Genomic DNA, 69,821 nt, shown 5'->3' on the forward strand with positions numbered 1-69,821 from the left:
AGAAGGTTATGACGCCAAATCTATATTTAGTTTGTGATGCGAGCTTCAGTCCATTATCCCTCGGTAGTTTGGAGCTAGAATTTAGTTGGGAGTGTGGATTTAGTCCATCTCGTTCAACGAGGTTCGGACTCATCAAATTTGAGGTTTTAAGGGTTTGAGATGATTTTGAGAGTTACAGTTCCTCCTACTAGCCTGAGCTTGTGTTGAAAGAATTTCGGTAACTTTGCTATTAATCTTATTGTCTTGTCACAATCGCTTCATCACCATCAATGTTTGTTTTTATGCATGCAATTCTAGTATCAGCGTGCTTGTGTCATATATCATAGGCATTCTTGTTTTCTCCTTCCTCTGTTTTTTGCCACTATTATCGTTATCATGAGTGTATTGTTGGTCGAGCTATTATGCTGCTCATTTTTGGCAAGTTGTGGCGCTTTGCTGATGCTGCTTCTGTCATGTCAGAATATGTTTCTATCTTACTTCTATTCATGTTGCAGCTACATTTTCTTTTATCACTGTTCTTATTACCATGCCGCATTGGATAATTACTTAACTGCATGAAAATAAGCAAGTCGATGTTTGACCATCAATGGGCCGATACAGTTTTTAGCATATATCTATGCTGGTGACGCTGACACTAGAGGAGCATCCTGTTGGGAATTTGGACTGCATCAGCGGTGGCATTAGATTAAACATGCAGCACAATATAAACATGCAGCACAATACAGCTTGAATGCAAATATTCATCTATGCTTGAACTGTAAAATATGTTCTTTTTTATTTTTGGAAATTCTCCTTTAAGGTGTTTCCGCTCCATCAAAAGCCATTTTGTTACTTATAGGCCAAATGGTCCTTTAAGTCCAAATGGCAATAATTCTTGCATTTTACGGAACTAAAGTTTAAATATGACAAGCGATTATTCTAGGAAAAAAAAAGCGATGAAAATTTATTTATCATACAAAGGACAATGGTTAATATAGACTATTGCCTCTCTGAGCAATATGCAAAATCCAAATGCAGCAAGTTGTTCTCAACTAAAATCCAATATGTAACAATTATGGCAGAACAAAATTAAAATGCTACATAGATATCTCTGAACAATGAACAACCTAAACCTTCTGGAGCATCACTTCTGTCCTAAAATCCAACCTACAACCATGAGAGGAAGAATTAATGGCATATAAAAAAAGATTTGTAATAAGTAGTTAAAGCCTACAAGAATGGTAGCTCCTTTAACAAAAAAGAGAAGCCAGGCAAAAAAGAAAAAAAAAGAGAGAAAATAACTGACTGGGCAAAACAAAAATGGTAATTTGTGCATTTGCCACTACTCTAAAGAAGAAGTTCACAATAGCACAGATTCAACCAACCAAAGAAATTACTTGACAAGAGATAGGGCATGCAGCCATTTCCATATGAAGACTTTGAGGATAAAAAACAAATTTAAGACAACATAACAAAGCAAAACTTCTATTATTATTCATGGAATATATGTCATGACAAACTACATAATGTACCAGCCTACTTCGGCATAAAGGATTGATGGTTCCAGACATTAAATCTTTTGCATAGAGATGATGTCTTTCAAGAATCTGAACCACAGGGAGTGTCATTTGTACATCAGAACTTGTAGGGCATTTGCCCAGATATGCCACCATTTATTAATGCTGCCCATAAAAGAAAGTGCAGAGCCTAGCATCAAATATTCCTGTTCAGATTCATCCATGTAGTAACAATCGAACTAAAGAAAAATGATAACAGTTCACTGATTACCGTATGAAAACTGAAGAAAGATTTGACGTTTAATTAAAGAGAAGATGTAGCTTCAATATAAGATTGAGACAAGTTAGTTAGGCAAACACCTTGCCTTTTAATGAAGCTCAAAGGAAATATGAAAATATCACATTTCTACACCCTTTTTCTTAAAGCATAGTAGAACATACAAATAGGAACCACTATATCATGGGGAACACACATGGATATAAGGACGGACCCCTTTGAAACAACATCAAAGAGCATAACTTGTTTGAGTGTCGCACATCTATGGCCATAATCAAGGTTTTTTCCCTTCTAAGATGCTGAGTTTTAAAGATTGTATGCATCACACAGATGCTACATTTTGGAATTTGCACTGGCACCTTAAGACCACATGGGATATTTTTCATCAACCATCAATGTGAGTTTCTCGAATGAGAATGTCCTTCAATATGTCCTCAAGTTTATGCTAGCAACACCTGATACCAAGTTATTACCCAAATGTCGTCTCCAATCTATGAACAGGTATATTCAATATTGTTTTTAAAACCCTACTCACTCACTTGTGCATATTCAATGTTATTTTCACAGCCCAACACACTCCCTCTCCCACATATGCAACAGAGACTGGTCTCAAATTCAGATATTTTAACTAAGAAGTGATTATAGCACCAAAGTTGGTGATCCTGGATGTTACTCTTTATGTTGGCTAGCGGCTACTCAATTAAACATGTTTTGAACTGAAACCAAAGTTTCACAATCTGTGATACAAAATATTTTCTAGATTATGCTTCTATCTTGAACATATCGAAGATATATCATTTCCGTACTTATCAACACTATAAATGGCAATGTTGTTACATTGACACTTGAAGACAGTATCCATTATCAATATCATTCACTGGTAGTTACTAATAGGACATTTTAGCAGGTTACCCAGTTACCCATAAAAGGGAGCACAATTGAAATGCCATAATTAGCACCTGCAGGTAAGAGAAACCTGTCTAGCAGGGAGAGTGATTCAGAGATTGATTTTGAGTTCCTTAGTGGTCATTGAAATGAAAGATAAGAAAGCACATTGTTGGCTACTATGTAAAAATAGTTATGTGTCCTGCCCTTCTTCTTTTTTTGTTGGGAATGCAACAATAAGTGACAGTAAAAGACTAAGAGGCTAGGGCGGCTGAACAAGGCTTGGTGGTAAGGAAACAAAGAATGCCATACATGCTACAGCTGCAGACTGCAAATCAACCATCACCAGATGCTTCAAATTAATTGTATTATCTAAGCACTGAACCACTAGATAACTTGTTACCCTTATTGTGTCTTGTTGCGTTAACAAGCATCAGCACCAACAGTGTTACTACCTTGTTTCCTAAAAATCATTATTTCTTTTCCCTAATTCACTAACAACTGCAGGAATTCATTTATTGGCAGCATTGCCAACAAAAAGCACTCAAATTCGAAGATAATAAATCGCTTCTAACGTATTTCAGGAGTAGGATACCAAACAGAAACAGAAACAAATTATCCTAGGCAGTCAATTTCAGGAACGAATCTTACCCACCAAAGAGGCAAGCCAGCGATTGCGTGGATCGGCGGGCGTCACTGCGTCTTCCTCCGCGGCGGCTGCTTCTCGGAGGCCAACTTGTACATCCAGAACACCTGTATCCAGCGGGAAGAGCGCTGAGGAGTCGGGATCTGGCCAGGATTAAGCGACGAAGAGTGCGGGCGCGGGGCGGCGGGGAAACGAAAAAAGGGCAAGAAGCGAGCAGGATGCGCACGAGGGCCAGAACGTGGACGGCGAGGAGGACGACGACGAAGAGCGGGACGGCGTCGAGGATGCCTGAGCTGGTGGCTGGCTGCGGCTGCTGCTGCACCATGTCGGCGGCGCTGGGGAGAGAATGAGGGATCGCTGCGGCTGCTATCAACTGTTCTCCTTCTACGCGAAGCAAAACCCCCTTTCGGTCCTCGCCTCGAGATCGGCGGGGGGTTGGTGCGATGGGACCTTGGGTAAATTGACATATAATGTTTTATTACGACTTTGATACAAGTGTGGCTGTAGTTTAGTGGTGAGAATTCCACGTTGTGGCCGTGGAGACCTGGGCTCGAATCCCAGCAGCCACACATCTCTTTTTTATTTTACCTTTTTTTTTTATATTGTGTTCATCACCTGTTGTGATTCGGTATCACACGTCAACCTACTGCTGAATACTGTATGCACTCCCCTTTTTTTTACTTACCACCCTTTCATACAGTAAAATAGGGTGAAGTTGGTTAAGTACAACAGCATTTCCCCTCTATTTGGATTTGGGTTTCAGTGACATCGCACTTTAAGACTCAATTGTCCTTCACGTCATTTCTCTCTTTGTTTTTATAATGTTTGATATTGTTAGATATATATAGGTTATTGATCTATCCTATATAAATATGAATTTGGCAATTAAAATGTTTCGTCGTATGAAGTGGTATGTTAATTGGAGTATTGCTTTACACTTGTATTCAATTTGGGAACGGATCTAGGAAATCTTACGGTCAGGATTACTCTTCTACGCATGCTACTGCCTTTCCTATTTAAAAGGGCGATTTTCATGATTTAATATCATTGATGTGGAATTAAAGCGAAATTAGCAAAGGTCAATGGGAACGGCTGAACATCTGGCTTGATTCAAGTCCAACAAAAAAGCATTGATACAAGCAATTCTTAATTTTCATCCATACAATTAGGCTAGTCAATGACATGTGGGCGCATACTGATAGTGTATTATGAAATGTACACCTTAAAAATAGCTGTATAGATGAAAACTATTTGGTGTGATATTCAGTTTTTTTAAAAATATGCCTTTTGCGAAGGTATGCCAATAAAATACATTTTCTTATAACATTTGTATATAATTTTTTAAGTCCGCTCAAAGTAATGTAATTATTTTAAAAGTTTAATATTCATATTCATATATTAGTTGAAAAAACTACTGTGACGATATGGATTAGCCGAACTTTGGCTAACCTGCTCCATCGGCGCCGAGTGGTGCGGCAATGCCGGCGCTCTTGGCCACCATCCTCACCGCATCCTCCTCTTCCCGCTCTCCTGCCCGCGGCGCTGCCCCAGCAAGAACATGCCTCTCCATCGCCGTCCGTCGCCCATCGTTCCCAAGTCGCTGCCGCCGTGGCCGCGGCAAAAAACCCAACCCCGGACCCACCGCGCCACCGTTGCTCTTGCTCCCGCGGAGCTTGCTCCCGCTGTGGCTGGACCGGTGCCTCCACCTCCACGCCCTCGCCGCTGCTGGCCTCGCGCTCGCGCTCGCCGCGTCGCTTCTCCCGGCTGCCCACGCCTCCTCCTCTGTGGGTGCGCGTTCACCGCTGGACGCCGCCGCGTACCCCTGCGAAGATGTCAGGCGCTACTACGTTGGCCTTGATGGCCTGGCTGGCGATGAGCTGAGGACGAAGCTCGCCGCCGTCGTCTCGCCTCACGCCGCCCTGCGGTACAAAGATGTCGGTCTGCTTCTAGCCTGCCTATAGCTATCAATTTTTCAGTTACCTTTCGCTCTCCTTCATTTGTTGAATTTCGGCTTGTATTGAGAAATAAGAATGTGATTTGTTACCCTTATGTTGTAGGTGTGGGAGGCGCTCAAGATTCTGGATGCAGCTGATGCAGAACACCCTGAGGCATCCTCTGAAGTGTATGGTGCTCTGTAACAGATTATGGGTACTAAAGTTTGCTTGTGCAACAATGGCAGCTGGTTCCCATATTCTGTTTTGATTTTTTAGGCTCCGATTTTTCTTGTAGGATTGAGATATACTCGCAGAGAGCAGCGCCGAAGATCTTAGCAGGCAAACCAGATGGATGGAATAGTGAGTTACATTTGTGAGTAAAATTAACGTCTAGGGAGTAGAGAGGACAATGCTCACTTATCTTTATGTTTTCCTTTCACAGAAATATTGTGTGTTTTTTACTGTGCAGGGGAACACCTGTGGCCTCGATCATATGGCCTAACTTACGGCCCATCACTAACTGATCTTCACAACATACGTCCTGCGGATGTCAATGGTCAGCTAGGTTTCTGTCTTTGACGAATGCAATACATTTCATCCTCATCTCAACCACTGGACAACAGGCATAATTTATGGGGAAAAAAAAGAAACCTCAGCACTAGGATTGTGTTATTTCAAGTGAGACATTTGCTGCCTATTTAAACTATGGCCTAAACTCTTGCAAGCAAAGGAGTTATAATTTAAAATGAATGAATTTATGCAGCATAGAATTTTGACTGTTTTTCTTAAGGTGCAAATTATGTTTTCAGTAAACTCTTCAAGGGGAAACAAATATTTTGGAGAATGTACTGCGACATCAATAAATTGTGTGAGGCCAGCAAATCATGAAGCCGCATCTGACACTGAGACAGACACTGAAAAGTGGGCACCTCCTTTTCAGGTTTAGAAACTATTTGCTTGCAATTGACGATATGTCTAATTGTGCACTGTTCCTAGACAAATTGATATCTATTGTCGAACAGAATGCTGATGTTTGAACCCGAAATTACGTATTCAGATGCAGGAATCGGGAATTGTATGTGTTTGATCCAATGGAGGGAAATATCTAAGTTAGAAATAATTTAAGCTTAAAAAACATATGAAGTACTATTTGGAATGTTTAAGGCAACCTGTGAATTTGGAAAGTCAGATCAATCAGGTTTAGTTTAATTGTACATGAACACCAGTGGTAGTGCCTTCCAGATTCAAACATCAATTGTTTTTTTTAGGTTTCATTTGCTGTGTAATTGGCAATACAATTTTTCCTTTTTGGTTGGCATCAGGTGCGCGGGGATGTGGCTAGGTCCCTGATGTACATGGCAGTAAGCTATGGGTCTGGCCAGAAGGATGGAGCTCCACATCTGGAGCTTTCTGATTCACCAAGTATTCGTAAGTACTTTCTCAAAAAGGAGATGTATTGATGATATTTAGGTTTTATTTCTAGTACTTGGCGGACACCTCTTGGCAGATATAGTGCTTGCTCATACCAAACTAATAGTTTTGCCCCAAGGACATTAATACTGAACTAGTCAGTTGCATGATAACACCTTAATTATATTGTACTTAAATCACAAGCCATTCTTTGTTCTTTTAGTTACCAAATTTCTGCCTTTTTTTAAGAAAGAAGAAAGATGGGTCTGCTATCAGCCCTTCTACGGTGGAATGAACTTGATCCGCCATCAAGATCTGAGCAGCTTAGAAATGACAGAGTTTGCAACCTTTACCAGCATAATCGAAATCCTTTTGTCGATCATCCAGAATATGCAAATCTTATATGGAGGAACCCTCCTGCCGAAAGTTCACCTTTCACAGGAAAATCACAGAAGGCTTGGGTCAATGAGTTCCACTATGAAAATAAAGGCAAAGACGAGAATGAGGTACAACACCAACCAGTTCATCCTTTTTTTTTCTCGAGTTTTTCTTTTCTCTGTTTTGTTTATATCACCTAGCAAATGGCTTGATGCACTAGTTACACTATAAGCACTTTTCAGGTGCCTCCTGCTTACCCTTTATATGTTGAGTATGTTGTAGTTCAAATAGTTCAGTGCCTAAAAATAAGTTCTTTCAAAGAAAAAGTGTCTAAATAAAAACAGGCAAACTGATGATCCATTCAACCATTGAGATGACAATTAGTGTCATGCTGATCATTTGTTAGGTTAGGTTTTGAATTTCAGATGAGGGGTTGATTTATTGGGTAATATATCTAGGGTAAACTCTTCTCTAGCTCCACAAATACAAATTCTGAAATGGATGATTAGATGATTGTGTATCAATCTTGAGAAGCCTTTGGAAGGTGAGACTAGCTTTGTTACTCCCTACATGACACCTTCTGTTTGTTTAACACCATCATAAGACATTTCACTGCCCTGGTCTCGAGCCATTCTCATGGTCACACTAAAATTTTGGCAATTTATGATCATTTATCTCCATATTGAGTAATTTGCATTGGAAATAATCAAACTCATGTGCAACTAGGTTTCCAGTCTTGGAAACTAGAGTAATGGGCAGTTACTCAAGTTAAGTGGCTCACTGCAGCTTACTGGCTTGCCTGCATGCCTAACACTGCCATGGTGGCACCATGTGCCCACCTAACACTTTTATTTTTCTTTTTTCTAGTGCCATCACTTCTGTTCATTGCAGATCTTTTCAGCCATTGCATTACAAATCCATTGAGACTGATCATGAGGTCGGTGAAAATCGAAGGAGACTGGGGATTGCAAGCGAGATAGGAGCCCTTGAGGGAGGCATGATAGCTGTCGCGCACGATCTCTTGTCTAGCTCGCATCATATCAGAATCATGGTCTCCTATCTTGTTTCATTTCCACCACCCTCATGAATAAATGGTCAAAATGCACCATCGATTCATAATGCAGGAGATAAAAGGACTCCTAATGAACACAGAACAGAGTAAGAGACAGATGTGATGACATAACTGATCTATGAAAGGAAGAAGCTCTGGGTGGTTCGATGGGTAGGTCGAGCACAATACCGAATGTTTTAATTGTTGACCTGTCCAGGCTTTGCTGTATTAGCAAGCGAATGACCTATATCCGGTGTCCCTATTAGTTCATTTCCTCAGATCGGTGCCCCACTTCCATGCGAGGAATAATTCTGCTGACCTCCATTTCAATTACTTTGGAGTTTGGATGCTTTTTGTAATTATTCGCTCCTATATTCTCTTGTCGAATGATAACGAATGCTCCAAAGTTTCAGAAACTCCTAGTATGCAAAAGGGATCCTTGCCATTTTCACTAGCTCCAAAGCTCTTGTATTCTCTTCTGCACAATTGCAAACTTACATTTGTTTACTTTTTCTGCAGTTTATTGAGGTAGTGATACACACATCTTTAGATGCAAAGGATCTCATGCTCACACTGTATAATGGAGCGAATGGGCGAATGTATCGCTCTCTTAATCTAGCAGACAGGGAAGTCTTCACTGTCACAGAAGGCAGTTCTGGTTATCTGTTGTATACAGTCTGTACCCCTCTCCAAAATGGACCAGCTGACGGCATAGCTCTCATCTACTGTAGAGACATGCGCAAAGCTAAAGTCCTGGATTTTTTGTCCTATGAAGGGAGGCTGAGAGCTCAGGATGGACCTGCTAAGGGAGTAATCTCCACAGACATCATGTTCAAGGAGACCGAGGAGTCATCCGATCGAGATTCGCTGGGACTATCTGGGAGCAAAATTGGAGAGTTTGCATGGAGAAAGATGGTAGGGAATGCAACACCTGGGAAGCTGAATGCGGGACAGATGTTCTAGTCATCTAGTGCATTTTGCCGTCTCTGTCCACGGGAAACCCCGAATTTGAAAGAGGTAGCAAACAATCTGTACAAGTACAACTGAAGGTTATTCAGGTTTGCGACCCTGATACAAAGGTCATACTTCTGTGGAAGTTGACAGTGGTATTCCTTCATTTGCGACTTATGAAAGAAAAGCAGGAGTACATATCCAATGAGAAAAACTTGAGCATGTCACCAATTTACCCTCTTTTCTACTACACGTCATAGAGGCGCAGAAGCACAACGACAACACCTACGAACCGAACGCAAGAAACAAATAGCGCATCACGGAGCATTGACGAAGGAAACGATCCTGTCGAGCATGTCCTTGGCCTTGGCGCCATCGGGCTTGAACACATAGAACACGTGCCCCTCGCCCTCCGTCTCCAGCAGCTCCACCGATCCCTCCCCTTCCACGCCCCTCGCCGCCGCCACCGCCTCCGCGTACGCCCGGCTGCGCCACCTCAGGAAGTCGTGCTCCGCGGCGCACACCATGACCCGCTCGCACGCCATCGTGTCCAGCCCCGGTGCGCCGGGCGCCATCGGGTTCATCCGCGGGTCGTCCATGCCGTCCGCGCCGGGGCACGCGAACAGCCAGAGCCGCGCCCCCATGGCGCGCGCCGCGGGGTGGCGCGGCTCCCCGCCCACGGCCTCCGAGCCCCAGAACCAGGGGTGGATCAGCACGGCGCCTTTCAGCCTCCGCCGCGCCCGCGCGCCGCCGCCCTCGCCCTGACCCTGACCCTGACGTGCCTGGTAGGCGCCGATGACGTCGGGGTGGACGGCCAGGTAGTGGCAGATGTTGGCGCCGGCGCTGTCCCCGGCCAAGAAGACGCGGCCGAGGTCGCCGCGCGCGGCGACCCACGGGTCGGCCGCGGAGAGCGTCCACTTGAGCGCGGCGAGGGAGTCGTCGTAGGCCGCCGGGAGCGGGTGCTCTGGCGCGAGGCGGTACTCGACGGAGACGCCGAGAGCCGGGCAGGCGGCCGTGAGCCTGTTAAGGAAACGGTGGCAGCCTGGGGACGCGGCCGACTCGGCCACGAAGCCGCCGCCGTGGACGTACACGATGATCGGTAGCTTGGCGCGGGGGGCGGCGGCCGCCGCGGCCGGGGGCAGGTAGAGGCGGACGGAGTAATTGCCGAGCTGGACGTCCCTGGACTCGACGCCCGTGGCGGCGTCGAGGCCCGACGCGACGGGCTGGGCCACGAGGGGCCGCTCGACGCGGCCGCTCTTGTAGACCCGGACGATGCCGAATTCGTGGAGGACCTCGTCGGCAGAGCCCTCGCCGGCGGTGTTGTTGGACGCCATTCGCGGTGCTGGCGGTGTGATGGCTGAGCTTCCTGGTGCAGGGTGATGTCGTCTTGGTCTTGGGCAGCTCGATCTCGGGATCACCGGAGGACACCGGCTTATATTCTAGACGGCCGGTCTCACCTCACGGCTCCTTGGGGTTGACGTGGAGCAGGTGCGCTGGAGCTGAGGTCGCCGACGGGCCGGCTACGGAGACAGCGGTGGATGGACCTGAGGACGACACGCAGACACCAGGTACATGTAATGCCACGCCGGAAGCCGGCCATGCTGACTTCGGGGTGAAGTCGTTACCTGCTTGAGCGTCACCACTGCTTGCTGATTTGCGTGTACGATGTAGCCTCTGTGGTCTTTGGAGTCAGTGCTAAGAAATGAACTTCTTCCTCAAGTTGCTGGGAGAAGCAAGGAAAAGAGACAGAATCTTTGCATGGCATATTTTGCATTTTTTGAAGAAATATTTACAATATTTTGTTAATATTACAAAATTAGGCTCTTGTTTGCAAAAATGCACACAATTTATCCAATGATGGCACGACAAGGGAGAATTCACTTTCTACAAAAAAGTTTATTAAATTTTGGGTACCTGGAGTATATTTTTTTCAAGTGTTCCATGAAGGCGTCAACTCAAAAAATGAACTTTAAAAACACAAAAAGACGATTCGGGAGGGAAAACTTGTCTAATTTATTATTGTCCAAAACATTGTCTAAAGTCTAAAATTTTGTGGAGAACTTCAAGGTAGAATCCTATATACTAGAAAAAAGTTTCGGATTATATTTATCCATTTGGATATTTCTTTGGAGGAGATGAAAGTAACAAAACATGTTTGTGGTTTTTCCACTTTCACAAATGTTGCCTGGCTGAGTTTTTTAGATGTTCTCTTAATTTTGTTTTTTTTTACTATATGACTATGTAGTCTTGTATTTTTTTTCTACTCTATAAATAGAACTTGCACTGTTTTGCGCTGTTTCGTACGGTTCGTTAAAAAAATGTTGCCTGGCTCCGACGAAAGGGAATTCTCTCAGAATCCATGGAATGCTTATAGGCTGTAAAGGCCTTCTCGTTTCTTGGCCCAAATCTAAAAACCCGAAGAGGCTTTGGTTTCATCATGCAGGCCTAGTTGTAAACCCATTAGAAATCCAGCCCAGTATACCCACTGCTGCTGCCGGTGTCTCGTCTACTCGACCGATCTCGCGCAGCGCCGCGACCGCCGCCGCCGCTGCATCCGCCGATCCCCTGTCCCAGCCTCGAGCACGTCGCTTCCCCCTCCCTCCTTCCATTCGATTCGAGCTTGTCCCTAGGGTTCTTGACCCCGCTCCACCACCTCCCATGGCGGACGAAGCCAACCGAGCGGTACGTGCCACGCGGGTCTCGCCACCGCCCGCGTCTTCTTGGTAGTTTTCTTCTGCCGATGTCTCGCTGACAGTATTCTCGTGCGCAGGCGTTCATGGAGCTGCAGGCGCGGATGATCGATACCACCGGGAAGATCAAGCAGGTTCCCCTTCTTATCTCTCCTCTAGCTAGCTCACTTTGTAACTGAAACAGAAAATCACATGGGGAGAAAGACTAGCCCATCTCTTTTAGACTAGCTCTGGGGGCATGTTATGCCATCGATTCAGATCATACTTCATTCGTTGGGCATTGTTCGGTTGCCTTGGTCTGATTTTGTTGTGGCTTGTGGGAGGAACTCCTGCAGCGTTTGTGCATTTTGCTTGTAGTACCTGAGTAGAATTGTAGTGGTTTCTGGATCTCGTTTTGGTGGCTACCAAACTTCACTAAGCTGAATATGCTTATGTTTTAGAAGGAGGGTTGGCTATAAGGATGGTTCAGTGCTTCTAGAAATAGTTCTAGTTTAAAACTTTGAATAAAAAGGGCTAGAGTCAAGGTCATCAGAGCTTTGGCTTTATGGATGTAGTAAGTGATAGCACATCAACACTGTCTGTTTCTATTTTTTTTTCTTTTTTTTTTCCTTTCGAGAGCATATGGGATAGTTGAGTGTAGGCGTGTAGCAGCTTTTTTTTTTTTTGATAAAGGCGTGTAGCAGTTTTTAACTGTCCGGCAATGTTTGCTACAAAATGTCTATATTGTTTTTTTCTAAGTGCAAAAGTTGAGTGGGATTATAAGTCGATGGATTTATTACTGAAGTTGAACTGAATGGATTGAGGGGCACAACATTATCTCATCATTTCGATACTCGTAGAATGCAATAACATTTTATGCACACTTTGTAAATACAGATATATTAAATTAGATTGAATTATGTATCTTCCTGTGTTCCTATGCTTCCATGATTCTGTATTTGATGGAATTTCCTTTGAGTTATTCCTTGTTGTAAATTCTAGCCTATATGTGGAAACGATTTTGCATAGCCTCTCTTGTAACATACCTTGCTTTTGTCAGTTACAAACCCAGATGCGTTCTAAAGAGGGGGAAAAGAAGCGTGCTTACCTCACTCTGGAGGAACTTCGCCAGTTGCCAGAGGATACCAACACCTACAAGACTGTTGGTAAGGAAGAATTTTGTGTGTAGATAATCCTGTTTTGATATCTGAAGCCAAGATTACCAATTACCTATTTCCCTTGTCCACGAAATGTGTTAAAAACCGTTCGACTTCTGTGCTAACATGTTTCCAATTATTAATTCCCTAATGATCTATCAGGTGTCAATAGTTAATATTATTATATACTCATCTAAAGTTGATCTAACCTCGGACCATCTTCACTCTAAACATATGTAGGTTTTGTCATTTTTAGTTGATAACCATCTTGAATAATGCATTCGTAAAGGTTGTACTTCCGTTAACTACTTAAATTATCATATTACTTTATTTAAGAAAATTATGTAATGTTCACCTTTTTTATTTCACATATAGGGTTTAGAAATTCATCCTGCAAATGGGAATAACCAAGCTAACCAAACAAATAAAACAGAACACTAATGAACCGCAGAGAAATCTCAAATAATGATAGCAGAGAAGTTCAAATTTTGAGCTAGGCTTCCGGATGTAGCAGTATTTTAGAGACCCTCTCCTTTAAATTTGTAATCAATTCCTGAGCGGTTCTGTAGTCGGATTGTCGAGATTAAATGTTAAGGACATGCTTGAGTCATTTCTACCTTTTGTAGGGAACACTTAAGAAAACAGCCTGCTTGTTTTGAAACCTAAACTTATCCTGTTGCCTTCAATTTTCTTTTTTCTGTGTATTCCTGTGATAATCAACCTTTATTATTGGTTGAATGTTGCCTATCATGTTGGTGCAACGGTTGGTGAATAATGAAATCATGCAGTGTGGTTAGATCAAAGAACTTACAATTATCCCAGTTGGTAAACTATGTTCTAGTGTATTTGTTTGCCCTCTTTCAATTTTATTGGTGAATTTCATCATTGTAGAAATCATACCGCATTTGTCCAAATGTTAGTCAATGTTGAATGTGCCTTAACTTTCTAATAGGTTGTGATGATGGCAAATTTTGTTTGCAGGAAAAGTGTAAGTGATCCAACAAGATCTTTCACCATGGAGAGTCAGATTCAAGGTCTTTTACGGTATAAATATAATACCATTGCATTTCATTTTTGGACATCCATTTACTTGCAGGTTTATTTTGGAGCCAAAATCAGTTCTTTTGAACGAGCAAGAGCAAAAGTTTAATGACAGTGAGAGTGCAATAGCATCAATGCAGGTAAGTTTGATATTTCTGTTTCTTACAAGGTTGTATTGAAAGCAGATTCATCATTTGTATTGGTTTTATCTTGTGGTTAGACTTCCAAGGAATATCTTGAGAAACAGTTGGGAGAAGTGGAGAACAACATCAGAGAACTGCTTCAACAGGACCCGGGGCTTGCACGCCAGATTCTCTCAATGACTGTCCAATGAGAGTTGTTTACATTATGATATGATCAGATGTAATTTTACAATTTGATACGTCTGCAAACTTGACTTTCCCCGTCCCCTTTGTTGTGAGTTGTGGGGTGCTGTTTTGCTGCAATGGGTCCTGTTCCATGTATGAACAAAAGAATTTGCAGTTGCTTCCGGCAATAGTTTGGTGACTGATGCTGTAGCGAACTACTCTTGCCGCGATCTCACCTGTTGATCATGTGTTTTTGTGTGGAATTCAGAAACTTGTCCATTTTCTGACTGATGGGGGCCTCTACTTTTTTTTAGGAGAGCTGAGGAACTCTACTGCCAGCAATAATGTAATTTTTTAATAAGAAATGATGTGCTAAACAGAGTTTGAATATCCTGTATAAGCTCATGCCGTGCCTGACCGAGGACGCAGCCGAAACACACGAGCTTTCTTCTCTTGCTGCATCCTACTCCAGCGCTGCTTGTTCCCACAGCGACAGTGTCAGCTGTCAGCGATAAGAACCATCGTTGGCGTGAGCGACAACGACAGTGTTTGGCAGTAATGGAAATTGATTTTTCTATTACAACACACTGGAATAAACATTTCTAAAAAACCATCAGTTACATCATAAATCCGAAGAGTGATAACATCTTGTTTTTGTACCGAATGAAGAATGATAACATCGATTTTGATTTGATAGTTATTTACGAAACTACAACCTTTAGCCATCAGAACTGAATCCTCGTGGCTCTTGTGCTTAAATTATGTATGTCACCTTTAGTAATCTAGCTCAAACTAAAATATTGTTATTGTCTGTTACATCTTGTGGCACACAAGAAAGGCTATCTCAGGCTTCAGAGAAAGCATTGGCCTATCCATTTAGCCGCCCAAAGGGTGCAACATGAAACCTATAATGTCAAATAAAATTATCAACACACTTCCTTTGGTAATCCTAATTCAAATGGAAGATGCTTCCTCTTCTATTTACGCATCCTACATTCGGACAGGAAGCTGGTCTAGGCAGATACATCTCTAATGCAAGATATCAGCCACCTTGATCCATGCTAATTCAAGCTAAAGCTCTTCATGCTGAATCTCTCGGTCAACGTTCCTACAAATGCAAACACCATAACAATTACTTTCTAGAAATGCTCACCTTCTTAATCCTACCAGCATAAAATTTAACTGCTTTGTATATGGTCAAGCTGGACCAAATACTATAAAATTTCTTGCATACGAATGAAAAAAAAATCATCTGGGTGTTTAACCTTAAAACATACTATGAAACGAATACCAATTTTGAGATTGATTGAAAAACCAAGTCCTCTTTCGCTATGATGTACTTACCAGTATTCATCAATCATTATGTAATCGAGGATAGCATGGGGAAGTGAAGCTTCTAAGAGTACATACTGCTGAATATCAATTGATAGAGGGTGTTTTTTTCTCATTGTTTGCACCATGTAACTGTCATCGTCAAAAGAAAATAATGCACAGTTGCCTGAAATTGTTAAAATATTTAGGTTTCTCTGACCATACTAATTAGCGATTCACATGTATGGCAAATATTGAAAGGAAAACATAATCAGAGAGCAAAAGGAGGTACCTGACTGGTCCTGAAATAAAGCAACCATTAGCTAGTTGGGATCAAAAAGTTTGCAAAAAAATGTACAGCATAAGAATCTCAGGGGAATGCCAAACAACAAATTAGTTACCAATTAGTAGGGTGAATCAAAACTGTACTGGAGCACAAACTCAACATACACATTTCTCCACACTACAAGGGTAAGCCAAAGTGACCTATTGTGAGGGTTGGGGGGGGGGGGGGGGGGCGCAGCATGAGTGCACATTTCACATTTTAAGCAAAATACACACAGATTGATGAATCACTATTTATTCTGTTAGGTTCATGGGAAAAACTAACATAGATGAAACACTGGTATTCTTTGAAAAGAGTAGTTCTGAGGCAACTCTGTTTGTCATCCAAGTATACACACGGATTGATGAATCAGCTATTCGACCATTTATGTTTTGAACACAAGAAATCCCTCCAACCCCCCCCCCCCCCCCCCCCCCCCCCACCATCTTAGTCCTACGTGTGGTTTTGCAACATAGCCAGTCAGCCATGATGTCACAGTGAACGAAACGGAAGAAGTCATTTTCATTTAGGGGCAATCATCCTGTCCTGTATGTGGATTATTGGGGAGGGAGGAGAGGGTGGCCGGCTGCCATGGAGGGGTCGGTGGCACGGGCGGGGAGCTGGAGGGCTGTTTTAGATGACCTTAGCAAAAGGTAGGATGGGACTAAGCCCTTTTCCTACTTGATTGAATCCATTGGCCCTCCCCTCATATTTATGGGGAGGAGCTGCCTTGACTTACAAGCAACTCAATACATCAACTCATTGCTGCTACATGCATCTCACCATTGTACTGTTAGTCTTCAATTGTTCTGTTGGATGCCACCATAATACTGTTTTGTTGTTTGCCGAGAAAATTCTGCAAATGTCATCCCTTCTCTTAGCCTTGATGATAGAGGGGGAATTTTTTCCAGAATTTCTTGCATACATACATCTTCATCACAAGAGCCTGTTGATCCATTACTGGTGATCGAAGTCTCATTATTACGACTGGATTGCTCTTCAGTATCTAAATAGCAACAAGAATAACTTAAAGTTTTGTCCCATGAGGGCTGTAGGAAGACTACAAAAGTCTCACGGCTGATGTCTGCAAAACCCAAAGGTCTACTCACCGAATGAAGTGTAGATTTCAGTTTCCCTCTGGACAAGATGTCTGCTGCCTCTCCAACCTGAACAATGAAGCTCTCAGGAGAGCATCTAACAGAGAATATCTTCCTCCCATTGCATAACTGCAAGTGTGTGTGCCCATCAGGATGGTGGTATTCCTGGTTGACCAAACATTTTTCTCCCTCAGAACCACTTAGGAATAATGGTGCTGTTAAAACAGTAAGGATTCCAAAGTCATAGTGCCACTCCTGCCATAGGTTCAACAGGGAAATTTCAGTAGCCTGACCCTGAACCGAGGTATCCCTAGGATCATTATCTTTTATTGCCATTTTGGGAGTCCCCTCTTCTGACTTGATGCAGCACGGGCACGGTGATCCGGATCTCTGAGAACCCAGTTGATAAGGTTTTACTGCCACTTTCTTTAACGAGCATTTCTTCTTTATACTGTTCTCCTTCTCCCTGATAATAATGTTATCCAACTCAGAGTGGTAGTGGATGAGCCTTGCCTTTGCAGTACCAAAGTCAGTGATGCTCTGCTCTAACTGGCCTCCACCAATAACAATGTCGCAAGCTCGTGCGATCAAAATCCCAAGCTCTATCATGTACAAGCCCAGTTCCTTAACGAGCTCACCAAGATTCTCCATATCATCATCACCATTAGCTTCTTCGGATCCATCAAAGTTATGTATCTTCTCCAAACAAACAAAACCATTGTTCATGCTTTCAGTGTTGTTCACCAGCTCTACCAAGGCGAGTTCACCTGAATGCCTTAGAAGCTTCGTGAACGAGGACACAGACCGATCGAGCTTCTTCAAAGGCACGTCGCTGCCCAAACCATGCTTCTGAAACAATCCACGGAAACATATTAAGGCACATTTTTCAGTTTCTAGATCGAGAAAGAGAAGAAAGAAGGGTATGAAGAGGGGTACCTTGAGGAGCTGGGAGCGGGTAGGATGGTCCATGAGGGCGAGGCGGCGGGACAACGGGAGGAGCCGCCGTCGGATGGCACCCACGCGCGGCACCTCGGCGATGGCCAGCAAACCAGATCCACCTCGGCCGAGCTCAGTCGCGACAGTGTCCAGGATGCGGCGACGGCGGCGGTCATCATCTAGCGTTTCGGGAGATTGGAGGAGGACTAGGTCGGAGAAGGGGAGCTCCGCGATGTCCAGCACGGTCGCCGCCGCCGTCTTCGCCATGGGCAGGAGGCCGTGTCAGCGTGAAAAGTCACAAATAGGCGAACTTCCGCGTGTTTGGATAGGTGACTCTACGGTCACTTCGGATGTTCTATGATGTTCTGATGTTAATTAGAAGAATTAAATATGAATTAATTACAAAATTAATTGTATTGATGGAGTTTAATTCGCGAGACGAATCTTTTAAACTAATTAATCCATCATTAACAAATAGTTATTGTAGTACCATATTATCAAATTATGGACTAATTAGGTTTAATAGATTCGTCTCGTGAATTAGACTCTATCTGTGCAATTAGTTTTGTAATTAGACTATATTTAATACTCCTAATTAGTATCAAATATCCAATGTGATAAGTGCTAAAGTTTAGCATGGGGTATCCAAACACCCCCTAAGAGCAACTTCAAAAGACTGCTAATCTTACCCTCAATATCTTTTTTTAAGGAAAAAGGAGAAAAAACGAAATCCAACAGTCCACCAAAACTCTCCCAAAAGACCTCAGAGCAACTCTAAGAGTACCTAAAAAATTCTTCCCCAAAACTATGTATTGGGATTCTCCTAAAAAAATTCCCCTAAAAAAACACATCAATCCACAACAGATCGCTAATAAATTGCCTCCAATATTTCAAAAGAGGCCATGTCATCGTATTGGATCCATAGAAGGGACACGGAGGCGTGCAGGAATCAGGATTGAGGGAGAAACGTTAACGCTAAAATATACGCGGTGGCAGGCTATTTTTTAGTGTCGCTAAAAAATTGGAGAAAGTTTGGGTGGACTATTGAAGTTTGTTTTTTCTCTTTTTCTCCTTTAGGATATTGGGGTAAGATTACCAGCTTCTCTCACCCGCATATCTTCCACTGCGTCCGCGTCCCCTCCGCGCGCTCCGCACCCTCCAGGCGCCGCCGCCGCCGACCGCCGTGTCATGTTCTACTTCATCTCGCTCCATGTCGTCCGCGGCACCTACAAGGACTGCCGCGCCGTGCGCGCCATCCTGCGCGGGCTCCGCGTCGCCGTCGACGAGCGCGACCTCGCCATGGACCCGCGCTACCACTAGAAGCTTGCCACGCTGCTCCCGCGCCACGCCCCCCACCCCCTGCGGCGCGTGGCGCTCCCGCAGGTCTTCGTCGGCGGCCGCCACCTCGGCGGCGTCGACGAGGTTCGCCGCCTCCACGAGGCCGGCGAGCTCCGCCGCGTCGTGGCCGGCGCCGTCACGGCCTCCCTCGCCGCCTGCGGCCGTTGCGGCGGCGAGCGGTACGGGCTCTGCGGCAGTTGCAACGGCAGCCACAAGCGGTACAGCGTCAAGGGCGGCGGCGGCTTCCGCACCTGCGCCGGCTGCAACGGCAGCCACAAGCGGTACAGCGTCAAGGGCGGCGGCGGCTTGCGCACCTGCGCCGGCTGCAACAAGAACGGCCTCGTCCAGTGCCCCGACTGCTCACTGCCAGACTTCTGACGGCCCAGATCCGAGAGGTCACGATCTGATAACTTACTGAATGCTTTCTTCTTCTTAGTTTCAAACTTGAGACACGAAATGGGTCCTGTGTCTGTGTAGTAGATGTTAATCTTACTCGTTAGCCTAGTGTTGATTGGTTGCTATATCTGATGAGTTTAGAGAGTGTATGTACACCTACATTCCTTGAATCAGCTCTTATGTTTCTCCTGCAATGGATTCAATTGATATTTCTTATATTCAGGTTGTTGCTGTTGTGGAAAGAGAAATTATGAAGACACTGGAGAAGCAATACATGGAGACTGTGATGCCTCTGAGAGACGGCATACCAAAATATCTTGAGAATCAGGTTCAAAGACTAACAAGAAGATAATCTATAGCTCCCTATGTTGTGCCAAGTCAGGTAGATATGCATGCAGATGTTGCAGCTTGATGTAATGATTAGTTCATTACTACCCAATTTGATATTTTGATTGTTCTTAATCACAGTTAGGAGCATTCATGAACACAGTTAAACGGATGCTAGATGTGTTACACTGCCGAGTTGAAGACATTCTCAAGTCATGGGCAGCATATCTTACCATAACAAGTGGGAACACTGTTTTTGGAGAGCAAATGAACTCCATCACAGTAATGTTGAGGAAGAAGTACAAGAACTACCTGAAGGTGATAGTGGACAAGCTTGTCAGCAATGTAAGAATGACTTTTGCATGCTTTATACTAGATCCAGTCCTACCTAACTATGGTCTGAGGTCATTATTTTCTATTACTTTTTCAGGCACAAGCTAACCGAAGGCTCAAGCGAATCCTTGAGGAAACAAGAGAGGCTGATGGTGAAAGTGATAACGAGAGAGAATGCAGGGACTGAAAATGTGTGTACTTGCTTGTACTACCAGGGACTGAAAGTTTTGAACTGCGTACGAAAATATATGAGGGCGTATTGCTCTGGACACGGTACTGGAGAAAAAAATCACGGATACTAATGGACCTAATCCGATGATGTGGCCTCTTTTAAATTATCGGGGAGTAGTTTTTAGCGATCTGCTGTGGGTTGATATGTTTTTGGGGGAAATTTTGTTTAGCATAACACCAATACCTCGTTTTAGGAAGAATTTTTTGAGGAACTCTGAAAGTTGCTCTAAGTTTTGAGCTCAAAAAGCTATAAACATATATTCTAAAAGGTAGTGAAGCAAAAAGTTAACAGCAGCTTTCAAACAAACGAACATTGGGCCTGTTCGCTTCAGCTTATTCAGCCAGCTTATCAGCCACCAAACAGTATTTTCCTCTCACAACAAATCACCCGTTTCAGCTTTTCAGCCGGCTTATAAGCTGAAGTGAACAGCCCGGTGTCGGGCATGCATCCCAGGCCCACAAGTAGACCCTAGACGGCCCACTAAGGGATGTACTCGGATATGATCAGGATAAGGGATAGGCGTATCCCACTCGGACTAGTCAAGTATGTGTATGGAAAATTACTCGGGCCATACCGAGTAGAACTCTGTAATAGTACTCGACTAGGACTCTGACTTGTAACCCTGCCCTCCCGTGCATATAAGGGCGGACAGGGACCCCCTTCAAACAAGAACAACTCTGGTTCATCTAAGATCAATACAAACCAACACACAGAACGTAAGGTATTACGCGATGTAGCAGCTCGAACCTGTCTAAATCGTGTTCCTTGCGTCACCATTGATTCCTTGATTCTCGACGATCCTTACCGCACAAAAGACCACCTAAGGTACCCCCCTAGGCGGGTTGCCGATCTAAAACACCGACAGCTGGCGCGCTAGGTAGCGGAACTCGTCGAGTTTCTCAGCGCGAACTCAATGGCAACGGTCATCATCAAGCCCGTCTTCATCATCGAAGCGGGCGCAACCTTCATTTTCGGATCCTAGCTCTGCATCGCCAATGGCGTTGGCTCGTTCCGGCGGTAGATCATCAACGCCCAAGCGAAGAAATTAGAGTGTCTGGTCGGAAAAAACCAAGATTTCAAAGTCGACAACTTCGAGTTCGACTATGCGTTGGACTCGACTTCGCTTCGGACTAGTTGTTCCCAGTCACTTCCCAAGCCGGCTTCGACTTCAAAACGGTTTCCGCACAGACTCCGCAATGCAGCCGAAGTCCACCAGGATTTTCTCACTTGAATTCAACTCGATCTCGGGTACGACGAAGACGATGACTCCGACTCAGTTTATCCACCAGAGATACCGTTATCTGGTCCAGCACAAGGACCGGTAATAACTTCAACGTCACAAGGCAGATTCGTACATTGGCCAGGTTTAAGACCATGTCTTCTTGCCCGAGACTACGACTCGCGCCTTGTCGCTCATATAGACAACCTCCCATATCAAGAGGGTGTCCCACTCACTTCCAACCGTGAGGAAAGTTCCACAGAGATTGCAACGTCAAGTTCCGAAAGTTACTACCCAGACAGGGAAGTCCTTGTTATTACTCAAAATAACAACCCGGGTTCTAGCCAGAACAGAACCCCCAGGCGATTAGCACAACTCGACAACATCTCCGAAGATGAGTCTGCAGCTGACGCCCCACAAAATGAAACCTCTGATCAAAGAAACCAAAGGAGGATCCTATCACAAACCTTGAAAGAGCTTTCGACGCAGTTCAGGCTCAAGCGCACAATACTCCACTTGCAGCAATCGCCTCTATCAATCTTTTAACAACGTTGATGCCTCAAGATAGGGACAGTGAAGCCACAGCTCAGCTCGTGCAGTGCGGCAACGGACTAATCGCACAACTCACGGAGCAAGCCTACAAGCTACTCGACAAAGAATCACCAATTCCGTCTATTCCTCGCATTACAGCTCACCAAGAGGGCAGCAGAGGTGCTGCAGCCAACAACAATGATGCTCCAAGAAATGACAATGAAGTCGTCAACCAGCCTCGGAACAACAGCCAAGGCCCAAGCAAACACAAGGCCCCAGCACGACATAAGGATGTTGGAGAGGCCAGCTGCACCAACTCGGTAAAAAGTATTCCCCCTACTCGGAAGAACCACGAAGTGTCAAACTTCAGTGATCTACGAGAAATCCTCAACAGTCGGCGCGAGTGAGAAGTCAACAACTACAACCACTTTCCTGCTTTCACTAATCGGGTAATGAAGACAAGACTACCTGACAAGTTCAAGCCAATAGGAATTACCAAGTACGATGGCAAGCAAGATCCTATTCAATGGCTACGATGCTACTCCTTGGCAGTTCAGGCAGCCGGAGGCAATAATGACACCAAAGTTATCCACTTTCCCATATGCATGGAACCCGCACCGCTGACATGGCTCGAGTCTCTCAAACCTAAGTCAATTGATTCTTGGGCAGATTTGACAAAGGCTTTCACCAACAACTTTGCCGGCTCCATGGCTAGACCAGGCAACAAGATCGACTTAAGTCAAATTAAGCAAAAATAAGGCGAAACCTTACGCGACTATTTGCGACGGTTCTTCGAAAAGAAGGCAACCATAGTTGACATTTCAGAAACAGACGTCATCGAGTGTTTCCAGAACGGACTCTACGATCGACGAACATACCAAGACTTCGGTTGACGACGGCCAGCTAATGTCAAAGACCTTAAAGTTATGGTGCAATAGTGGGCAGATGAAGAATACAAAGAGCGAGAACAATTCGGCTCCCACCACAACCGTGGTCGTGACAACAACAACAATGACCAGGATAGAACTTGACACAATGATACTCGAAACAACTTCTCAAGTAATCACAATCGCAAAAGGAAACCCGACAACACTGTTGCTGCCATGACCAACTCCGGGAAAAAGGGATCCCGCAAAAACGATGAAGGGCCGACCTTCACCGAACTACTCAAAAAGCAGTGCCCATGGCACCCGACTAGCAAACACTCGGCAATAGACTGCTACAGTATGCGCTGAGTAATGCAAGATTTACCCGCCCCCCCTGAGGAGTACACCAAGAAAAAGGATAAGGGTAAGAACAAAGTCCACAACAACAAAGAAGAAGAAGGTGACTTCCATACCGCCTCCAAGACAGTTAACGTCATCTTTGGCGGAATCCCAGGCACCGCATCCAAGCGAGCCAACAAACTCGTACTCAGGGAGATCATGGCCATTGAACCAACAGATCCAACACCGCTAAAGTGGTCGGAAGTACCCATATCCTTTAGCAGAATGGACCAATGGACCAAGTTCTCGGAACCAGGCCGGTTCCCCTTAGTACTCGATCCCGTTGTGGCAAGCTCAAAGCTAACCAAAGTACTCATTGACGGAGGAAGTGGACTCAATGTCATTTTTGCCAAAACATTGAGGAAGATGTGCCTCGACATCACTGAAATGCTTACTCCAACAGATTCACCCTTCTATGACATCGTACTTGGAAACGCAGCTATACTACTACGACAAGTCATCCTCCCAGTCACCTTTGGAACTAAGGAACACTACCGTACCAAGTACATCAGATTTGAAGTCGCCAACTTCGAGACATCTTACCACGCCATACTCAGAAGGCCAACACTCGCCAAGTTCATGACCACACCACACTATGTTTACCTGGTACTCAAAATGCCAGGACCCAAGGGAGAACTAACGCTACGAGGAGATCTCCGACGATCCTACAAATACGACGCCGAAGCTGTGGAAATCGCTGCGACTTCTCAAGCACCTAGCCCCATGCAACAAGTCTTTGCAGCTTCAAAGAAGCTCCATCCAAATGAACTCGAGATCCCAGAAAAGAAGTCAGGGTCTACAAAGGTGAAACCCGCAAGCGAGCAAGACTTCAAACCAAACAACCTCCTGACGGGCGGCTCCTCCAAGACAGCCCTGATCGGAATAGGGCTAGATCCTAAATAGGAATCCGCGCTCGTCAGTTTCCTTTGGGCTAACCACGATATCTTCGCTTACAAACTAGCTGACATGCCAGGTGTGCCCAAGGAACTGATCGAGCACTCTCTTAATGTTGATCCCAAAGCCACTCCAAAACGGTAGTGACTTCGCCAATTCGCTCAAGACAGACAAGAAGCAATCAAAAAATAGCTAGCTAAGCTACTCGCCGTAGGGTTCATCAAAGAAGTCTTTCACCCTGACTGGCTCGCCAACCCCGTGCTCGTTCGTAAGAAAAACAACGAGTGGAGAATGTGTGTCGACTACACCGACCTCAACAAGCACTATCCAAAAGATCCTTTCGGACTACCCAGGATCGATCAAGTGGTCGACTCCACCACTGGGTGCGCTTTACTATGCTTTCTCGACTGCTACTCCGGCTATCATCAGATAAGCCTCAAGGAAGAAGATCAAGCCAAAACAACTTTCATCAGACCTTTTGGAGCTTTCTGCTATAAAACAATATCCTTCGGACTAAAGAATGCAGGGGCAACCTATCAACGAGCTATACAGATGTGCTTCGAAAAGCAGCTTCACCGCAATGTCGAAGCTTATGTTGACGATGTAGTTGTCAAAACAAGAAACCAAGAGGAACTCATCGCTGATCTGGAAGAAACTTTCTCTAGTCTACGAGGTTTCCGATAGAAACTCAATCCTACTAAGTGCGTCTTCGGAGTACCTTCTGGCAAGTTACTTGGGTTCATCATTAGCCATTGCAGAATTGAGGCCAACCCGGAAAAGATATCTGCCATCACAAACATGCAAGCACCAGCTAGCATCAAGGATGTGTAGAAACTCACAGGCTGCATGGCCGCTCTCAATCGGTTCATCTCGAGACTTGGAGAACGGGGACTACCCTTCTCAAACGCCAGGACAAGTTCAAATGGACAGAAGAGGCAGACAAGGCACTAACGCAACTCAAAGACTTTCTGTCAAAGCCTCCTGTACTCACTGCTCCATCTCCGAACGAGGACTTGCTCCTATACATATCAGCTACTACTCATGTCGTCAGCACGGCAATAGTAGTCGAACGGTCTGAACCGGGCCATGCTTACAAGGTCCACCGACCTGTCTACTTCGTCAGCGAAGTACTCTCAGACTCCAAAACTCGATATTCACCGATACAAAGCTCTTATACGTAATCCTGCTCACCTCCCGGAAACTGCGCCATTATTTCCAAGAGCACAACATCACAGTCATCTCTGACTTCCCGCTCGGCGAAATTCTTCACAACAGAGACGCTATGGGTAGAATCTCCAAATGGGTAGTTGAAATCGGAGCTTTCACCTTGGACTTCAAGCCAAGAACAGCTATCAAATCCCAAGCTTTGGTCGACTTCGTTACTGAATGGACTGAAAATCAAGTACCAACACCAGTCGAGCGGCCGAAGCACTGGGTGATGTACTTCAATGGGTCCCTCAAACTTGAAGGGGCTGGCGCAGACGTACTCTCATCTCCCCAAAGGGAGACCAGCTCAAATACGTACTGCATATCTTCTGGGAGGTATCAAACAACGAAGCCGAGTATGAAGCACTGCTACATGGCCTCCGCCTTGCAATCTCCCTCGGCATCAAAAGACTACTGGTGTACGACGACTCACTAGTCGTTATAAACCAGGTCAATGATGAGTCGGACCGAAACAAGGTAATATGGACGCTTACTGCAAAGAAGTCCGCAAACTGGAAAACAAGTTCTCAGGCCTGGAATTTCACCACATTGTCCGCGACAACAACGTAGCCGCCGACGTCTTATCAAAAATGGGCTCAACTCATGCAGAGGTTCCAGCAGGAATTTTCGTACACGAACTGCACAAGTCGTCCATACCTGAACAAGTTACACCGCCAGTGGTCCAGACTACTGACGCCACTCAAGAAATCATGATGATAGAAGTCGACTGGAGGACACCCTTCATCGACTACATCAAAGATCACAAGCTACCATCCGACAAAAATCAGGCTGAACAAATTTCCCGATGAGTAAAAAATTACGTTCTAGTCGGAGACAAGCTCTACAGGAAAAGTGCATCCTCAGGGGTACTCATGAACTGTGTTACCCGGGAAGAAGACCAAGAAATCTTAGAAGAAATTCACAAAGGAATCTGTGGCAACCACACCTCTTCGTGGACAATAGTTGGCAAGGCTTTCAGAGCAGGCTTCTACTGGCCAATGGCTCTGGCCGACGCTAAACAACTAGTTCGGAAGTACAAAGGTTGTCAATTCTTTACCAAACAACAGCATGTACCGGCCTACAGGCTAGTCACAATACCTCCAACATGGCCGTTCGCTTGTTGGGGGCTCGACATGATAGGGCCATTACCAACTACGCCAGGAGGATTCAACCGAGTACTCGTGGCGATTGACAAATTCACCAAGTGAATCGAGGTCAAACCAGTCACTTGCCCCAAGGCAGACCGAGTCCTCGACTTCTTGGATGAAATCGTACACCATTATGGTTTTCCTAACAGGATCATCACAGACCTAGGGTCAAACTTCAACAATCACGACTTCTGGGAATACTGCGAAAATAGCGGAATCGACGTTCGCTATGTCTCGGTCGCTCACCCGCGAGCCAATGGACAAGTCGAGCGTGCCAATGGCATGATACTCGACGCCTCAATAAAAGACTACACGACGTCGGCAACATCAAAGGCGGAAAATGGCTCAAGGAGTTACCCAATGCTCTGTGGGGACTACAAACCCAACCATGCAAGACTACTGGGCTCTCGCCCTATTTCCTCGTGTATGGCTCGAAAGCCATATTACCCGCCGACATCATGTGACAATCACCCTCAGTTGAACAATACGACGAAGAACTGGCAGAAGAAACAAGGCGAACAGATCTAGACAGTCTAGAAGAAGCAAGATGCGCGGCGCTAGTGCAATCTGCCAAGTATCTTGACGGTTTAAGGTGTTACCACGACCGCAACGTCAAGGAACGATGTTTCAACTTGGGCGATATGGTCCTCAAGCGAATCCAAGAGACAACAAGGTTGCATAAACTCAATTCACCATGGGAGGGTCCTTACATCGTATCAAAGGTTAGGGGACTCGGATCTTACAGACTGCAAGAGCTTTCAGGAGAACAAGTACCAAACTCTTGGAATATAGAACACCTTTGTCTCTACTACCCATAGCAGCACCCGAGTAATTGCATCACAGCAAAAACTCATGTCAACTACTCGAGCCAACAGCTCGACTACCAACTACAAGATATACTACTCTTGACTCAAGACTATCAACTCAATAAGCATTATTGCCTTGGTACAAAGTTTCAGTGGTGGAGTAATTCTTTACTCAGGACCGAAGATACATCAGCAAGTTACATACGAGTAAGCGTACTCGAAATACAAAAGGACTACAAGCAACTGCCTACTAGCAGGCTGTATTTAAGCCTCAGGCTTTTACAATATCACAAGGCCACTCAGGTCTGCCGACTACAATGAGGAGGGCCTACACGCAAGGAAGCTGCACAAAACGCAGCCATATCCAGGTCCTCTACCCAAGGCAACGCCAGGAACTCCTACACTGCCGCCGCCTTGACAGCGGCAACGATGAATCCTGCGCGCCGTGCCAAGAGGGAACCAAGGTTGCTCTTTTGCTAGCCTCGCCAAGCCAACCCACTCTACGGCCACACCTCTACCTCTAAGAGAGCGGGATAAAGACCGCGGCACTCGTCACCTATCACTCACGAGTTCAGCGTGTACTCCACTGGATCACGAGCTGCAAGATGAGGCGCGCGATGAAACCTCCTACGAGGATTCTTCTAGCATCGTGGCTATCCCTACGAGCGCTGGAGTCTGTGGAGGGAAGGTGGTCTCAATCTACGAGGAATCTTCTAGCACCGGTGTACTCTCTGAAGGATCTCTACACTCAAACAACAGCAACTGAAGGCAATCCATTGCTACTCCAAAACTTGATTCGGGTCGACCTCCAGGGGGATCTATTTATAGCCAAGCGCTACAACTACCACCCACCCAGGAGTTACTATGCGCCCGTGATCAATGAGTCTGACGACCTTTGACTCTGCCCACGTGAAAGCATTCATGCTACAAAAGGACAAAACAGTACAGTACACCCGTGCATCCCCAAAAAGCAGAGTACTCGACAGCAACATGACTACTTGACACTCAGAACTATTCCAGCCAAGCATGACCTGCGCTCAAAACGCACCTTTGTCTCGGGAGCTTGGAGAAGGCTGACCCTCTACTCAAGGGTCAGGCGATACGAAGCCTTGCGACAAGGGGTCGGGCGCATCCGACCCTGGGCCAAGGGTCGGGCGAGACGGAGTTCCATCCTCGAAGGGTCGGGCGCATCCGACCCCGGGACCAAGGGTCGGGCGAGGCGGAGTTCCTCCCTAAAAGGGTCGGGTTTAGCCGACCCCGGGACCTTGGGTCGGGTGAGATGGAGTGAACTACTCCTCCCCCACATCAAGACAACTACTTCAAGCAACAAAAGAAAGAACCAGCATTCATTTCTCAAAGTATCGTTCAAGGTACTTGAAAAAAATACAAGAGTACATAAAAAGTTCAAGGCTCCTCTGGCGAGACAAATTCAGACATCTTGGACGCGATTGGCTCCGCCTCCTTGAGGTACTGCGCATACGCTTCTTCTGTGCAGTTGCGAGCCACGCCGTCACCAGCCGCCGACAAATCTACCCTCGGGTAGTATGACTTCACCACAGCAAGGACTTGTTTGCAAACAGCCTTGCAGAGACCTGCCACTTTACCTGGGGCAGCCTTCAATCGCTCGACTAGCGATTGGGGTCCTGCGTCCTCTTCCACGGGGGAAATGGTGTTCACCAGGTCTTGCGCTGCCACAGACAACTCTTGGAGTTCGCCCCGAAGTCTTCCTATGGTCTGGACATGATCTCTGCATGCCACCATAGCCATAGCAAGCATCACCCTGTTCTGAATCTTCTTGTCGCGCTGATGCTCACAAGCAGCCTATGCTTCTGTCAGCATAGCCCGAAGATGTTTAGCTTCATCCGCCACTCAGTCGTGCGCATTTCTCCAGTCAAGGAGTTGGCTACTTGCAACAGTCTCTTGCCTCTTGAGCTCTGCAAACACGGTCAAGTTTAAACACCAACCGACTACAGTCGGGCACACTTGAAAGATACAAAGTACTCACCTTGATACTTTTTGTTCAAAGACTTGTAGCGGCTCTCCAGCTTCTACTGCAAGACTTCGTGATCTGACCGCTCCACAACAAAAGATTTCGCTCCAGCCTCATGAACCCTCAAGGAATAGTAAGTCGCGCACATTCCTGCTCCAATTGATGGCTTCGTTCCTAAAGGGTCCGAGTGTGCAAAGCAATGTGATCAATCAAAGGCCTTAAAAATTACTCAATATGTGTGACAAAGCAAAGAAAATACACCTGGAAGCTCCGAAACACATCAACAGCTCTCTGGAACTCTGACTCAGACGGAAGGCTGAGTACTGGACTTTGAGTACTCTTCGCAAGATGAGGAGTTGCACCCAAAGCAGTACCTAAAGAGATTATCATCAGTCACCTGACTACTACGACTACAATACCAGGACTATTGATACATACCTGCAGCAGTTGATTCTTTGGATTTTTCTACACCTACTACAGCCAGAGCTCCGCCAGTAGATGTCGACAAAGAAGCATTACCAGAACCCGAAGCAGTGGAGGGGACCTCCACCGAGCGAATGACCTCCTGAAGCATAGACATAGTAGCTCCAAGGCGACCAGCGTCAACTTCGGGTACTTCCTCGACAATAAAATCCCCAAGGGAGCAGATAAAGTGGTCGGGGGATATGACTCTATTCCTGTCTCCACAGGGATAGTTTCCTCCGCATCCCTGCATCAAAGCACAGTCATTATACGACTTCAAGACAACTTAAAGATATACACCAAGGACAAACAAACTCACCGAGTTGAGCGTGGTGGAAACCGCACACGTTTCTTCTCGGCAACATGTGGCCGAGTACTCAGTGCCACAGGAGCAGCCGCTGGCGCCGTCTTCTCGGCAAGACCTGGGAAACATACAGTCAAGACCACAATACAATTCAGACTAACACAGCTAGTCGCAAGAGAAAGCTTACCACTGGCAATTACATTGGACAAAAAAGAGCCAGTAACAACTACTGGCGACACCTTCTTCGCTACTCCAGCAAGCAATCCCAGGACTGCCTGGTCAGCAGCCGATAGAGCGTTAGCCAACGGAGCCTGTGCGGTCAGCTCGGGGGCTACTTCAGCATCCGCTGGTGGCACCTCCTCTGGCACCTCCTCAATAGACGCAATACCGACGCCCGGGTCGGTCACGACTACTTCTCAAGAAGCAGCCTCATCATCACCAAGTGCCGCATCGACAGCCTTTTGAACACGACAAAGTGATCACAAGATTGCAAGATCAAGTCTATCAGCTACAATTGAGTACACGGCTACATACCTTGGCACCATGAGATTTCTCAAGAGTTGAAGCAGACTTAGCCGCAGATATCTTGCGGACTACTCTGCGTTTCTTCACAGGAGGAGAGGGCTTGTCCTCTGACTCCTCAATGACAGTTTCTTCTTCTTCCGACTGCGCCAAGTAGCCGGCAAGAACTCGGGACTGCAAAAAAGAAGTCGATATTTAAAACAAATATCGCAAAAATCAAAAAGTGCAAGTCCAGTGCAAGGACATACCACTTCTGGCTCATACCAGGCATCATACTGCCGAATAGCTGCAGGGATTACTGGTACTCCCTGGTAGTTCCTAAATAACTTGGCCAGCAGCACCTCCACATCATCGTCAGATATATCCTCATCGGACATACGCGATGGATCCTTAAAACCTGTGTACTCACTCCCCGAGTGAGTCCATTTGTGAAGCAGCTAAACTCTTCTCTTCAGAAAACTGGCCGCCACGTTAATCCCGGTGAGACCAAGTGCTTTCAACTCAGTAATCTGCTGCAGCAAATGGTCAAGCTCCGGGGTATCTTCGGCTTCGCTCACCCAGTTCTCTGCATGCTTCGGCGCGTGACCAGTAACCACCGGCAAGCGAGGATCATGGTTCCCACCTTTTCTTCCACTCCCCATGGGAGTCAGTTAAATTGTACTTAATATACGCGCCCGAGTTCCTCAGTTGGAACCCGGCGCCTCCAAAGACCTCTGTCCTAGGTGCACTAGGCTGAGGTTTACAGTGAAACAACTTCCTAAACAGCTCAAGGCTCGGAGGAACTCCCAAGTAAACTTCGTAGAGGTGTACAAAAATTGACATATGCAGTACACCATTAGGATTCAGGTGAACAAGTTGAAGCTTATAGTACTCAAGGATACCTCTGAAGAAGTCGGAGGTGGGCACGGCCAACCCTCTCTCTAGAAGTGTGCAAGCATCACTGTCTGGTTGGGGTGTTGCTCGAACTACCACGCATTCGCAAAAGCAGGGCGCCACTCAAGTACCTCCTTCATTTGTAGAAGCTTGGCATCGACTAGCACCTGCACGGCCTCCTCCTTCATCACCGAATGCTGCCACGTCGCTCCAGGCGGTGGCAGCGCAGTCTGGTTCGTCGACCCCACCTTGGGCACCGGCAGCACCAGTTTCTTCCCCTTCTTAGACTTCACCTTACCCACCGCTGGAGCCTTGCCTTGGATCTTCTCGGGTTTCCTGCCCATCTTCTTAGTGCGCATCCGCCGATTTCAACCTCAGCAAAATGCACTCACCCTCGGATCTCTCTCAAAGAACAGCAATGGCGGCAGCGGCACTTGGCAATCGCGACGGCGGAGGAAAATAGGAACGGAAAAGTAGGGGAAGAAGAGAAACAGATCTGACTACAGTGGGGCATAAACCTAACCAAAAGGGGGCCCTCCAGTTATATCTCCGTCACCTCCGGATTCTAAGCGTCAGTTACGCAACGGGTGGATTTTAAGCAGATTAATTGCCTTAAACACCCAACGGCTACTCTTTTCAACGGATTGTTGACCACTTCAACGACAAAAAATCGCCTAAGTGCTCGGGGGCTGCGGGTAATGTACCCGATGGTTAGAATTTTCTTTTTCAGATTTCCGAGGGTAAAACAGTCAAAAAGCAGGATTGACCCTAAGCCTAACTCTTTCACTCAACCTAAGGCTCGGGGGCTACTCCATATGGAGTGCGATTGACATCGCACTACCATATAAAAACTCTCGGAACAGAAGCAACTCAAAGGAACAAGAAGAGTACCTTCCAGCCACGCGACAGTACTCGAGAACTTTGAACACTCCAACCTCTACGACAAAACTGCTTGGATAGTGCCCACAGTACTCGAGGCTGTGGCGCACGACTACAAAGTACTCGGGGGCTTGTCGGGCATGCATCCCAGGCCCACGAGTAGACCCTGGACGGCCCACTAAGGGAAGTACTCGGGGGCTTGTCGGGCATGCATCCCAGGCCCACGAGTAGACCCTGGACGGCCCACTAAGGCGTATCCCACTCGGACTAGTCAAGTATGTGTATGGAAAACTACTCAGGCCATACCGAGTAGAACTCTGTAATAGTACTCGACTAGGACTCTGACTTGTAACCCTGCCCTCCCGTGCATATAAGGGCGGGCAGGGACCCCCTTAAACAAGAACAACTCTGGTGCATCCAAGATCAATACAAACCAACACACAGGACGTAGAGTATTACGCGATCTAGCAGCCCGAACCTGTCTAAATCATGTTCCTTGCGTCACCATTGATTCCTTGATTCTCGACGATCCTTACCGCATAAAAGACCACTTAGGGTACCCCTAGGCGGGTTGCCGGTCTAAACCGACACCCGGGGAAGAAATGCGGCGGTCTAGGAAATGGCCTAGCGCTTCGGGTGGTGCATCTCAGCTCAGCCCAAAACTATGAAATCAGCCCATTAAGATCTGTAGGCCCTAATTGATTCTGCCTCCATCAAAACCATCCACTCTTTGTGACTTCTTTTAAACCTCTAATCTAAAATGGTCGTAAGTTTCCTGAAAAAAAAAGAAAATCTCTGGTGGTTTCAGCTAAGAACCGTAAAGAACATTTATTCGAGACGGCATTTTATCATGAAAGATAATCAGTGTATATCGTCGGAAAAAAAATTCTTGAGCGCTGCATTACCAAGCCAAACAATGCAGAATACGATAGCCCCTTATACGAAGTGATAGGACGAACGCAAGTCCCTTGTTAGGCCTAGGGCCTTGCCGTCCTCCCATTGCCCTGCTTTGTTATTACAGCTACACCATTGGCAGATGCTGTTATCTTAGCCTTGGTATTGCAGCTCCACCACGAGAGATGCCGTCATCGCTTTATCTATCACATCTGCGGATATACCTTATATATACGCACCCCGGCCGTGTTAGCTTGCCCACGCACCTCTCTCGTCGGTGCACCATGGCCATGGCACACTCTGACCTACCATACTTCTACTACCACTTTCACTAGGCCTTCTATATCCTGGTTGTGAACCTCTCTTAGTACCGATTGTACAACAGGTACTACTAGTTTAGTACTAAAGGGGTATTAAAAAATTAAAAAAAGAAATCTCACCCCGCCTGAGTCGCACCCCGCCAGTCCGAACTTGAGCCCGACCCTCCCCGCCGCCCGAGCCCGAGCCCCACCCTTGCCCCGCCGCAGCCCGCCACCGCGATCGCCCGCTACCCCCGGCCCTGCATCCTGCCGACCGCCGACGTGCCCATATCCGCCACCCCCGGCCCGCATCCCGCCGGCCATCGGTGTGCTCGGATCCCGCCGCCCCCGACCCCGCATCCCGCCGCCGCCGCCACCCCTGCATCCCACCGGCCGTTGGCACGCCCGGATCCCGCCGCTGCCGGCCCGCATCTCGCCGCCCCCGTTCCATCCACCGGATCCCGCCGCCGCCGCTCCATCCACCGGGTCTCGTTGCCGCATCCGCCGCCCCTGGCCTCACATCCCGCCGCACCCGGGTCTCGTTGCCGCATCCGCCGCCCCTGGCCTCACATCCCGCCGCACCCGGTCATCCTTTAGTACTGGGTGGAACCTCCACCCGGTACTAAAGGGGGTCACGGGAGGCTTCTCGGGGACTGTGTTTTAGGCTCGGTACTTAGCGGGCCAAAATGCAACCGATACTGAACCTCGGGACGAAAGACCCTTTCCTAGTAGTGTATTCTGGCTTCTGCCTCCTCCTAGCTCTCCTCACCCACGTCCTCCTCCGTGCCGGTCGCAAGAAGCTCGCCCGGCGGCCGCCTCCGGGCCCGTGGCAGCTGCCGGTGATCGGCAGCCTCCACCACCTGCTGCGGCGCGGGCCCCCGCACCGCACCCTGCGCGACCTCTCGGCGCGCCACGGTCCCGTCATGCTGCTCAGGATCTGCGAGCGCGCCGCCGTCGCGGTGTCCTCCGAGGAGGCCGCGCGGGAGGTCCTCGGCCGGGGCGGCCACGACATCGCCTTTGAGCAGCTCCCGGGCATCGACGAGCTGTCCAGGCACGGCCAGGGGGTGGTCTTAGCGCCCTACGGCGGCCACTGGCGCCTGCTCCGACGGATCCTCGTGACGGAGCTCCTCGGCGCGCGCCGCGTCGAGGCGTTCCGGCGCGTCCGCGAGGACGAGGCAGCGCGCCTGGTCTCGTCGGCGGCGTCCGCGCCGCCGGGCGCGCCCGTCGACGTGGACGCGCTGCTCGAGGCGTTCGTCGCGGGGTCGGCGGTGCGCGCCATCTTCGGCGACAGGCTGCCCGAAGCCGACACCGCCGCGTTCCTGAGGATGCTCAAGAAAGGGCAGGACCCGTCGTCGCTGTTCGACCTCCGCGACCTCTTCCCGTCGTCGCGGCTCGTGCGGATGCTGCCGCGGAACCGCAAGGCGGAGCGCCACATGCAGGGGTGTTCCGGCTCGTGGACGACATCCTCCGGCAGCACGAGGAGAGGAGAGCGGCCGGAGAAGAAGACGACAGCGAGCAGAACATGATCGACGTGCTGCTCAGGGTCCAGAAGGAAGGCGATATGCGAGTTGCCCTCACCCACGGAGTCATCAGGGCCATGCTCATAGTAATTAAGAACTCCAGTCTCACTATCTCAGCAACCTTAAACTTTTGTTCTTAATCGGTTACAAATCCACAAAGCACATTGTTTAAGTTTAAATTCTTACTCTTACTTGCATGTATAATTATAATTGTATACATGTGTTGCGCAGGATGTTTTTGGTGCAGCACTCGACGCATCAACAACTGTTGTGCAATGGGCCATGGCAGAACTAGTTGCAAATCCAAAGGTGATGGAGAAGGCACAGCTAGAGATCCGGCACGCCATGGCAGGGCGGGCAAGAGTAGACGAGAGCGCACTGAGCCACCTGCACTACCTCAAGGCTGTCATCAAGGTGACCTTAAGACAGCACCCTCCTGGACCATTCTTTCCAAGGGTATGCTCCGACGACCGTGAGATTCAGGGGTACCATATGCCCAAAGGGACAATAGCTATCATAAACGCATGGGCCATTAGCAGGGATCCAAAATATTGGGAGGATCCTGACAAGTTCTCACCAGAAAGGTTTGAAGGTGATTGTTCTTTCGACTACAAGGGGTTTGATTTCGAGTTCATTCCATTTGGGGCTGGACGAAGGATGTGCCCTGGGTTAACCTTTGCGCATGCGAATATTGAGCTTGCACTGGCTAGCCTCCTGTACCATTTTGATTGGAAGCTGCCATGTGGAGAAGCTAGAGGAATTGGACATGACTGAAGTGGCAGGATTTACGGTTAGGAGAAAAGGCTGCGCTACTTTTACATCCCATTCGATGCATTTCCACTTGTGAATGAGAAGTTATGGTATTATGAAGGGAAAGTCTGCAAAAATGATATGCGTGTACTTGAAAAGTAAATGTTATGAGTTGTGATATTCCCATAAATATGGCAAAAGAAGATACGCATGTATGTAGATTGCTGCATGAACATGAAGTACTATGTTCGTCCCAAAAATAAAGCATTCTAGTTTTATCCTAAATCAAACCAGGTTAAACAAGTTTATAGAGAATACAATATACATTTATAACGATAAATAAGTATATTATAAGGATACATTTTATGATGAATTTAATGATACTTATTTGGTGTCATAAGTTTAACAATTTTTTGACTTTGGAACGTAGGTTCTCAAAACATAGGAACAGAAAAAAAAACATAGGATTAGAATGCACATGCAATTTAAATCCTATTGGAATCTAAAATACAAGAAAGATACAAAACACATTTTTGGATAATGCACAGAAAAAATAAAGGAATCTCAAGACATAAATGAAAGAAACTATGAGGTTGGAGGTCATGCTTATTTTTCTCCAAAATTCCCATTGAAGAGCGCATTTCATAGGAATTCTCAAGGAATTAGTAGGATTGAATCCTTAGTTGTAAAGGCTCTTATATGAAAGTTTTCTATAGGAATTGAATCCTCTACAATTTCTCTACTTTTCCTCCATTCTAAAGGAGAGAGGAGACCTTAGAATAGTTTGATTTATTTAGAACAAAATCAGTATTGTGTTTTTGTCGGGAAGTAAGGGAGTAGCAGTTCAATTTGTGAGTAAATGTTATGTACTGCGAAAGTGCCGTCCCTTACTTTAACGAATGATCCTAGAAAAATTCACTGGTGTAGTTCGCATGTATGATGTGTGTTCTGTACTCAATTCTTTTAGGAATTTGTTGTTATATATCTTTTATAAACTCATATATCAAAATTACAAAAGTTTGAGTTTAGAATAAAACTGAAACTTCTTATTGGAAGGAAGGAGTTATTATGCAAAATCGGTACTTGGGTTTTAAAGAGGTAACGCTTCGAAGGGAATGCTTTCAAGATTTTCACATTTAAAAAGATCGTGCAATTGTCTGTATTCATATAAAGTTTGAGCTTGAATAAAAATTTGTGAAATGAGCACAAGAAAGCACAAAGTAATGTAGGTCGCAATCGCACATGGTCGCTTGTGTTTCTTCTCCTCTAGCTCTCGAGTCGCAACAGCCAGCATGCTTATCGTGTAAGGATCGAATCAGCTGCGCTTCCTCCCTGACCTCGAATAAAGCATACCTCCAAAGCGAAGCCACCACCACACATCCCAATCCACGGCGCTGAGGCACTGCGTGCTGCCAAGGAAGCTAAGGGAGCTCAGAAGCGGCCGGAGAAAGGGAAGAGGAGCAGCCAGGCAAGGCATCCACGGGGCGGAGGCCGCGGCCGGAGATGTGCCTGGTGGTGGTGTGCGACGAGCCGGAGCGCGTGGTGGCCACGTACCAGGCGCCCGGGCGGTGCCCGTACTGCGGCGGCGGCGTGGTGGCCGCGGACGTGGAGAGCGCGCCGCGGCTTTGCTACTTCCCGCTCTGCTTCCGCATCCGCCGCCGATTCTACTGCTCCCTCTGCTCCCGCCGCCTCGTCTCCGTTGCCTGACCAGACGAAAGCTTTGTGCGAGTAAGCAAAGCCTGTCGAGTTCCACATGTACTACAACTGTTTCGGGAAATCATAGCATAATTAACCCTTTATTATTACGATCTACTGATCCTTGTAAGTTCTTCTGTGCCTTAATCTTTGTATTTGTGTATTGAACACGGTGCGAATACAGCCAATCGAGGAAGCGTTAATTTCGCCCAAATTGGAGAAGAACTCGTCAAATTACGGGTGAAATTCGGAAATACCTACATTGCAGAGATGAACAACAAGCCCTTCGGTGGAAATGGCCAAGAAACTGACGATGAAGGAAACAAAAAGGGAGTTGACCTTTTATTGCGGTACATATACAGGATGGGAAAAAAGAAAGAAAAAGGAAACAAAAACAAGTGAGCTGATAGCACAAGAAGAACCAACAGGGTCACTCGAGGGGCGAATCGACGCGGTCGACGGAGCGCGCGAAGGCCAGGATGTCCGAGGAGCCCGTCGCGGCCGCCGGCTTGTCACCGTCCGGCTGGGAGACGATGGCCTCGCGGAGCAGCCTCGCCGCCGTCGGGTTCAGAGACGAAGGCTGCTGATCCTGCTGCCGGTTCTTGTCTGGACCGGCCTGCTGAGCTTGGGCGCTCGCCGGCGCGTCGCCGCCGTGGCCGGGCTCGGCGTGCGGCTGCATCTGGTCCATGGGTCGGCGAGCGGGTCTCAATGGGTGTACGGTGTCGCGCCGCGGAGTTGGGGAGTGGGCAGTGCAAGGTCAGAGTCAGACCGCTGCGACGCGGCGGCTATACTTAAATGAAGTACATAACAACAGCACGGCTTCGCGACGCTTCTTCTCGGAGCTAGGTGGTGCACGCGTGTGCGTCTCCGCAGCTCGTAAGCTGCGCCTCTAGTGACGCGTGTCTCACCGGCGCACTCGCACCGGTAGAAAACTGAGGGGTGTTTTGATCGGGCTGAACTTAATTCCCTTGTCACGTAGAATGTCTAGGTACTAACTAAAAAGTATTAAATACATACTATTTACAAAATCTATTGACATAATTAAACGTGGACTAATTAGATTTAATAGATTCGTCTCGCCGTTTAGCCTCCATCTATATAATTAGTTTTATAATTAACTCATATTTAATCCTTCGAATTAGCTTTCGAATATTCAATGCTAAACTTTAATCCAAACACCCCCTGAATATTAGTCCCGGTTGGTAGACCTCAAATCTCTCAAAAATTCATTTGAGATAAAAATTTTAAGATGAAAGGGGATCTTTAGTGCCGGTTGAATGTCCCGATTGGTAAAACCAACAAGAACTAAAGGGGCGGCCATGACAGACGCAGCACGTATGCCCTTTACCAACCGGGACTAGAGAGGTAAACCAACCGGGACTAAAGGGCATATGCATACGCGCTTGCATGATGCATGCACGTACCCCTTTAGTACTTAAGACTTTTTTATAATGAAATCAAACTAGTATTTATACAAATCAAACTAGTATTTATACAAATTAAACTAGTATTTATACAATTACTATATATACAGTTCTTAGTATATTATACCAATCAAACTAGTATTTATACAATTACTATATATACAAAAATTTGTCCACTTCATTTCTAGGATCCTCCCGTCGTGGTGTTGCTCGGTGCATCTACTGAACGTCCGTCGTAATAAAATTCTCCCTATAGATTTATCACCTCGTTCACCAGGAATCCTATAAGACCTTCACATATTGCCCCTATTCTCATCTTCTCCAAGATGCTATGTTAAATACTCCACATTTGTAATTTGAAAATATATATGAATGTTACACGAACAATTAAATAGAAGGAGCTAGAAAATAATTAATTATTAATAATTTTATTTTACATACTTTCATATCATGCGAAGTCAGCACCTTGGGTCCCACAAAATTGTACAGGTGCTCACAGATGTAGTATCCACGTAGATTATTCCCGGGTTCCTACCTTGAGCACTTTAGTGGAAAAAATAAGTTATGAAATATTTGTGTTATAAAATGTACAAAATGTGCAAACTTCATACGTATCGGGAAGTCTGTTTTGAATGTAAGTTTTTCTTTGAATGGACCTTGGTGATTCTTGAGGAATTGTTTCCTTGCACTGCGGATTAAAATAATGAATGATACAGTGTTAGGTAAAAATTTAGGAAACAAACTTTTGCATAGAGATAAAGGTCCATAATTATTACAAGTTTAGCATGTCTTGAATGTTTTGGTAATCCTTTGGTGGTTTCCTCAACGAATCGAACACAGTGATGTGGCTTCTATCAATCTCAATTATTATGAGGATCTAGTGAAAACTGTGTACGTAAATGTTCATATTAGAGCTAACTAACATTAATTAGGAAAAAGAAAATGAAAATAGACGGTACCCACACTTACTCAAAATTGTATGGCAGTAGTATGTAACTCTTGCAATATTGTTTATCCAAGAAATTGTATACCGCCTCCAATATTTTCTTTGGCTGATCCCGTATTTGCTTTTGGTTAATGAGTAATGGATCCATGAAGCCAACATGGAAGTACGATTCTTTGCGGTAATTCTGAATTAGCATCCTATATAAAATGGAAGACGAAGTTAGTAGGGTGACGCATACACATAAAATAATGATATAAGCCAAAATTTACATATAGATAAATAGACACTAACAGAACCCAGGCGCTGATGAGAGAGACGTCAAGGGCATCCTGATGGTACACTTCGGGAGCATCTGCCTCACGTACTTTCTTGCCACATGTTCAGGAGCAATCAGCTTGCCCTCTTCTGCCACTTCCATGATGTGAAGCCTTCCTTCCAAAGATTAAAGTACGACCTCGGGGCTTATTTTGGTTCGTCGATCCTGAGGGCTAACATTTCAAGATTCATTAATTAGTACATAGTAATAATGAATATGAAATTATAGGTGGGGTAAAACAATGTAAATGATATATATCTCGTCAGAACCTTCTGTTACAACAAGGTTTTGCTCGGGCTCGGGCTCTTCATGGCCATCACCGGACATGTTGAGAAACATGTCCGCCAGGCTACCCTCTTCGTCGGTGTACGTTACGGGCACGTTGGAGCCACTACCACCAGCAATAATCTACTCCCTTAAATACCTTGCATTCGCTTTGTCTGTCATCTCAATTACTTTAAACACACATGAAATCATAGAACAACCATGAAATAAAAAAATTGATTGAAATATACACATGAAACTATACATTAAATTATATATACGATACCTCTAACAAATTTATTACATAAAATTTACATAAATGTCTTGAATGAAACTTACATGAAAACTTATAAGAAATTTAACGTTAAAAAGAATCACACAATTATATACAACATCTCTACTTGTAAATTATCACAAAAAATGTTCTTAAATTATATATACAACACCTCTACCAAATTTCTACTAAATTATACTAATTTTCTAAAAATTTCTACAAATTTCTACTAATATATAAGAATTTCTACTAATTTCGACAAAATTTCTATTAATTTCTTCAAATTTTACTAATTTCAAAAAACTTCTACTAATTTTCAAAGCATTTATATAAAATTATACTAAAAATTATACCAAATGAATACTAAATTATACTAAGCATTTAAACTAAATTATACTAAGCATTGATGCTAAATAATTCTAAGATTTCTACAAATTTCTACTAATTTTCCAAGCATTTATACTAAATCATAAAAATATACCAAAAATTATACTAAATGTATCCAAAATTATACTAAGTATTTATACCAAATTATACTAAGCATTTATACTGAATTATATTTATTTTCTAAGCATTAATACAAATTTATACTAATTTTCAAATCATTTCTACAAATTTTCTAAGCATTTCTACTTACGTTCTAACTAAAAAAGTAAAAAAAGGGGCACTTGCGTTAGCAAGCCGTAGGCTCAACAAGGGCCCCGGCTAGGGAGAGGGGGGCACACCGCGGCGGCCTGTACCGGTGGCGGCGGCGGCCGAGGGGGGAGACGGCGGGGCGGCGGAGTCCGGTGATAGCGGCTGGGGCGATGGGCGACGAGGAGGACGACGGGCCCGGGCGATGAAGGACGGCGTGATCGGGGCGAGCGACGGAGGCGACGAAGATGGAGGCGGCGGGCGACGGCGGCCGACGCGTGGGTGATGGCGTCCAGGGCAACGGGTGACGGAGCAGCTGGCGACGAGGAGGACGGTGGGCAGGGGCGACGGCAGGACGGCGATCGGGTGGCGGACGGAGCTAGGAGACGATATTGTGATGTTCAAAAAACGGCTAATTGTTGAACAGGGGGCAAGGAGACGAGCGGGCGCTTTTAACCCCGCTAGTCCCGGGTCGACTTTGCAACCGGGACTAAAGGCGCCTTTTAGTCTTAGTTGCAAAGTCCACCCGAGACTAAAGGCCCCCATTAGTCCTGGTTGCAAATTGCAACCGGGTGGTTGCAAATTGCAACCGGGACTAAAGGCCCCTTTAGTCCCGATTGGAATTTTCAACCGGGACTAAAGGCCCTTTTTGGGATTTTTCGTTTCTTACCTGTTTTGCAAATAGATTTTATATATGTTTTCCACTGGTTTTTTGAAAGAAAAAATAAGAACTTTACATATTTCAAACATGCAAAAATATATTAAATTAGCAAGTATATTTAAAATAAGTTTGAATCACTCATTAATTCTACACTAGTTGTTTTAGTTTTAAAATAATTATTTTAATGCATCACTATCATCAACAAACTGTTGAATTAAATAATTTGAAAATGCAAAAAAAATTCAATTGATGTATGTGGTTAACATTGTTTATAATTGAATAAATCTTCACCTCAACTAATCTAAATACAAAAATTTATATATGTTTCCCACTAGTTTTGTTAAAGAAAAAATAAAAACTTTACATATTTCAAACATGCAAAAATATATTAAATTAGCATGGATATTTAAAATAAGTTTGAATCAGTCATTAATTCTATACTAGTTGTTTAAGTTTCTAAAATAATTATTTTAATGCATAACTATCATCAACAAACTATTCAATTAAATAATTTGAACGCGCAACAAAATTAGTTAATGTATGTGGTTAACATTGTTTATATTGATCGAATAAATCTTCACCTCAACTAATTTAAACTTACACGAAATCATAAATACGTTAAATTAAAAATTGTATCAAGTAGTACACCTAAAATCATAGAACATTACAATATAATTCACCATAGAGCATTACAATATAATTCAAAGGTTCTGATGGCCATAGAGCATTACATAAAGGTGAACCATATTTAGTGCATTACAATGTAACGTTAAAAAACTTCTTCTCAATGAAAGTTCCTTGGTCATGATAGCGGTGTAAGTATGGAGCCTCTTATTTAGCTAGCAGATTCTTGAGTCAACTTCGTCAGCGAATGGAGGCATGCCATCAAACTGATCATAATCATCTGACTGGTCTGTTTTGTCCTCGACTCCCATGATTTTTCTGTTCCCTAGAAGAACTATGTGGCGCTTTGGCTCCCATGGCTCTTCTAAATTTTTCTTGAGTTTGCTAGACATGTCCTTCATATAGAAAACCTGATGCACATCATTGGCAAGGATGAATGCTTCATCATTGTATCCAGTCTTGGTTAGGTCCACTATTGTCATTCCATACTGATCTTTCATTACATCAGCTCCAGTTAGCTTCACCCATTGGCAACGAAATAGAGGGATGTTCAGCGATCCGTATTCGAATTCCCAGATCACCTCTATGAAACCATAATACGAGTCCTTACTCCTGTTGCTATCTATGGCATCTATGCGGACACCACTATTCTAGTTTGTGCTTTTTTGATCTTGGGCTCTTGTGTAAAATGTATAACCATTTATATCGTAACCTTGGAATTTCACGATTGTGCTAGAAGGTCCCTTGGCTAACCAAGCGAGTTGTTCGTGAATCGCAGAGTTACCCATAAGGTGTTGACGCAAAGTATCCATATGATGATGTATAATCTAGGCATCAGATTTCATCGGTTATTGGGACAATAGAATCTGCTTGTGTTCCTCGATATATGGAGCCATAAAGGATGATTATTGCAGAACAGTGAAGTGTGCTTTGTGGAATAAATCAGTATCATTGCTCAAACTTGATTTCCTTCCAAGGGTGCCTGTTCCCCGCAGCCTCCCCTTGTGGCATGAAATTGGAATCCCAATCAAATTAATTGAGTCAATAAAATCAACACAAAACTCAATGACCTCCTCTGTTCCGTATCCCTTGGCGATGCTTCCTTCTGGATGGGCACGATTAAGAACATAGATTTTTAGGATTGACATGAACCTCTCGAAAGGCCATATATTGTGCAAGAATACTGGATCGAGAATAGTAATCTTTTTGACTAGGTAAACTAGGAGGTGCATCATTATATTGAATAAGGATGGTGGAAATACCAACTTAAAGCTGACAAGACACTGTACCACATCGTTCTGTAGCTTTACTAGCTTGGTTGGATCAATTGCCTTCTACGAAATCGCATTGACAAACGTGCATAGCTTCACGAGCACTAATCGGATATTCTCTGGTAGAATACCCCTTAGTACAACCGGAAGAAATTGGATCATCAACATGTGACAATCATGGGCCTTGAGGTTTGTTAACTCCTACTCTTTCATATTTATTATTCCCTTTATATTCAAGGAGTATCCAGACGGAACCTTGATACTATTCATACATTCAAACATGCTATCCTTCTCTTCTTTGCTGAGAGTGTAACTAGCAGGACGTAAGTAGTATTGTCCGTTATCTCTCTTTTCCAGATGTAGGTCATCTCGTTGCTTCATATGTTTCAGGTCCTGTCGTTCTTCCAATGTATCTTTTGAGTTCCCATAAACACCCATGAAGCCTAGCACGTTCACGCAAATATTCTTCGTCAGGTGTATCACATCTATTGCGTTGCGGACCTCTAGAATTTCCCAATAAGGTAGCTCCCAAAATATTAACTTCTTCTTCTACATGGGTGCACGTCCATTATCATTGTTCGGAACAGGTTCGCTACCAAGACCCTTTTCGAAAACTACCCTTACATCCTTTATCATCTCAAAGACACGCTTTCTGTTACGGTGTGCAGGTTTTTTATGATGGTCTGACGCTCCTTTGAAATGGATCCCTTTCTTTCTTAATGGGTGGTTAGCAGGGAGAAATCGACGATGGCCCATATACACGATCTTTCTACAATGTTTCATGCTGTCTGTGTCGTCTAAACAGTGGGTGCAGACTTAATAACCCTTGTTTGTCTATCCTGAAAGGTTACTCAACACAAGCGAATCATTGATGGTTACGAACAACAATGCTCGTAGGTCAAAGCTCTCTTATTTATCCTCATCCCACGCACGTACACCTTCTTCCTTCCAGAGTAAAAGTTCATCAACCAATGGTCTTAGGTACACGTCAATGTCATTACCGGGTTGTTTTGGGCCTTGAATAAGCACCGGCATCATAATGAACTTCCGCTTCATGCACAGCCAAGGAGGAAGGTTGAACATACATAAGGTCACAAGCCAAGTACTATGACCACTACTCAACTCACTGAATGGATTGAAACCCTAAGTACTGAAACCAAATCTTATGTTCCTTGCATCACTTTCAAAGTCCAAAAATGCTCTATCAATTGATCTCCACTGGGCCCCATCCGCGAGGTGTCTCAGCATGTCATCCTGCTTATGTTCTTCTTTGTGCCATCGCATCAACTTATCATTCGCCTTGTTTCTGAATAAACGCTTCAAACGTGGTATTACAGGGCAATACCACATCACCTTCATGGGAACTCTCTTCTTGGGAGGTTGCCCCTCGATATGACCAGGATCATCTCGCCTGATCTTATACTGTAGTGCTCTGCATACAGGACTAGCATCAAATTTCTCGTATTTATCACCACGATAGAGGATACAGTCATTAGGGCATGCGTGTATCTTCTAAACCTCCAATCCCAGAGGGCAAACAATCTATTTAGCTTCATATGTTGTGGATGGCAATTAATTATTCTCGGGAAGAATGTTCTTGACAATATTCAATATCCCCTGAAATGCCGTATCGAACACACTATTTTTTGCCTTCCATTGCAGAAATTCTAGTGTGGTACCCAGTTTTTTATAGCCTTGCTGGCAATCTGGGTACAATAATTTTTTTGCCTTCCATTGCAAAAATTCTAGTGTGGTACCCAGTTTTTTATGACCCTGCTGGCAATCTGGGTACAATAATATTTTGTGATCATCTATCATGCGCTGCAATTTTTCTGATTCCTTCTCAGTTTCGCAATCTCTGTGTGCATCCCGTAGAACTTAACCAAGATTATCAGTAGGGTCGTCTTCTGCAAACTCATCTTCATCAGCCTCGCCCATTGTTGTATCTGCAAAAGCTTGGCTAGCAGTTCAGTTCGGAATATTGTTATCATCCTCCTCTTCTTCGTTGTCTTCCATTACAACCCCTATTTCGCCGTGCTTGGTCCAAACCAAATAGTTAGGTATGAAACCGTATCTAAACAAGTGGTCGTGAATAGTCTCCTAGGAAGAGTAGTCCTTCTTGTTACTGCATTGGAAGTATGGACAACATATGAACCCGTTCTCTGGCTTGTTCGCTTTGGTCACTTTAAAACACCTTGGTCCATCTGTCTGTGTTATACATCCATTACCGGTCCATCTACATCGTATTACGTGAGAAATGTACATATAAAGTTAATGTGATTATAATATTTAGACCTTGCAAAAAATATTAGATAAATAAATTATTACGTGAGAAATGGACATAGGTTTTCGTATTAGATAAAGAACTTGATCAATATTCATATTTACACCAATCAACCTTCATAATGGATTGAAACAATTCACATGAAAAATTAACCAATCAACATTCATAACAATCACTAAAGATACATATAAAGATTACACTCATAATAAGACAATAAAGACACATATGAACTAAAGATTTTAGACGCTCCATAGTGGACTTGATGTAGTCAATTAACCTAAAATAGTGGTACAACATAGTAGAATGTTCACCCTCCAAGCTATCTCTACACTTAACTCAATCTTCTCTGAAGTCTATCGAGAGTCATCTCCACATATCCAGCACTAGAAAATAATGACACAACAGAAAATCTTCGAATCCACATATTCGGGCTCAATATCATAAACGAATCTTGAAATAATTATCCAAATATCTTTTGGAGCAAGTGCCACATTCTCATAATAGAAGTGTGGTGGCACACACACAATAGCCTGTCCAGGCAAAAGATCTGTCCACTGAGCATGGCCCATGGTGGCAAGCTAAAACCAACCAAAAGTCGCTAGGTCAAGATTAGTGAACATCTTTGCCTGAATAGGATATTAGGCCAGCATACTTCTATTATGAGAATTAGGATCCAAAAGGTATTTGGAATACTATTTTCAAGATTCTTTTATGATATTCAGCCCGAGTTTGTGGATTCGGAGCTCTTTCGGTCTACCATTATTTTCTGGTACTGAAGAAACAGAGGTGACTCTCCATAGACTTCGGAGAAGATTGAGTTATGTGTAGAGAATAGCGTAAGCACATTATATGCCATGTGCAGACATTGTTAACTAGGATTGGAGGAATGGAGGCACTACGAGGTTTTACTTCCTAAAAGTGTTGCAATATACCAAAAATGATTGCTCCTAAAAGCGTTGCCATAGTAACCGTGATCTAAAGTTTGCACCATGACTCATTAAAGAATTAAAGAATGTCTTGGATCTTTACTGTACGCACCAGGGAGGAGCAAGTCTTTGCTGAATTCAAAACATCACCAAAATCTTTGCAATATAATCCAATCAAAATCTAGGACAAGCAACCGACGGTTAGCCACTAAATAGATTTGTCTCGCGAATTAGCATAGGGTTCTGCAATTAGTTTTATAATTAACTTATGTTTAGTTCTCCTAATTAGCATCCGAACATCGGATATGATAAGTTTAGCACCGCGTGTCCAAATATCCCCGCATGTGCACTTCCGCTCGCAGAGCCCGGGCAGGTGCCCAGGGTCGCCGGCCCCTGCATGCGCATAGCCGTTCATTATTACAACTAGATAGGGGAAGCACACGACAAAAAAACAGATCCAGTCACAGACATAGTGAAAGTACGCACAACTCCTATTACTGAACTCATATATCACAAGACTAGCCAACTACTTCCTCCGTTTTAAATTGTAGATACGTATTTAGAAAAGCTAAAACGACCTACAGTTTGGAATGGAGGGAATAATAATAATTTATGCTGTGATTGCACCTCATCCTTTATATAATCTAATCTAATGCAATGTAAATTAAATTGCACCTCTCCCTTTATATAATCTAATCTAATGCAGTGTAATGTATGGGGATGCAAATAAATGGGTAACTTCTGCGCATCCAACCTACCAAAAGTTTGGAGAACAAATATGGAATCGAGAAATAGTTACCCATGCCAGTCCGTGACGACGCGAAATCGGAGAACCAGAGTCTTGCCAACAAGTTACCATGCAACTTTCATATATATAGATGGTCGCCGTCAGGAGTTCATGCATTTGGTCCTTTCTTTTTATTCTTTCCCCTCAGTTTCATTCAGGATTACAGTTGGCATTCAAGAACAATCAGCACTAGTAGTGCACTTGTAGTCATGAACTATGTAAGACACTCCTAGAGAAGGACACAGAAACATTTAGAAGACTAAATGTCATTGGTTGTAGTCCATTGTCGCAGGTTGGTCGGGAATGCACGCTTTCGGGAAACAAGACCTCGCGCGAGCATGACGTACGTGATGCAATCATGCAAAAGGACAGGCATGGATGAACTGAACTTATAGCCCAACCTCCCGTTCACACAGCAAAAGGCATCCACTGATCCACATCCTGCCAAGGATAGATGCTATCCATGCTTTGATTCCTACCGTCCATGATTCTGTCGCTGTAGTCACAAATCTAATGTATTTCCGCTGGTGCTTAACTGGATCCAAATTATTTCGGTAATAAGCAGTAGTCAGCGTTGTAAGGAAAATGATCCTAGATCGTAATAATTTTGGTGATTAATGACAATATAGTTATTGGGACTAATATATTTGCAAGATGTACCTTTGTAGCTTTGTAGGTGTTTTATAGGTCCATCAAAATGAGAAGAAAAAGAAAGACATAGAAGAATTCTACGACATCCAAATGATAGTAAAAAATTCACAGATAGTCTTATTCTAAGGTTTACAAATGATGGTAATGAAGCCAGGACAAGACACGCGAAGATTTGAAGCGAATCTTGCTGAAAATATGCACGGACACATTTCACCGACTCATATTCTGGTAACAGTAACCATCACCGATTCAGTCGGTGACCACAGGCAGGGCTAAGGTAGGCGCGTGCACTGTTACCACCGATTCATAATCTGGTAACAATAACCATCACCGAATCAGTCGGTGATCGTCGGCTCAGCTCAACATTAGCTCAAAATCGGCTCTGGAAGGTTTGGAGTATAATTTGGGCCTCACCGATTTATCCGGTGGCTACAGTAACCATGAGAAAGTTACAACGGCTATGTAACGGCTAGTTCTTGGAGTTGGGGCTATAATACCCTATTGCTCAGCCATTTGAGGTGTGTTAGAGCTTAGAGAAGCTATATGCTTGGTTCTCACGTACACACAAGTGCTCTATCCACTAAAAGATTAAGCCAATTAGCATAAGATTTAGGTCTTCATTAGTGCTAGTTTAAGCCTATTAGCATATTACTTTAGGGTTTAGCCTAGAGTTAGATGAGGTTTGCACATCTCTTGTGGACACCGGTAAATCCCATGAGATCCCAAGTGAGAGATGGCCGGCTGCAAGCATCCATGCAGACTGTGTTCGGCAAGTTTCTGGTGATTAGAGTATCATGCGGCAACTGTTCAAATAATGGCATGTTCACAGATATTTTTTGCTAGCCGATTGACTGTTCGTTCAAGAGAAGACCAAGCCTCCGTTATGTTTTTGATCCAACATGGACAAAGCTGTCAGACGTGGAGTCCAGGATTATGATACAAGAATTGGTTCTATCGGATTGGTCAGGCAAGGTGATTAGAATAAAAAGGCAAGATTGAAGGAAAAAGCCTCCACGTATAAGCAAAGGTGATTAAATAAATAAGGAAGGATACGACATGTGTGTTTATTTGCCTTGCATACATCACGTGGGAATAGTCCAGATTAATCACGCAGTGGATCTGTCTTGGTACGGATGGATTGAAGAAGGCTTCAATAGCAACGATTATATAGAAAGGGAATTAGTGTCCATGTATCTTAATATTTCCTTTTTGTTTATATATTTAGTATTAGGTAGTTTTGATACGGTTCCTTCTAGAAGTCATTAGTTCAGAGTATAAATGTGTATATGGGATCATTGTAATGGATATCCAACGATCAATACAACATATTTAACTTTACATATCTACCTTTCAGCTTCACGCCATTGCCCTAGGAGTAGGAGTAATGTAGCTTCTCGACGACTTCCTTCTAGCAAACTGGGTTGCATCGACCTCAATCTTCGGCAAGCTGCAAGTTCCCATCATCAGGTGTACTGGACTTCAACTTCCGGGTGCATCACTGTCGTTGGGTCTGGTCTCATCTACCAATTATCGAGTATCTTGGATCTTTGACTTACGGCGCATCACTTTTGTCTTGATCTATGGTATTCACCAGTTATCCTACCTTGATTAAGTTTGCATCGGCTGATATTTATCTGTTCTGTCATCTTGCCGTCTAGTTTGCTTTAATTAGCTCTAGATCGTATCATCGTAGACGATAGAACACTTAATAGTTTGTTGCATCTTAATCTTGGTTACCCCTCGAGTGCTGTTGGAATTGAGTTCTATTGTGATTAGATTTATCGGCTTGCGAGGTTTAGATTGGCGTCCTGCTGAGTGTTTCTAGGCTGCAATTACCGGCGCATTGCTGCGGTTTCAGCTAGAAATAATGGCAGTAACGTTAGTTGAATCTCTTCGGCTTGTGGCTCTAGCTTCGGTGGAACAAGAGCTCAACGACGCTCTGTCTCCTATCAGCTTTCTAGCCAATGGTTACCGCCAGTTGTGTTGAATCGGCTGGATAGCCGATAAACCGCCCACGCTCATCAAGATACTGGAATCGGCTTCATAGCTGATATATTTATTCACCATACTTTATTTGGCTATGTCATCATCACCGCTGGTGCCAGGATTATATCGGCCTGATCGGCCGGTTGCCTCGAACTTCAAAAAGATCATCTTCACCTTGTCAGTTGAATGATCAAACTGGTTGGCACGCCCGCGCACACCACGCGCGCTGATCTACAGGACCTGCACCAGAGTGAAGCAAATCTCCCAGGCCTTGCGTGTGTTAGTACGTGAAGGTCACCACCCAATTTTTGCGTCAACACCTCCTTTGTATCGGTGCTTGTGGGCACCAAGAGTTGTAAATCCAGGGCTTATAAGTTTTGCGAGACCCTCCAACCGCGTTTGTGGAGTGGCCACCGGTGCTTGTGAGAGGGAGGAGAGGCCCTCGGCGTTTTGCCGAAGCTCCACCAAGTGAAGAGCGGCAAGGAGCATCCGGGAGAGGCTAGGCGGAGACCCACTTACGCGTGGGGAAGGCCCGTTGGCTATCCTACGGAGTTACTTGATTGGGGAGTTTATGCCCTTGCGCGGGCATTCCCTTTGAGAGGGGCTCCAACAACAAGGACTAGTGGAAAGCTTTGCTTTCTAATACTTCGGTAAAAATTGCCATATTGCCACGCTGGGAGTTTCCCTTTTCTACTTCATTTACCTTTCGTATTTCTTGTTGCACTTACAATTCCGCATTTACCTTTCCTATAATTGCCATGTGTAGTTTATAGGATTGGAATCTAGGGTGCAAAACTCTTTTGTGGTAGAGATAGCAACATAGAACAACCTAGTGCACATCTAAATAGAAATTGATATAGGGTTTTATATATGCTTGGAGCCTTTGTTTTTAGAACACCCAATTCACCCCCTCTTAGGGTGTTACAGCCCTTCAAGCATAGATTTAATTCTACAACAACAATGGGCGTGTATATATCCAAAAAAAATTACATGCATCCACAATTTGCACCCATCATTGGACCCTACCATTCGCCTCGACTGCAGCTTTGGTGTCTCCTTTGCATGTCTCCATCTATGTCCCTCCACACGTGGAGACCACCTATTGGCTTCCCCTCTAGGAGGTAGGCCCACTAATTTTCCATCGTTATCCCATGCCACCAGGAAACGGAACCATCATCTAGTCTGTCGCTGCTCCGTCCTCTGTTCTATCCTTTCCCCTTCTCTGCTCCAAGCTAGTCCGCCTAGCTGCTGCACAAATCGAAGAGCTCAATCTAGGGACTTTACATCTAGTAGCAAGAAGCTCGATTGGTGCAACAACAAGGTAAAGCACGGTGGTAGGGAGCTGATTTGGTGTGTGGAATCTCGATTATTGTTGATTTTGATTTGGGTGGGCAGGACCTCGATTCCGGCTGCAAGATTTTGATTTGGTGGCCACAACCTCGATTCCTGCTGCGATCTCGATTAGGGAAGTGAGGATTTCTATTTTGCGGTTTCCTCATCGCTGCGTCCAGTCAGGGTCACACCATGGTGGGACATCGAGCTGGGAGGGTGATGCATGAGCTTGCTGATAGCAGGTGCTATGAAGACGATGGTGATGGTGTATCCTTCAACGTCCTCTTCTCGGAGCAAAGAATCTTCGTCCTGACAAATTTAGTCTGGTTAGTTGTCTTGTGCCTTCCCTATTTTTTCTTGAGGAATATGCACTTTACCACTTCAGTGTGATACTTGCAATCGGTTGATTAGTTCGTGAACAGTTTCGAAATTGTATTAATTGTTTCTGTACAAAACACATAAAATGTAGTTCCTAGGTAAATTGTTTGATACAAAGGATTCGATAGATAGTGCGCAGAACACATCCATTCTCTTAAAAGGATGTGGCTTTCAATAGTTCAATTAAAATGGGAAAACATATTATTGTAGGGATTTGTAACAAATGATTCAGTGGTATTTCCTTCCTGTGTATGTCGACCATGATCAGGGGTCCCAAAGAAAGAATCGAACGTGGATAGTAGCCTGGTGTCTATATGTGATGTTTATCTGTACTAGTCCCTAAATGGTCCTTTTCAAACAAAAAAGGGATTTGAATATCACTACTGAATATGTGACTAGTCTTAATAATAGTAATAGTAAATAATGATGAAATCTTATACCTGTTGGGATACGAGGTAGGCTACGCTATTGCAAAACAAAAATTTCTACTGCATAAACCAAGAGAAAAAAAACTGCCGTTATAAATCATGGGATTACCACTCGATGGACAGGTGCAGAAGTTGTAGATACGCGTCACGGCAGCGAAGTCGATATCGACGTAGTGTAGTTGAACACGTCGACGTCGAGCAGCTCCTCAGCAGCTCGTCCACGTGCAGCGACTCCCTCCTCGTGTCGCGACTCGTCAGGCTAGTCGTCGGCTTGTCAGGTTCCTCTTCGGAGCTCTCGTGCGGCGGCTCATCCAAGTGCTGCAGATGCAACACCTCCAAGGTATCCACACGTGCGGGGAGAAAGCGTCGCAAGCCAGACTGCTAGGTCCATGAGTTGCAACAAGGCGAGGGCGTGGGAGGCACGGCTGCTGCTGGTGCGAAAAGGGATTAAACCCTAGGGAGCCCTCACCCCTCAATATATAGGGGTTCCTAACGGGCTTCTGGATCCGAGGCCCATTAGTACTCCTAAACCTGGTCTAATTCAAATCAGATCCGAATTGGGCTTCCAGCCCTTTAAGTGTGAGACCCTATAGGTTCATATATGTATAGACATGGCCCGAGTACTCCTACTCGGCCAATAGTTAGTAGAGGCCTCTAGCAAGACGTACTAACTTCTATACGCACACGAAGATCATATCAGACGAACCATCACAACATCACGTACATGCTATTCCCTTTGCCTCATGATATTCGGTCTAGCTCCAAGCCGACCACTCTTTCTTGATGCTATGATTCAGAATCCCTTTCTAGGTTAACTCTTAACCTCACGTAGCATGACCATGCATTTTGGGATCTCATCACTCGAGGGTCCCAGAGATATCTCTCTCAAATAGAGAGGGGCAAATTCCATCTGGACTGACCATGCTTCACAGCATGCTTCTTGACAAACCCGAAAGCTACCTTTATAACTACCCAGTTACGGTGTAGCGTTTGATAGCCCCTAAGTAAGTCGATCCACATCTTGAGTATACGCGACAGTCTCAGGTCTAAGGACAAAGCGTACACGTTGTGTAAAGAGAGAACTATGTAACTCGTGTTGGGTCAGTCCTAGTACATGTCTCTACACGTGCCCACATTATTAGTTTGACATCTCCATGTCCATGACTTATGAAACATAGTCATCAACTAATACATGTGCTAGTCTAATATTCATGTCTGTCCTCACATGAACTCCGAATAGGGACAACTTTTAGAATAACCATACAAGTAAAGAGTTTCACACACAATTCACATAATTGCAAATCAATTCAAGTAGCCTTTAATGGATATTCAAGGAACACAATATAAAATATGGATACAATGAAATATCATCATCTATATGATTGCCTCTAGGGCATACCTCCAACAATACCAATATGGCGTGTGGTTGCAAATGTGTCACAATACCTGATTCTATTGTTGAGCCAGATGCCTTTGAGTCATTGTTGGTCTTTTTCCTCTTTTGTGTTGCGTTCTCAAAATCAGATGCAGAACCAGATGTCTTTAGGCCATTCTTGTTCTTTTCCCCCTTTTATGTTGCCTTCTCGAATCCACCAATTGCTTTGTCAGATCCATGGATTGCCTTCTCCTTAACCTTGACACCTTTTGGTTTTATAGCTTTGTCTAGTTGTAGTGTAGTTGCAAAAGTCATTTTTTTAAAAAAATTACAAAACAAATAAATTGTGTGCAATATGTGGGGTTAACAAGTAGTATTCCAGTGCAAACCTTGCGGCTAAGATGAACTACCCGTATCTATATCACCTCTATTTTTCAGGCTTTTCTCCACATCCTCTGCTAATTTCTCTACACTGTTCACATCAGTAGAGTATGTTTCATCGGATGCAGTAGCTCGGTTAGCTAACTGAAGGAACATTCTGCACAACTCTTTTCTGCGTTTTGATAGATTTATTTTAAGATCTTCATGTATCTCAGGGTTGCTCTTTATATGAACCACTTTTGCATCAGTTGTCCATCTGTTGTTGTTCAGTAATTTTTTTTATATTGTTAATATCAAGTATCTTCAATGCACGACAGCATAAGATTCCAGGAAATTCGAACTTTTTGCAGCTACACTTCACATGACCTTCCAGTGCAAAAAACTTTACGACATGCTCATTTTTCTTGCCATAAACCTTTATTTTGTACACCTTTTCAGCATCAATATCACCGGAATAGAATAGATCACAGTTTAGTGTTTGCATCACTTGTTCTTGTACTAGCTTGAATACTATTGGGGTATAAATTTTTGCTGCATGCCTTAGTATTCTCAGGTCTGGTTTCAACTTTGGTGTACTTTGTGTTGCCTTGAAATCATATTTTACCTCTTCATATCTTTTATCTCCCACCAACCTGTCAAAGTTCTCAGGAAAAGTATGTCATATTTGACACTAATATATGCCTTCAATTTATTATTCATGCCTTCAGTTCTTTGAGTGCTAACCATATCAGCAGAAAATGTATTTCGTCCATATACTAAGACCCATTGCTCCCGTTTATCAAATAATCTTTCAAAAATTGTTCCACACGTTTATAAAATCCTCCCCGTTCTCTTGATCATATGCCAAATACAACTTCTTATATTCTTCCACAACTTCAGAAAGGTGCTTGCATGATTTCTGGTTCATATGCCAAACACAAATCCTGTGATGAGTCTCTAGTAGTACTATCTTGATTGCTTTTGCCATTGCTGCATCTTCATCAGTTAAAATGGTCTTTGACTTCTTGCCTGACATAACAGCTAAAATGGTTTTGAAAAGCCACACAAAACTTTCAGCAGTTTTGTCTTACAAAAGTGCAGCACCAAAAATAGTAGTTTTCTTATGATTGTTCACTCCAACTAGCAAACCGAATGGGCACCCATCATTTAGCTTTCTATATGTTGTGTCAAAGCAAACGACATCACCATAAACTTCATAGTCTGAAACCATTTTAGAAGCAGCCTAGAAAATATTCGTTATCAAGTCGTCATCGTCAACTTGAAAGGAATGAAAAAACTTCCCATCTTCTGATGCTTTCTTCTCCAAATATTCCAACACTCCTCCCGTGTCTCCTTGTTTTACCTTCAGTGATCTCTTTGAATATAATTTATTTTTCATATCTTCACGAGTAAATCCTCATTTCCACCGGTTTCTTTTGCCATGAGATCAAAAGTGGCTTTATTTGAAATCCCAACCGCTTTTGCAGCTTTGACACTGGCAATCTGTGCTGTAGTTATTCTCCTTTGAGATCTTAAGTGCTGGGCTTGGATGGCAGTAGCAAGAATATGGTTATGCGGCTCAAATTCATAGATGTAGTACAACCCATCTGTGAGACTTATCTTCATGCGTGCTTGACACATGCATCGTATCTCAGACCTACTATACTTGGAATTTTCTTCTCTTTTATCAGGACCCCGAATACCTATTGATAAATAAAAAATTTGATTAATGTTCTATCCCAAACCATGAAGAAACTAGTATAAAAAAGATAATTTGATACCTACACGAGAACAACAAAATGTTATGTTCTTTATTATTGTAGTATTTTTAACATTGTATGAATTACTCCTTCGGATGCTGAAACCCTTGTCTCTAGCATAAGCATTGTAAAAGTTATAGGCTTCTTCCTCAGTGCAGAATTTCATACCAACCTTTGGTATCCTATCTTCTAGAGAATTTTCTACTCGAGTAGCAAAATCCATTTTACCAGAATCATGTTTGGGTTTGGAGAGGTTATCATACGCATCAAGTTAGAAATCATACAGAATATGTAAACATATTTACATAGGTACAATATGACTTACATTTTCTAACTCTATTATTTCCGTATGACCAGAAGGAATGTTGATCCCAGAGAAATTCGACAAGGATGTGGCACCTGCAACCGGTGGCATGACCATGCTTGGTAGTTGTGGAAGTAATGGCGGTGCCAGATCCAAGTAGTTGTCTTCGTTGATAGGCGTAATGTGATTTGACTGAGATGCCATTATTGTTGTGTGGGAGATGAGGAAGATGCAAATCTGATAATTATGTTTGTCCTGGCCGATAAAAACTGCACCCGCTGTAATTGGCGCCATTTTTTTAGAATTAGGCAGCTTTTCCCTCCATTAATTCTCCCTAACCCTCGTAATTACATTAGTGGGGTCAAAGAAACAAGCGCGTTGGGACGAAGGACGGACGACGACTCCGTTTTATGTTGTCGTGGGCTGAGGAAAAATTAAAGGGCTCAAGGAGTGAATGGATGGCCTCCACGTGTGTGCAGAGACACGGATGGAGACATGCAAAGGAGACAGAGAAGCCGCGCCCGTTCGCCTCGATCAAGACTCGGTCTCCCACTCTCCCTGATTCTGTACCGTGGAGTCCAACGATTCCGATCCCATGCATGATTCCAGCGGGTACGCTCTGTTATCCGGTGTGCCACAACATTAATTTTCGAGTGGTATGTGACAAGCATCAGCGGAATTTTGTATTGAAGATAGGATCTGTGCAAAGAATAATGGATATGATGTATGTTCCCATAGGCCATATAGCTGTTGACTTGGCTTCTTCTTATAAATCGCCTGCGTTTATAGAAGCCACTGATGGCATCTAGCAACTAACATTCCAAACAAAATACATGGAGATGCCGAGATGTCGCATAGTAGCTCAAAGTCCAAGCTTTAAGCACTCTCCTCCTGTCTTCACCAACGCTTACACCTAACTTCAGTATACCAGTAAGCTAGAATAAAAACTTTGATTAAGTGTGTGTAAGCGAGAGCTCCAAGTCTACGTCACCAAGAAACTCTATGTCGCTTGCGATCGCAGGGATGCCTTCTCGTCCGGTTCAGGATACCTTGACCGATCAAAGAGTGGCTGCGATCAGTAGAAATTGGTGTCCCCAGAGCCATATTCGCTGCCAAACCGGACTAAAACACCAACAAGGAAGCAGAAAGCACACAAACCCAAAACAGGCGGGATGCAAATCCTCCAACCCGTCATAGGTTGAGGATGACAACGCTAAAGCGTATCATGTCAAGAGGAACAAAAGCTGTCATGGTGCCATCGCCACCAGAAACCCTATTCTCACCTGAGATCCGCCATAGATGGCACCAAGGTCGACTTCTTCACCGGATCCATCACCATCCCTGGGAAACTTCACCGGATGCCACATTGAAGAAGGCTTAGAAAGAAATCATAACAAGACTTGCTAGCCTGAAACTTAATTAAGTTTAAGTGCACCTGCTGATGGCATGGCCTCTCTCCTCCTGGGCATTCCAAACAATTCTAAGGTGGAAGTTTGCTTCCACCATTTTGCCTGTTCCACTTCTATAGAGTGAGTAAAGGGAAAATAGAGATTTTACTACTACCTCCATTCTGTTTAATTTGATATTGGTTAGTTCAGTTTGAACTAATTTATTCAAATGTTATTTGTTTGAGAAAAAAGAAATGTCTCCGGACTCTAGGACTTCACACAATCAATATTCATACATCATTCTCACCTTAAAAGCTTATCGCAAATAAATGGCCCTATTGATGGTCTCGACTCTCTCCTCCTCCTGGGCGTTAGGAACACGCTGCCGTGATGGGATTATGATTCTGTGGAAACACGACTAAAAATGGTCACTCTAGATGACGTGGCTATAAATACATGTACCCCAGATGTTAGTGTGCACAATTGCACATACGCACACACCTGTTATCGTTGAACCATGGAATACTTTGGCCTGCCGTCCTTCTACTCCTATGGCTTCTGCCTCCTCCTCGCTCTCCTCGCCCGTGCCCTCTTCAGCGCCCTCCACAAGCCTGGTCCGCGGATGCCTCCCGGCCCATGGCAGCTTCCGGTGATCGGCAGCCTCCACCACCTGCTGCTGCGCCGTGGGCTCCCACACCACACCATGCGCGAGCTCTCCCAGCGCTACGGCCCGCTCATGCTGCTGCGGATCTGCGAGCGCGCGGCCGTCGTCGTCTCCTCCGCGGAGGCTGTGCGGGAGGTCTTCAAGGGCCACGATGCCACCTTCTCGCAGCGGCCGAGCAGTCCGGGCATCGACGAGCTCTTGCGGCACGGCCAGGGGGTGATCTTCGCGCCCTACGGCGACCACTGGCGCCTGCTCCGCCGGATCCTCATGACCGAGCTCCTCAGCCCGCGCCGAGTCGAGGCGTTCCGGCGCATCCGCGAGGAAGAGGCGGCGCGCCTGGTTGCGTCGCTGGCGTTGGCGCCTCCGGCGGGCCAGCCCGTCGACGTCGACGAGCGGCTCAAGGAGTTCAACGCCGACTCGTCCGTGCGCGCCATCATGGGCGACAGGCTGCGCAACCGCGCCGCGTTCCTGAGGTTGGTCGAAGAAGGACAGGACCCTTCGTCGCTGTTCGACCTCCGAGACCTCTTCCCGTCGTCATGGCTCGTGCGGATGCTGCCAAGGAGTGGCAAGGCGGAGCGGCACCGGCAGAAGATATTCCGGCTCATGGAAGACGTCCTTCTGAACCATCGGGAGAGGACGACGACGACGACGACGACTAACCAAGACACAGAAGGCGAGCTGGACAACATGGCCGACGTGCTGCTGAGGATCCAGAAGGAAGGCGACATGCGTGTTTCTCTTAACCATGGAGTCATCAGGGCAGTGCTCATAGTAAGCGCTCGAATCTCTCTATCTAATGAACCTTTTGTTATATGTTCTTAATTAATAACTACATCCTCAAAGCTCATTTCCAATACATAACTTTTGTTACTTACCCTGTGTGTGCTGGCTTTTAGGATGCTGTTGGTGCAGCTCTTGACACATCCTCGACTACTCTACAATGGGCCATGGCCGAACTAGTTGCGAACCCGAGGGTGATGGAAAAAGCCCAGTTAGAGGTTCGAAAGGTCATGGCACCGCAGCAGAGAGTGACTGAGGCAGCTCTAAGCGACTTGCACTACCTCAAAGCAGTCATCAAGGAGACCTTACGATTACACCCTCCTGCTCCGTTCGTGCCAAGGGTGTGCTTGGATGATTGCATGGTACAAGGATACCATGTACCGCAGGGGACGATAGCCATCACAAACGTTTGGACAATCTCTAGGGACCCAAAATACTGGGAAGAACCTGACATGTTTAGGCCGGAAAGGTTCGAAAGTGGCCAATGTTTCGACTACAAGGGGTTTGATTTTGAGTTCACTCCATTCGGGGTTGGACGGAGAATGTGCCCCGGGATAAATTTCTCGCATGCGAATGTTGAGATTGCTCTCGCTAGCCTCCTGTACCATTTTGACTGGAAGCTGCCAGATGGAGCGAAGCCGGAGGACATGGACATGACAGAAGTTTGGGGAGTTACCGTAAGAAGAAAGGCTAAGCTACTTTTGCATCCCATTCCTTGTATTCCACTTGTAGATGAACCATGAATTCAAAAATATGTAGATTGGGTCTTACTCCAAAATATAAACTCCTGCAGATGAAAGGTTAATCAGTGTGCAGCTGCTACGTTTGTATGCAAGTATTTTAGTACATAAATAAATATAAACTCTGAGTCAACATGTATTGAACTGGCTGGCTGCTATTGATTGATACCAGAGCCCGAGCCTTTGTTCCTTTTTTTCATGGTCAAAGTCGATTTTGTTCTGATACAATCAGTACTATATCATTGTTGACTCGGTCAAATTTGGCATATACACTACCGGAAACAGTAAATTCGCCGAGTGTAAAAATTTTGCCGAGTGCTTTCTTTCGGGCACTCGGCAAACAGCCTATTTGCCGAGTGTATTCAACGGGGCACTCAGCAAACATATTACACTCGGCAATAAGGTCGTTTGCCGAGTGCCATAAATACGACACTCGGCAAACCACACATAGACACTCGGCAAAGGTCCGACACTCGGTAAATAAACGGCGCGTGCGCCGACACTCGGCAAAGAGGCCGTTCACCGAGTGCCACCCGCCCACACTCAGCAAATCAAGAAGGTCGCCGAGTGCCACTCCAAGACACTCGGCAAACATATTACTTCGCCGAGTGCCTCACTCTGGACACTCGGCAAACACAAGACTTCGCCGAGTGTTTCGTTTTGCACTCGGCGAACAAAACAAAATTTTCGTTCCCTGGCCTCTACACTTTTTATACTCCCCACGTAGGAGATTTTGTAATCCATAATAAAAGTTGGTATATTTTGTGGTCTGTTTGCTATTTTTAATAAAATGATTGCATTAATAGGAATTTTTTTATTCATGTCAGATTTTAACTGCAGGTACATGAAATGATGGATTATAATCAGTGGAAAAATTATATCCATATTATGGAGTCCGGATTGAGGTCTCAACTAGGAAATGAAAAGAAATTTTGAACATTGTTTTTAAAAAACACGACCACGAACGTGTGGTTGAATGGTTGTTAAATTCTAAAAAAAGCAAACGAAATCTGAAAATCACAAGATTTGTCAATATGTCATGATATTATGTGTGGAGGTTGTGGTAAAAAATTGAGAAGGTTTCGCCCAATTTTTGGCATATGATGCTTAGAAGCCGACTCATCTCCTGGAAGGATTCATAGAAGTTAGAGAGGACACAATAAGATTTGTAGTCCAAGTGACACTTGAGTTAAGGTTTGGCTTCAAATATTTTTGTATAGGCAACATACAACACAAATTGGTTCGTGTCAAAATTTGGAAATTTTTCAGATGCGTTTACTATTTTTTATTGATTAAATGCAATTACAGATTTTTAGTAGATATAAATGCAATTTGCGCTATAACTGCATGAAATAATAGAACATTATCAGTAGAAAAATAATTTAACCATTGTTGAGTGATGTTGATACGATTTTGCCCAAGTATATTAGAAAAAGTTCAGTAAAATACGTCATTTCATGTACACTTTGCCGAGTGTCTAGAGAAAACACTCGGCAAAGATAATATTTTGCCGAGTGTATACAAAGAGGCACTCGGCAAACTAGATGCACGGGCCCACTGCCCAGGCCGCGGTTCAAATAAAAAAAAAATCTAACTTAACTTTGCCGAGTGCCCTCGATCTGGGCACTCGGCAAACAATACAACTTTGCCGAGTGCCCCCGATCTGGCACTCGGCAAAGTACTTGCCCGGCGCAAAATTTTTGGGCGGCAGTTAAAACTTCTCTTTGCCGAGTGCCAGATCGCGGGCACTCGGCAAAGATTCGAAGTTATCCAACACTTAGTTCCGTCGATTCATTTCATTCCACATTTCATTCCGCCCCCGCCGCCGCCTGTTGCCCTGCCCGCCGGCCGCCCCGCCAGCCGCACCTCCGCGCCCCGCACGCCCACCGCCCCGCTGGCCGCCACCGCCCCGGCCCCGGCGCCTCCCCCGCCGGCCGGGCCGCCACCGCCCCGGTTCCGGCGCCTCGCCCCGCCCGCCGCCTCACCTGCGCCCCCGACCCGCCCCTCGCCCCCGGCGCCGGCGCCCCCTGCCCGCCACCCTGCCCCACCGGCCGCCCCCGCCCCGGCCCCGGCGGCCCCGCAACTGACACGCCCGGCCCCGGCGCCTACTACCCGGCCCCGGCGACCCCTACCCGGCCCCGGCGCCCCCTGCCCAGCGGCCCCTGCCCGGCCCTGGCGCCCTTCCCGGCGGCCCGCCCCATCGGCCGCCCCCGGCCCGGCCCCGGCGCCCTCGGCCCCGGCGCCCCCTGCCCCGACGCCCCGGCCCACCGGCCGCCTCTACCCTGGCCCCGGCGGCCCCGCCACCGGCGCCCCCGGCCCGACCCGCCCGTGGCCTCCTGCCACCGGCATCCTAGGGCCCTTGTGCCCTACCCCAGACGCTCCCGCCGTCGCCAAACGTCTCATCGCCTCTCTAGGCTGGCGTCCTCACCCTCCCGGTAATGAAAATTTGTTTTTGAAGTTACAAAATTAGAATTAGAAAGTAGGTTAAAATTAGAAATGAGAAATTAGAAATTAGAGGTGGTAGAGCTTTAGTTGTAGAAATTAGACAATGATGTTTGGCTTGGCAATCTAAGGTATAAGAATGTTTGTGGAAGTCGGCCATCGTGCTGTTCCTTCTTCTGTACATGTGGTTGTTGGCGATCGTGCCGTTTCATTTGATGCAGGTTATGGAAACCTCCACGTGCAGGGGAGGTGCTGCCAAAAATTTTAGTTGACAGTTGTATGTTCTTTTTTTTGCAGGAGAGGCTACGTTACCGTCCTCGAGTCGTCACTTTGTACGATAGCAAGGTGAGTCATCGTACACCTCTATTTCCGTATGATGTTCGTATATCACGTAACCTAGTTAGGCGTCTCCCGTTCGAAAGAGATACGGTTGGAAATATGTAGATGTTTGCATATTTATAACCGTATCTATTTCGAATTGTCCACGTTACTTTGGACAGCACGAGGATGTGTAGGTGGGTTTAGTTTCCATAGTCTACTCCGATCCGAGTTAGAGTTTCGGCAGCACCTCCCAATTGTTCTCCGGATACACAATCTCTATTCCAGGACGTGTATTTGGAGAACAGCGGGGAGGTGCTGCCGAAATTCTATCTCGGGTTGGAGTAGACCATGGAAACTAATCCCACCTACACATCCTCGGGTGGGATTAGGACCTATCTTCACCTAATAGACAATATAGGAACGTGTAGATGCAACGTGAGTTTTTATATTACTCGCTGATATGCTAGAGGATGGAGGATCGTCAGTGGATGTACACGGGCTGATCTTGTCAGAATTCGTTGACCGATGAATGGATAAACAAGACCGATGCTTTCTTGGAACGAGCATTTGTAAGGATCAAAGGAGGAGGAGATACTTGGTGTCCGTGTAGCAAATGTGCAAACATGCGTCGGCAAACCAAGTTAGAAATGGGTAAACATCTTGTTAGGCACGGATTTACGTCATACTATACCATATGGATCTACCATGGTGAAGTCGATCGTGGGTGGGACGAGGTCATCAGACCACGTATCGAGCAATATGATGATGACGCCGGGGTGGGAGACATGTTAGATGACTATCATGAAGCTCGTAGGGAGGAGGAGCCCGAGGCTACCGCAAAGGCGTATTACGACATGTTGTGTGTGGCACAGCAACCCCTTCACGAGCATACCAAGGTCTCTCAACTGGATGCCATTGCACGTCTAATGGCTGTGAAGTCCCAGTTTAGCTTGAGTCGAAACGCCTTCGATATTATGTTGACAGTTTTGGGGAGCCTGCTCCCGGAGGGTCACATCTTGCCAAAGTTTGTGTATGAGGCACAAAAACTTCTTCGTGCACTTAAGATGCCGTACGAGCAGATACATGCTTGTCCGAAGGGATGCATCTTATTTAGAAAGGAATATGCGGAAGCAAAGTACTACGTAAAGTGCGAATCGTCTAGGTTCCTGTAGGTAGACTCTGGTGACGGTCAGAAGAAGCAGGTTGCAATTCCTGTGAAGATCCTTTGGTACCTTCCCTTCATACCGAGGATCCGATAGCTTTACATGTGTGAAGAATCCGCGAAACAAATGACATCGCACAAAACCGGACGTCGATACAATGCTGAGAAGCTGGTACACCCATCCGATGGCGAAGCCTGGACAAAGTTTGATGCAATTTATCATGAGAAAGCTCGAGAGGCTCGTAATGTACGTGTTGCGCTCGCAACAGATGGGTTCAATCCTTATGGAATGGCTGCCGCCCCGTACACCTGTTGGCCTATGTTCGTTATCCCCCTCAATCTCCCCCCTGGTGTTCTCTTTCAGCGACAGAACATATTTTTATCGTTGATAATTCTAGAACATCCAGGGAATAATATGAGTGTGTACATGGAGCCTCTAATTGATGATTTGGTCCGTGCATGGGATGAAGGGGTATGGACATACGACCGTGCTACAAGGACAACCTTCAAGATGCATGTTTGGTACCACTACTCCCTGCATGACTTGCCAGCATATGGTATTTTCTGTGGCTGGTGTGTTCACAGGAAGTTCCCATGCCCAGTATGCAAGGCTTCTTTAAAATTCATTTGGTTGACGAAGGGTGGCAAATATTCTTCATTCGACAAACATCGACAATTCCTTCCTCCTGACCATCCTTTCAGATGAGATATTAGAAATTTTACGAAAGATGTCGTAGTTAACGACCTTCCACCGCAGATGCTGACCTTAGCCGCGGTTCGTGCTCAGTTAGGCGCTCTTGAGGTCAACAATCATGATGGTGGTTTTGTGGGATATGGCGAGCAACATGCTTGGACTCAGAGATCGTGCTTGTGGAACCTCCCCTATTTTGATGATCTTCTTCTCCCACATAACATTGATGTTATGCACACTGAAAAGAACATTGCCGAGGCAATTTTTGGTACAATTATGGACATTTCTGACAAGACAAAGGATAACGTTAAGGCTAGAGTGGATCAAGCAATGTTATGCAACAGACCAAAGCTAGACATGGCGCCTCCCAAAGCCGGCAAGTTGTGGAGAAAACCTAAGGCTGATTTCGTCCTGACGAGGGTCCAAAGGAGGGAGGTATTAGAATGGTTCCAAACGTTAATGTTCCCTAATGGGTATGCAGCGAATCTGAAGAGGGGAGTGAATTTAGCTACTATGCGAATCAACGGGCTCAAAAGTCATGATTATCACATATGGATTGAGCGCCTACTTCCGGTGATGATCATGTGTGGCAGATGCTAGCGGAGTTGAGTAATTTCTTCCGCCAGCTTTGTGCTAAGGAGTTATCTCGGACCGTGGTTGCCGAAATGGAAAGAATGGCGCCTGTGTTGCTCTGTAAGTTGGAGAAAATCTTTCCTCCTGGCTTCTTCAATCCGATGCAGTATATGATTTTACACCTCCCGTATGAAGCATGAATGGGGGGGGCCTGTGCAGGGCCGTTGGTGCTATTCAATTGAGAGATGTCAAAAGGTTCTTCGAACTAAATGTAAAAACAAATGCAAAATTGAAGCCTCTATTGCAGAGGCATACATTCTGGAGGAGGTGTCAAACTTCACAACAAAATACTATGTGACAACCTTCCTAGCGTGCATAATCCACCGCCTCATTACAATGACAACGAAGTTGAATCGAGCCTTAGCCTTTTTCGAGGACAACTTGGAAGTGCAAGTGGTGTGACACAGAAAAAATTGAAACATAAAGAGTGGCGCACTATCATGCTGTATGTATTGACCAACCTATCCGAGGTGGAGCCGTACATACTGTAAGTTCTGAATAAATTAGTTTTTTCTCAATTTGTCAGTATTCTTCGTCCAACTCTCATGTTTCTCATTGGTACAGGGAATTCCATCGTAACTTCTGGCGTAATTCAAGGGAACCTACCCCGCACGAAGCCGAGACTCTTCTCAAAGAGGGTGCGGGAAATGGAATGCCCGATTTCATTTCTTGGTTCAAACATAAGGTACAGTTCATTTTAGCTCGTACTTAGCTTGATTAGAAGTTGACCGTACATGCGAATAATATAACAAACCACCCTACTTCAACTTGCAGGCCCAAACCGATTCGTCTATGAATGCCGAGTTGAGACAGGTTGCCGATGGCTGTGCCTACAGGGTCAAATCTTTTACCGGTTATGATGTAAATGGATATCCCTTTTACACAACAAGCCATGAGCATAGTCGGCCCAATTGAAGAACGACAAATACCGGAGTTTTTACGCCAGGCTTTGATGGTGTAGAGTACTATGGAAGAATTAGAGAGATATACGAACTAACTTTTCATGGTTGCAAAGTTCTTAATCCAGTCATATTCAAATGCCATTGGTTTGATCCATCAGTCGTGAGATGGGCACCTAATCTTGGGTTAGTCGAAATTCGCCAATCATCCGTCTTAGAAGGAGACGATGTATACATTGTGGCTCAACAGGCCACGCAAGTTTATTATTTGTCGTATCTGTGCCAATCCGACGACCGTCTTAAAGGTTGGGATGTTGTGCACAAGGTACCGCCGCACGGTAAATTACCTGTACCAAACAATGAAGATTACAACATTGACCCCAACACATATGACGGAGATTTTTTTCAAGAAGATGGGCTCGAAGGGAATTTTGAGATTGATTTAACCGACGCTTTCGGAATGGAAGTGGACAATGAAATGGTTGCTGACGATGACGCTGGAGAGGAGGTTCATAATATGAAGGAGTTAGAATTACTTCAACGGTTACAGTTAGGACAGGAGATTGATGATGACACTCCTCCTTCGGAGCACGGGAATGATTTTATTGACACGCGTGACAGCGATGATGAGACTTATGATCCAGCTAATCCCGATCATGATGATTATTTCTAAGACATGTATGGGCCGTACTAATTTATTTATTATTTGTCATACCATGTTATTTATTAAGTATGTTTACTTTATTTTGCACATCTTCCTAATTATGTTTTGTTTATCTGTGCTAATTGGTTTACTCTTGGCAAATGCAGGTGACTCAACAATGGTGGGCGGTACGAGGAAGATTGCAGCGCTTTACGAAAAATTAAAAGCTGCAGCTTCAGGGTCAGGTACAAGGTCAGACGCATCGATAGGTCGAGGGAGGCGTCGAGGGAGGGGTGGAGGCAGAGGTGATGCACAGGTCGAGGAAACGGAGGGGGCACAGGTCCTTGCTAGAGGCATGGGTCGGGGCAGGGGTTGAGGAAAGGGTAAAGGGGTGAGGCCCCCCTCGCCTGTGCCTTCGTCGTCGTCGTCGGAGGAGGTACCTTCCACGCATGCCTTTAGTGACGAGGCGGAGGTACAGCAGGAGCAGGAGCAGGAGAGGGAGGAAGGGGAGGAGTCAGGAGATTCGCAGTCCAAGATCTGGTTGCGAGGTCCCTTGTCCCTACCGAGGCGACCGATCCCTCTTCATTTATGCCCATTGATTCAACCCACTGGGACAAAGTAAGTTCCTTTACATATTCTCAGTACTTTTGATATGTTGAAATTTACAATAGAAACTAATAATGTATATTAATCACTTGTGCAGGAGTTGGACTAAGCTCAGTGGGGGTGCCCACAACCGCAAGGTCAACGACATCATTGGTCTTTTGTGTAGGCTACACTTCCCCGGTCTAGTGGTCTTCGCCGGACAGGAGGAGCCAGCCTACATGTGGGACCACTACGTCGCCGCCGCCGACGTCGGTGATCGTGACCACATGCAATTTGCGAACAAGGTGGAGCGGGTGAAGGCCGAGTTGTGGGTAAGTATTCGAAGCACTAGATTGCTTAATACACCAGCTTCGCTAGACATTCTTGAAAAAATAATTATTTGCAATGTGTCTATACGCAGGACTTTTATAGATGCCAGGAGGGATTCGAGGCTAGGGTGGCCTCTGTCATTGAACAAGTCGCCAAGAAGCTCGTTAAGGACATACACTACGAGGCGTGGGTTCAGGCCATCATCGACTTCTATGCTGAATACAGAAGGATGAGGTTCAAAAAAGAAGAGGCCAGAACAATGAACCTGACCAAGGAAGAATTCATGATGGTACGTACAGAAAGTTAATATTTACTATTTCTAAGATTAATTACGCTTCACTTCTTTTGTTATATGTCACACACTTGATGATGTAGGTGCCTCCGTGGTGGTGCCGATCCTTTACCCGGTGCTGGGAACAAATGGTGGACGTGTGGTTGCAGCCCGGGTGGTTGGAGAACCACGTTGCTTGCCGGGAGCGGCATCTGCAGATGCCATATGCACCACACCATCAAGGCAGCCTGAGCCTTGATGAATACAAGGAAAAATGGGTACGTGAATTCATTTCTTTATTCTCACACATAATACACATAATACTGCATATTTTGTAATCCTTTTATATTTTTGTCGCAGATGTCATCACATGAAGGCCATGAGTGCTCCCGGTTCAAGGCATGGGTTATGTCCAAAAAGGGCAAGGCCACGGCAGACATCGACTTCAACCCGGAGGACCCGCCCGAGGCATACAGACATCCCAGCATCCACAGCCGCGTCACCGAGTACACAGCAATGACGAGGGAGGTTCATGGGCCAGAGTTCGATCCGAGCTCTCAGGATATTGATGCTGAAATTGTGATGAGGGTGGGAGGAGGGAAGAAGCATGGCAGGTATTGGATTGGAGATAGCGTGATCGACACTGCCAGTACTCCTACCCTCTCCCAGATCCGAGCAAGGAGCACGGACTCGAGCCCAGCGATACGGGCACGGCCTACCGCTACACAGTTACAGATGCAGGCTCTACAGGTTATTCCTGTTTCTTTAATTTTTCATTCATTTTGTACATATCTTTTGCTTGGAAATAAGACATTGGGATGAAATATTGTAGGCCCAGGTGGAGGTAGAACGGAAGCGCCGGGAGGAACTAGAGGCGAGGATCGAGGCGGATCGGCAGCTAGAAAGGCAGAGGACGGAGCAGATGTTCCAATACATGCAGAGTGTCTTTCACAGTTTAGGTCAGACTCCACCACCTATGCCACCGAACCTATTCCCGTCACCTCCACCACCTCCTGCAGCTACTCCTATGAGTCACTCTCAACCTTACAATCAATCTAGAGTTAAACTAGAAACTAGAGGCACTACAGACTTACACTAGAAAAGTGACTAATGCAATCTCTATAACTTTGTGCAGAATCAATCGGCGGCGTCCAATGCAGAATCTTCTTGGGGGCAGTGGCCACCTGCACATCCTCCTCAGCCTCCTCATCCTCCTCATCCTCCTCAGTAACTTGTGAACTAGAGGTGTTTGTGATGCAAAACTTGTGAATTACTTGTTTCGACGAGAACTTGTGAATGTTATTTGTGTGCTTATGATGCTTGTGGTGCAATTTATATGCCTGTGGTGTAATTTATATGCCTGTGCTTCTGTGGTTGTTTTTTGAGAGGGGTCCTTTATACGTAACATTTCTGTTTTTTCAGTAGGTGGATGGATACTTTGCCGAGTGTTAACACTCGGCAAAGAGGCCATTTTCTGTTAGTTCGACGGCTTTGCCGATTGCATTGCCAAAACCCTCGGCAAAGGCGTCATAA

General features: G+C 45.3%; 6 protein-coding genes, 1 long non-coding RNA gene, 1 other non-coding gene and 4 pseudogenes across 18 annotated transcripts; 7 read left to right on the forward strand and 5 right to left on the reverse strand.

Moving 5' to 3' along the window:
• Window positions 1-968: 968 nt before the first annotated feature.
• LOC140222405 (uncharacterized) lies at window positions 969-3,339 on the reverse strand. Its single transcript, XR_011897929.1, has 2 exons — window positions 3,310-3,339; window positions 969-1,146 (listed from the first exon to the last, which is right to left on the reverse strand). It is a non-coding gene; the product is annotated as an uncharacterized lncRNA (long non-coding RNA).
• Window positions 3,340-3,801: 462 nt separating this feature from the next.
• Window positions 3,802-3,873, forward strand: TRNAH-GUG (transfer RNA histidin (anticodon GUG)). The gene has a single exon. It is a non-coding gene; the product is annotated as a tRNA-His (tRNA).
• An 848-nt stretch (window positions 3,874-4,721) lies between these two features.
• On the forward strand, window positions 4,722-9,233 carry LOC117850481 (uncharacterized). Of its 10 annotated transcripts, XR_011897930.1 has the most exons (9): window positions 4,723-5,238; window positions 5,362-5,426; window positions 5,534-5,598; window positions 5,708-5,803; window positions 6,048-6,178; window positions 6,561-6,666; window positions 6,902-7,154; window positions 7,894-8,248; window positions 8,597-8,735. XR_011897930.1 is itself a non-coding variant. In XM_034732375.2 (8 exons), the coding sequence occupies exons 1-8, from the start codon at window positions 4,783-4,785 to the stop codon at window positions 7,948-7,950; spliced, it is 1,071 nt and encodes a 356-aa protein (XP_034588266.1). In that variant the 5' UTR covers window positions 4,722-4,782; the 3' UTR covers window positions 7,951-8,094. The 10 variants fall into 10 exon arrangements, 9 of the variants coding, with proteins under 9 accessions (XP_034588266.1, XP_034588219.1, XP_034588253.1 ...); XM_034732375.2 differs by lacking the exon at window positions 8,597-8,735 and having other exon boundaries at window positions 4,722-5,238; window positions 7,036-7,154; window positions 7,918-8,094; XM_034732328.2 differs by lacking the exon at window positions 8,597-8,735 and having other exon boundaries at window positions 7,894-8,531.
• Window positions 9,018-10,661, reverse strand: LOC117850556 (probable carboxylesterase 2). Its single transcript, XM_034732415.2, has one exon. It carries the CDS (start codon window positions 10,360-10,362, stop codon window positions 9,346-9,348), a length of 1,017 nt encoding a protein of 338 aa, XP_034588306.1. The 5' UTR covers window positions 10,363-10,661; the 3' UTR covers window positions 9,018-9,345.
• An 829-nt stretch (window positions 10,662-11,490) lies between these two features.
• Window positions 11,491-14,421, forward strand: LOC117850566 (prefoldin subunit 1). The gene is made up of 5 exons (XM_072292927.1): window positions 11,491-11,710; window positions 11,799-11,852; window positions 12,758-12,882; window positions 13,951-14,035; window positions 14,116-14,421. The coding sequence occupies exons 1-5, from the start codon at window positions 11,687-11,689 to the stop codon at window positions 14,227-14,229; spliced, it is 402 nt and encodes a 133-aa protein (XP_072149028.1). The 5' UTR covers window positions 11,491-11,686; the 3' UTR covers window positions 14,230-14,421.
• Window positions 14,422-14,957: 536 nt separating this feature from the next.
• LOC117850538 (uncharacterized) lies at window positions 14,958-18,205 on the reverse strand. Of its 2 annotated transcripts, XM_034732405.2 has the most exons (3): window positions 17,873-18,204; window positions 16,949-17,785; window positions 16,483-16,845 (listed from the first exon to the last, which is right to left on the reverse strand). In XM_034732405.2, the coding sequence occupies exons 1-3, from the start codon at window positions 18,137-18,139 to the stop codon at window positions 16,717-16,719; spliced, it is 1,233 nt and encodes a 410-aa protein (XP_034588296.1). In that variant the 5' UTR covers window positions 18,140-18,204; the 3' UTR covers window positions 16,483-16,716. The 2 variants fall into 2 exon arrangements, with proteins under 2 accessions (XP_034588282.1, XP_034588296.1); XM_034732391.2 differs by having other exon boundaries at window positions 14,958-17,785; window positions 17,873-18,205.
• Window positions 18,138-20,577, forward strand: LOC117850576 (uncharacterized protein At5g39865-like; annotated as a pseudogene).
• A 13,899-nt stretch (window positions 20,578-34,476) lies between these two features.
• On the forward strand, window positions 34,477-36,161 carry LOC117854799 (desmethyl-deoxy-podophyllotoxin synthase-like; annotated as a pseudogene).
• A 1,908-nt stretch (window positions 36,162-38,069) lies between these two features.
• Window positions 38,070-38,553, reverse strand: LOC117844353 (uncharacterized). Its single transcript, XM_034725079.2, has one exon. It carries the CDS (start codon window positions 38,441-38,443, stop codon window positions 38,186-38,188), a length of 258 nt encoding a protein of 85 aa, XP_034580970.1. The 5' UTR covers window positions 38,444-38,553; the 3' UTR covers window positions 38,070-38,185.
• A 4,989-nt stretch (window positions 38,554-43,542) lies between these two features.
• LOC140221625 (uncharacterized) lies at window positions 43,543-45,527 on the reverse strand (annotated as a pseudogene).
• A 13,058-nt stretch (window positions 45,528-58,585) lies between these two features.
• LOC117866073 (desmethyl-deoxy-podophyllotoxin synthase) lies at window positions 58,586-60,450 on the forward strand. Its single transcript, XM_034750293.2, has 2 exons — window positions 58,586-59,562; window positions 59,688-60,450. The coding sequence occupies exons 1-2, from the start codon at window positions 58,645-58,647 to the stop codon at window positions 60,312-60,314; spliced, it is 1,545 nt and encodes a 514-aa protein (XP_034606184.1). The 5' UTR covers window positions 58,586-58,644; the 3' UTR covers window positions 60,315-60,450.
• Window positions 60,451-64,363: 3,913 nt separating this feature from the next.
• Window positions 64,364-65,934, forward strand: LOC140221626 (uncharacterized; annotated as a pseudogene).
• Window positions 65,935-69,821: the final 3,887 nt, after the last annotated feature.

This window comes from Setaria viridis, chromosome 1 (genome assembly GCF_005286985.2).
Source record: "Setaria viridis chromosome 1, Setaria_viridis_v4.0, whole genome shotgun sequence".
In the NCBI taxonomy this organism is placed as follows: domain Eukaryota; kingdom Viridiplantae; phylum Streptophyta; class Magnoliopsida; order Poales; family Poaceae; genus Setaria; species Setaria viridis.

Bases quoted from the DNA above. Each gene is read 5' to 3' on its own strand.
- LOC117850481 (XM_034732305.2), top strand. From the start codon at position 4,783: ATGCCGGCGCTCTTGGCCACCATCCTCACCGCATCCTCCTCTTCCCGC. The intron at 5,427-5,533 runs GTATGGTGCTCT...TTTTTCTTGTAG, and splicing joins CCTGAGGCATCCTCTGAAGT to GATTGAGATATACTCGCAGA. The intron at 7,155-8,596 runs GTACAACACCAA...CTTTTTCTGCAG, and splicing joins AAGGCAAAGACGAGAATGAG to TTTATTGAGGTAGTGATACA.
- LOC117850556 (XM_034732415.2), bottom strand. From the start codon at position 10,362: ATGGCGTCCAACAACACCGCCGGCGAGGGCTCTGCCGACGAGGTCCTC.
- LOC117850566 (XM_072292927.1), top strand. From the start codon at position 11,687: ATGGCGGACGAAGCCAACCGAGCG. The intron at 12,883-13,950 runs GTAGATAATCCT...ATTTACTTGCAG, and splicing joins GGTAAGGAAGAATTTTGTGT to GTTTATTTTGGAGCCAAAAT. The intron at 14,036-14,115 runs GTAAGTTTGATA...TCTTGTGGTTAG, and splicing joins GTGCAATAGCATCAATGCAG to ACTTCCAAGGAATATCTTGA.
- LOC117850538 (XM_034732391.2), bottom strand. From the start codon at position 18,139: ATGGCGAAGACGGCGGCGGCGACCGTGCTGGACATCGCGGAGCTCCCC. The intron at 17,786-17,872 runs GTACCCCTCTTC...GGATTGTTTCAG, and splicing joins CCCGCTCCCAGCTCCTCAAG to AAGCATGGTTTGGGCAGCGA.
- LOC117844353 (XM_034725079.2), bottom strand. From the start codon at position 38,443: ATGGACCAGATGCAGCCGCACGCCGAGCCCGGCCACGGCGGCGACGCG.
- LOC117866073 (XM_034750293.2), top strand. From the start codon at position 58,645: ATGGAATACTTTGGCCTGCCGTCCTTCTACTCCTATGGCTTCTGCCTC. The intron at 59,563-59,687 runs GTAAGCGCTCGA...GCTGGCTTTTAG, and splicing joins TCATCAGGGCAGTGCTCATA to GATGCTGTTGGTGCAGCTCT.